The sequence below is a fragment of the Tauraco erythrolophus genome, chromosome 11, assembly GCF_009769465.1.
Source record: "Tauraco erythrolophus isolate bTauEry1 chromosome 11, bTauEry1.pri, whole genome shotgun sequence".
Lineage (NCBI taxonomy): Eukaryota > Metazoa > Chordata > Aves > Musophagiformes > Musophagidae > Tauraco > Tauraco erythrolophus.
In genome coordinates, this window is record NC_141475.1 from 10,119,737 (window position 1) to 10,191,825 (window position 72,089).

Genomic DNA, 72,089 nt, shown 5'->3' on the forward strand with positions numbered 1-72,089 from the left:
CCGCTCAAAGGGCGCCTTTCTCGCCACAGCGAAACCCGAGTTTAATAAAAACAGTTCATGTCCTCCATTGGCTCCAGCTGCTCCCCTTCCAGGCATTCATACTCTAAGGATACTCCAGTAGAGCCACAGGCAGGATTGCTCCGCAGGCCATCTCCATCAAAATGAACCTTGGATGGTTTAAATACCTTTAAGGGCTGGGCTTTGCTAACCTGTGCTTTTTGACCGAGCTGGATGAGAGAGCCAAGACATGAGCTGCTCTGCCGGTAGATCAGCAAATCCCTGTCACCTCTGGCAGGGATTTGCTGATAAGGAGCTGGTGCCAAAAGAATGTGCAACATCCACAGACTCAGCGCTTGAATCAAAAGCTCTAAATCCAGGCCTAAGGCTTCTCAGGCTCTTACCGGGAGTCTGATCCAGATGCAAACTACCACATGAGCATAAAATGAGAAAACCGGACTGTTCAAGTCCCATGTTTGCAGTCTAAAGGAGAGACATTCCCCAGTGCACAGCATGTGTCTAGCCCTGAGCTAGCAGCGTGTCTGGATTTGGGATACAGTTGCTATCTGCTCCGGGCAGAGCCATGCCCTGCTCTTGCAGGCAGTGAGAGATGCATCTGAGTCCTCAGTGAGAAAGGGAAATCTGAAGGAGCTCAGGGGCTCCAGGGGACACTGTGGTGTCAATGGCTGACATCGGTGGAACTGAATGAAGCCTCTGGCTTCAGCAAAGGGGGAGAGGTCCCTCAGTCAAAAGCAACTGTCAATGCGTGTCTGAGAGGGCAACTGGGCTGAAAACTCTCAGTTGGAAATGCTTGTTTGCAAGAGCAGAGACGATACACAGGGGTGTGCTCCTTACACTCATCTAACAGTGTGGATGTGATCTCCACATTTCCCTAAGCGTGCATGATCCTACTCCTCTCTGCCCTCCGTAAGCTTTGATTTGGTCTATGTAGACACGCTGTTCACAGAGCTCTTTGCTGCTGCTTGCTCAATTCTGGTTTCTGTACATTCCAACCCCGTCTCGCCAAGCAGCACAACACACGCTGCACTGTGATGCTGCCAACCACGAAGTGCTGTGGTTTCACTTCTGGAGTGCACAACATCAGAAGTGTGAGTCCCAGCTGCCTACAGATCTCTCACTGACACTTCATCTGCTCACTTGCCTCTGTCGCTGCCTGAGTACACACCCCGAGCCCATAAAGCAGCGCTGTCTATAGATCACACTGACACGCTCACCCTTTCCTGCACAGCTGTGTGCAGCACACGCCATGCCACACTGCCAGACAGCACTGGCCTTGCTGTTTTTTCTGGGGCATCTTGCTTTCTGGAAGTCTGCCCACTAGGCTTACTGCTATCAGCATCTGAAAAAGTAGACCAAAACCTTTTGCTAGATTCTCCAAAAGATAGCTGGGATGAGTAGGCAGTCAGGCAAAGTGCCGCAGTACCAAGCTGCCTTCCCCAGGAGGTAAAACTCTGCCTTCCCCACAGCCACAGTCACACTCTTGTCCCTTGCAGTCCCCAGCTCTACCCCCTGTGGCCTGTGCAGAACAACAGAGCGCTGGCTCTGCGCTTAAACCTCAAACATTCCTCACTGTTGGTGAACAAGGTGTGTCCATAGATACCACTGCAGCACTGGGAAAGCTACCGTCTCTGTGTACGCTCGGAACTGGGTTTGTCTAACTTGCAAGAACGTGGACACCACAGTGTATTTGTGCTAGAGATGCAGGGTATCAACACTTTCATCTCCAAGATTAATTTAAAAAAAAGTTTTAATGAAAACAACTCTCTTCAGCAGCCTACATCTTACCTAGCTGTGTAATTTATTCCGATGATGGACAATAATATTTTTTTGCTTAACAATCTTTTCCCAATAACCTTACTTTTCTGTGCAAAGACCTTACTTAATTGGGCCCATGAACTCAAGAGAACTAGCCTGCTGCTTTTGTGTTTTTGCAAGTACATCAGAAAAAAAAGCAGCAGCAGCAAACACATCATGCATACAGTGCACATTAACAGTGGTGGCCAACATCAACCCATTATGGCTAATGTTGCAGGTTAGCAGAGAGAATTTTGCTGCCACAGAAACAAGGCTGCAGATACAGGATCATGCCTAAATTAGATGCTTTCCAGCACAGAAAGCCAGGCTGTACTTAAGGACTGGCTAACTGGAAGTGGTAAGGAGCTGGAATTCCCCCCTCTCCTACCTCTCCACTACTAGTACAGCGTGCCTGCATAATGTTGTGATAAAGAAGATAGCTCAAACTTCCCAGGTAGGAACTACTGATGGTTATCAGTGTCGAACAGCAATGGGAGTGGGGGAGGCTGCTGAGGCACAGGGTTGTGCCAGGTGAACTGGTGTCGTGATCTCATGCCAGAAAAATGCCATACCATGGACTCCTTCAGGTCCTACCCTTAGGCCCAGTTAATTAATCTGAACGTATAAGCTTGCAAAATAATGCAAATTTATTTCTCTAACTCCAAATGAGCTGCAAAAGGCTTTGAGACCCTTCTCTTTTGGCTTCTGGCTCTGCCTGGAGGAAAAGGCTCATATTCCTTTCTTGAGGGGCTTTTGAAAAGGCTTTTAAGTGAAGCAAGCAGTTTTTTGCTGCTACTGGAGATCACATCTTCCACTCTTCCATCAGCCTATTGCATTCAGAAGTAGAAAGTATTCACACCAAGAGTTACAGTGGCTTCAGTGAGCCTTGTGTGCCTACAGCTGCTCATAAGAGCTTCTCTAGTTCCTAGGTGTAAGTTTTGACAAGGCTGGACATTATTTATTTGAAAAGAAGCCATTGCTAAAATGTCAGATGCCATGGACTAATGGAGTCCTAAACCTGCAACAAGTTTTATATTAGGCCCTCCTAATCTCTGCAAGCTTTATGGACTGCAGAAGCTAATCCTGGACTATATAAGTAAAGTTATACATTCACTAATGATTTACAATTGATTGGGAAGTTATATTCATGTACATTTCCAGGGAAACAAACAAATCCTGACAGCTCCAATTAAGAGACACAAACCACTGTCTAAAGCAGGGAGAGAACAAAATACAACATTCTCACTTCCTTCTAAAAAACTGCAAAAAAAAAAAAATCCTTCAGAAAAAAACCCCCCATCTTTCAATTACAGAAAGAAGCTTTTTTACTGCCATTGAGTACCACAGCACATGAAGCAGAACACTGGCCATTTACACTGATCCTAGCCAGCACACACCTCGGTGTCGTTTTCCAGCATGGAAACTGAGCTGCTGCCAGGCACACAGAGCCACAGACTACTTCAGGCAGTAGTCCTGTGTGAACCAAAGAGTCAGGCTGATGCACACTCCACTTGGTGATTTTACAGGAGACCTGCTGTGCAGGTTTTTTTCCATTCGATACTAAGTCCATAGGGGAAAGAGAAAACTTCAAACGCCCAATCTAAATTCAGCTGCAGGAGGCAGCTTTTAATTGCACTTTGGATCAATAGAGAAGCAATCTAACACTTGCTCTTGGTTACTAGGCAGGGGTTTGTACTTTTCCAGACAATTTTCCCCTGCTTTTCAGATGTTCCCTTCTCCTCACTTGCTCACACAATCTGGATTCTCCACAGTGTAAGTGCAGAACAAAGCATTCATATCACTAGAGAACGTATCAAATTATATATCTGTGTCACAGATTTTGGTACCTTTTCAGCAGCAATAGCATGTTCAGTAAGTAGTCCCAATATTCAAGCAGTTTAAAGTACTAGAAAAAGTGTTAAAAATAGCAGTCTCAAATCTGAATATACTGAATTGATAGATATACACAAGTACTTAAAGGATGTCAAGTAGCATTTTGTTTAATTTCCCAGCTGTATCAAACTAAAAGCAGGCCAAAAGGTAGAAAGATATGAATCAAGCTCCATCTAGAATGCTCCTTCTATCAAGAGAAACGTGTTACTGTAGCCCTCTTGTGTTCAGTTGGATGAACAGCTATTAGAGCCATAATGTCCTTCCTTGGCACTCCTTAAATCAAGGCTCTGCATGCTTTAACCACACTGTCATTCAGTTCTTTACCCTCTGCACCTTCCCTCAGTTTCTTTCATGTTTTTCCTCTTTCCATCCTGGTCGTAAAACCTAAGCATATTCGGACCATGCTCTGAAACAGCAGAGTGCTCAGTCGGTATATTTACACTATAAAACAAGAGTACTGCTGTTTTGGAGTAGGAAGACTAAAACATCCCTCACTGCCTGTAAGCATGCTTATATTCCCAGCATTTCTTCTCCATAAAAGGACTGTAATGAACACAATTTACAGCCTTGTTTCCCTATTTTAGATAATGCCTGTGAGATCGAGTTTTAAATTGAGTGTCCCACAGACACCATTTAGATGCACGCAACGTTTCTCTACCCTTACAGAAATCACCCTGACTTTCTCCAAAACCTGTAGGTACTATTGACAGTCCTGTTGATCCCAGACTTTCCCTACCAATCATCAAGACTAAAAACTCTGGTGTCCACCACTTAGCAGGAACACCGCACAGTCGGGGTTGTACGAGGGAGTGGCTTTTACGGTATTCTTTCCCAACCTGCAAAAGCTGTAGCAAACAGAAGAGCACGTTACGGTTGCATTGCTATGGGTACTTAACGGAATGGAGTCTTGTAACCGGGGATGAGGTAATGGGTTGTTTCCTAAAAGTCACTCACCTTCCATGTCTGCTGCCTCAGTCATCCTTAATTCAGCCACTGCAAGACCAGCTCACTCTTACAGATCAGGAGGCTCAGGCAAGCAGTTCAGTTGCGCTTCAAGAGCTGCTATCACCTGTCTCAAGGAGCCGAACTCCAACATGGACATGCTGCTGTGGAGGAAACCTGGTGAAGGAGCCATAAACTAAGAGAGAAAGAAGGAGAAATGAATGAGAACAGAGAAAAGACAAAGGACAGTACTAGAACAGAAAAAATAGCTATATGACTTAGCAGCAACATCATCATGGAATATTAGCGGGCAGTGCCCACTCTTGATCAGCAACACAGTGGTGCACTTCAGTTAATGAAAACTTAAAGAGTTTGGACAGATACATGCATATAGATTTTTGAGAGTAGCTGAAATCATAAGGAATACAGGCTTCAGAGTAAAAATCATCAATATAGATAGTGAGAGTCATGGTATCTTCTTTATTTGAGAGACAGCTATAGCAGCAAAGCTAGGAGCAAGTTAAACCCTATTCTATGTCTTTCCCTGTAAACAAGGTAAAGGGGAGAAAAGCATGCACTTCTGTAACATTTGTCATTGCGAGCCAGTTTCCTGAAGAATAGGGTAATTTAAAGCATTTCAGAGGAAAAACGGAAAGACCATGAATAAAAATACAGATGGGAAATTCTACAGTCAACCTGTATTTCTACATAAATTTATCTTGGTTTTGAGCTGGATAAATGCTGAGAGATACCTAAGCCTCTGGATGTCTCACAGAAAGCATGATTCATAGTACACCAAGGCCTTTGTAAACCAAATTGACAGGACTGACTTAGTTCTTACAGCTAGATGTAAGGCAACCCATGGTATCTTTGTGACACAAAAGCAATTTAGGAATGAATGCACCAAATATTCTGCAGACAAGCCAGTCAATCGCATCTGAATTAGTATAGCATACTGAGAGTAAATCAAAGAATATGGTTCAACTTCTTTGTGTGAGCACAGACTAGATAGTAAAACTAGTAACAGACCCTGGGTACACAAGTAAATTGGAGGGCAATTAGTTATGGCAACTCTGAACTGCCTGTATGTTGGGGGGAAAAAGGCTCACGCTATAGAAGCGGAAAGCAAAATTTCTAATAACCCCATATATTTCAGTTTATTATTTGGTAGAGTATTTTATATGTAATTTTATGAAAAAGAAATTGTATAGATTCGATTACCGATATTATTTTGATACTTTCTTCCATTGCTGAAGTGAGAAAACCAGTAACACTGTCTTTGAATCTGTTCAACTATTAGTTTTTACAAATTAATAGAGTTTAGTAGACCACACACAGCTACCTAGAGACTGTGCCCTTACTTCCTCCAAACAAGTGAAACACTTTGCAGGATGATTGGGTAGCAGTCACTTAGGAGATCGTTGAGAAGGCTTGCCTTATACCCCTGAGAGAAGCAGAGAAAGCCTTAAAAGGCCATATTGCAACTCCCTGAAAGATAGTTAGTTGATGACAAAAAAGAAATACCAAAGTTTTTTTTAAATGTGAAGCTGGCAGAAATTCATCGTTTTCTGTAGTTTGATCATGGTATTCACAGTTAGCCAGGTCATTCAGAATGGAGGACTTTGTCTACAGAGACAAAAAGCCTTGGAGAGCTTTCCCTCTGAAGTATGTAGTAGTAAAACTGATCAACATAAAATCTGTCCCTTTCCTGCACTTGCGTATTCTAAATCTCTCCAATAAATAAAATCAACCCCACACCAAAAACCTCATTGCTAAGACCTATCACACAGCTTATCTGAAACTTAAATGAAGTTTGTGACACAAGGAATGTGAGAAATGATCAACCATGCATTCTGATTTAGAAAACCAATACGTGTATGTTAGTGCTTTCACTATGAGGACACCATCTGCAGCTCTCAAACATTTTCAAACTTAACTGATCTAGAGCTCATATGCCTTAATTAAAACATTCTATAAGATGGTCTACACATATCTAAACAGGCTTTTCTGACTACAGATCAGTGACAGCTTCATTGTTTCCAGTCAGTTTTTGTTGGAACTAGAAAACAGGGTATTTTGCCTTGGGAAAGGTGAAAAGTTTAAGCTGATCAAAATGAGACATGTCTTGATAAAAAAAAAATAAAAATTACAGTATTATACACCACATAGGCTACTCAGCCATCCTTCAGAGGCAGAAAGTTTGTGAAACCCTTTCAGATTCCTTTTGTTATTCCTGAACGCCCTAGGGAGCCGTGAGTTACAGCACATGTTACCAGGCCAACATCCAGGCTCTCCAAGCCTTAAAAAGCCAGCCAGTGCTGTATTTGAGCCTGTGAAGGCTGTGAGTAACTGTGAGGGATAAGGATGCTTCCCAGCTTGTCCCCATCCTTTCTCTGTGAGAAAGTATCATGAGACAAAGCGTAACCACCTCTTGTGGCTGCAGCTTGTGTCCTCTGTGTATATCATATTGTAGATTCTGCTCATCCCATCCGGCATAAATTAATATTTCTCTAATACCTCAGACAGGTCCAAGGGATCTCAGGGAAGAGGTCGATCCTCTGATACTCTACTCTATATTGTATGAACCTTTGCAGACCTCTGAAGGGGAACCAGATGAACCAGAGAAGATGGCCACACAAGCTGGCAAGCAGGACACAGGACAGGGTTATACATCTCTAGCTGAGACCATGCAGCAGAGGTTTGTTGCAGCTCACCGGTTCATCATGGGCCTTTAACCTCACTGCTCAAGCTCACTCAGCTCCAGTACAACACATCTGACAAGCTCCCCCTCCAACCTAGAATTTGGACATGGGCCATGTAAAGGAGGAGCCAGAGCATACAATGGGGGTTGTGCATTCACAGAATGGAAGAAAAGATGGATCATCCAAATAGACTAAATGAATATCAAGAAATATTTTATTGTACATGTAATCAAAGTTTAAAAAACAGACAAGAAGGAGCAAGGGACAGATTTATCTAGCATCTCTTAACTATGCAGGGTACAGAAATACAACTAGTAAAGAATTAGCACATTTAGTACCCTTTGCTCCCCTTCCCTGCCCCAATGAAGGAGGTTATACAAGTGAGATTAGTAATGCTTCAAATCAAGCCTTCTTAGTAATTGCACACTTGAGCTGACATAGTTGAAGTATGTTCAGTTCCATGAGAGAGTATGTGCCTCCAAAATAGTCGTTTATAAACAAAACCGCTATCTCTTTAGTGGTTTGCAAGCATTACTCATTCAACACCAAGACTATACGTAAATGACTAATGATTTAGCAGCCATAACTGTCTTGTTATATCTGAACTGACACTATCTTTAAGTATATCAATTATAGAAAATAGATTCCTTAGGTTTAACAATATGTAGTAGAGAATATATTGTCTAGTGGCAAAACCGTAATGTAAGGTAAGTGGCTGTCAAGAAGCAGAGAAAGTATTCACAGGGAAGGAAGGGAGCTGCATGCTGAGCAGGGGGCACATTGACTAATCAGAACTAAAAAAGCTGAAGCTCAGGAGTGCTACCTGCAAAGGAGTTACACCTCAGTATCATTGCTGTAAGTTTCAGAACGTCTGGTTTGAAAAACATGCTATTCATCCCATATCTGCATCAATTTCCCAGCTTGACTCATGACCCTAGATCCACCTTACCACAGCACAGCAGGATCTTAAACAGTTCTAGCAATGTAACTCATACTGCCTTACACACTGCAAGAAAGAAGCCTTCTATTCTCGTCCAGAGCCAGAAAGGAAGAAGCCTGAAAGTGGATGCAGAGCATTTATCAGGGCTTATTCACCCCTTCGACCACTCAGTTTCCTTCCTAAATTACAAGGGTGAAGGCCTTCAGAGCAGAGAGTTGCAACTTCTTTCCAGTATAAGCTGATTTTCTCTCAATAGTTTACAAATAAGCCTTCACAAAAAACATAAGCTATACAGCATGTAGCAAGGGATGAAGCAAATCAGTGTGACAAGTGCTAAATCCCAAATTGAAGGCAAGACATGTTTTGGGATTCCTACAAAAGAGGGATTTCTTTATTCTTCAGTGGCCCAATAAGCCTAGCAAATTAAAAGACTCTTCACAAAACTTCCAGAGAAGGCCCACAGAAAGGTAGACAAAGCCAGATCCAAAATAACAGTAACATATTCTGGATTCTAATGCCCTTTGGAGACTATAAGCTTTTTGGCTTAAAATGCAAGTGAATCATGACATATTAACAATACCAGGAACTTCATCTATTTCAGCCTACAGCAAGGTCCAATGCAGATTATTAGTGTCAAGTTACACATCTAGGACTTGAATTCACTAACACTCATAGCACCACTTGATTGTTGCTGTAAATAAAGACAGTCTAACCCTTAAGTCCTCTGCCAGAAAGAGCCTATTACTTCTGATAGTTGTGCAACACCACCTATGCTGGGCCAGCTGACCTACCCACATTTTTTGTCCTCACACATACGCGTGTTTTCAGAAAAATCTAAACAGCTCCAAGCTTAAACTCTGTGACATATTACCTTTTGAAGTTTCAAAGTTAAGTTCTCCTTACAGTGTTCAAATGTAGGAAGTTCACACAACTGACAGACCAATTTATTGACAATATCTCACTAGTTATTTCCCGTACATGCCACCTGCACAGTCATAAAAGCCTCCCAGCTCTTCTTCATACGTCTCAGCTTTAAAACAGGAAAGGATCAATATAGATATCACACGATTAACAGACCTAGGTGCAGGGAAAAAAGCAGCTGTTCTGTACCTCAGTAATTATTGCTCATTATTTGTCTGGTTTAAGCAACACCAAGGCAGTATCTGAATTTGTGCTGCACTTCAGCAGAGACAGGTTCCCTACAATTAAAGAAACATCAGCCTTTCCACAGGAAAAAGTCTCTAAAATTTAGCTGGCCATTTTTTCTTAGCCATTGCATTTAACAAGGCAGATTTGCTTAGCTTCCCATTCTAACAGCGTTATGGAGTTCTCAAAATATATGGCTCAAACCTACAGTCTGTCTTTAGAGTAGCTGGGCTGCACGTTTTCATAAGAACTACAGAAGTTCATTAGCTATGCTAAAACACTACTTAAAGAGCCTAGAATTGTTTGAAGACTCACCAGCTACCTAAACAGAACAGTTGTCCCACAAAAGTCATTTCACTTATAACTAAACTTGAAGACAAACACTACAAGAAAGCCAATAAAGGAAATCTTGTGTGATCAAAGGTTCTTCTACTCTCTCATCTGAAAGAAGCTACCCACCACTTCGAAGTATCTCCTCCTTCCATAGGAATAACCAACATACCTTTTGGAGGCAGTTTAGACAGTGACTGCTCAAAAGTATTTCTACAGAATTGCTTTTTTGGAAGAGAAAATAAGTTATTTTACTATCTGCACAAATTGAACTTACTACACTCATTTTATGCTGATAATGTTTAGCTACAAGGTATCTGTACACGATATATCAGCAGAGATAGCACATTGTTAACACTACATATGTAAACCGAGAAACAACAGGTCCTTTCACCAAGGTGTCATATTGTAGGTAAGCCATTTTACATTAGTCCAAGAGGCTGCGAAACTGCACTTCCGCACCAAGGAGATTCCTGGTGAGCCCAACAGAAAAGCCGTGTTCTACAAAGGTGACTGTCCATCCTGGAACAGCAGCAGGAGAAGAATCAAGCAACCAGTGTATGCGGTAATATTCTTAAGAAGGATTCGATTCATTCGGTGCATATTGCTGTACATAAGGTGCATAAACCTGTCAGGTATGAGATCAGCGTGAAGAGAAGCCAGTTGCAAGGCTGCAACCAACTACCGGCGTCATGTCCCAGATCTGGAAGAAAATATCGTGGAGAATTACATAGCATTATTATAAGACCTAAGAGGTATTTCTGTAAGAGGCATAGAAGCAAATATAAAGACATCCTTGGACCCAAAGTAACAAATCTTGTTTAAACTATACTTGAGGAAAATGTCATAAAGAGTTACACCAGCCTTACAAACCAAAAGCCAAACTTAGGGCTCAAAAGAGTCTTCTAGTAGTTCTCTATAGGTCTGTTTTAAAAAACACTATGCAGTTTGTTATAAACATGCTTACAGAAAAACAGGGACTGACTGAACAGTCTCAGTTCTGACACGCATGGAGGATGTATAGCTTAAGCACAGCAAGATTCTACATCAGTCTGATTTCCATGTCACTGTCATAACCAGGGCTTTTAGTGGCAATGCTCCAAGAAGCCAAGGAGCTCAGAGTAAAGGATGCCTGCACGTTTCATCATGTCTGTGTCTTTAAGGCCGCTGGCAGATTCTCCTACTGCTGATGCCTGCTTTGTTTGTCCAGAGGGCACCAACAGTAACCATTTCTGACAGCTAGACTCCATGCAGTAGAGTTACAGGTCATTTCCTCATTCAGCTACAGGAAGAACAGTCCGCAACAAATATGATTCTGCCTGCCCACAACAGTTAGCTTCGTAGTTAACAGTTGTCAGAAAGAAAAAAGTATATACAAACATTAGTTCTCTATTAAATATCTCTAATAAATGCAGGAAAGAGGTACATGAATACCTTCACAATCCGGTCGCTCCCACAAGTGACCATTAGCCCTCTTGAGATGTCCATGGACATGTGTGAAATGTTGTGTTTTCCTTCATGAAAGGTTGCCAAGGAAGTACGGCTGCAAGAGGACAATTCACATGAAAGCCAGGCATCAGATGAAGCTTCATGGCATTGTTATAGCAGTGCAAAATGAACTTAGAAGAAAATTAAGTTTCTTAAGCGCTAACAAATCAGTCCTGAGAACTGCAGTGCCATATTAAAGGGGACAGAATTAAATTAGTAAATCATAGAATCATAGAACGGCATAGGCTGGAAGGGACCTCAGAGATCATCTAATCCAACCTCCCTGTCATGGGCAGGGACGCCTCTAATCTCATCTAAATCTGTTCTCCTTCAACTTAAACCCATTTCCCCTTGTCCTATCAGTGGACACTCTTGTAAAAAGTCCCTCCCCAGCCTTCCTGTAAGTTCCCTTCAGGTATTGGAAGGCAGCTATTAGGTCCCCCCAAAGTCTTCTCTTTTCAAGGCTGAACAATCCCAGCTCCCGCAACCTGTCCTCGTAGCAGAGGTGCTCCAGCCCCTGGATCATCTTTGTGGCCCTCCTCTGAACACGCTCCAACAAATCTATGTCTCTCTTATGGTGGGGACACCAGAACTGGACACAGTATTCGAGGTGGGGTCTCACAAAAGCAGAGTAGAAGGGGAGAATGACCTCTCTTGACCTGCTGACCACGCTTCTCTTGATACATCCCAGGATGCGGTTGGCCACCTGGGCCGCATGAGCGCACTGCCGGCTCATGGTGAGCTTCTCATCTATAAACACCCCCAAATCCTTCTCTTCAGGGCTACTCTCAACCCACTCTGTGCCTAGTTTGTATTTGTGCCTAGGATTGGCCCGACTCAGGTGAAGGACCTTGCATTTTGACTTGTTGAAGCTCATGCAGTTTGCACTGGCCCAATTCTCAAGCCTATCAAGGTCCATCATGCTAAGGCATTGCTTGTGTAGTTATACAGGTGTGACATTTCCTGGCCTTCTGCAGCCTGACTGTTAATAATACTAGAGCAGAAGTGGGACACTGCATTAGTAAATAATTCTGCTCTTGGTTAGAAAGTCAAGCTCAGCTACATTTTTTCTTGCTGGCTACAATGAGTCAACTAGGGCACAGCACCTCCCTTTTTCAAAAAAACCCAAACAAAAAAAAAGCATCAACCAAAAAACTCCCCAAAACCAAATACCACGACAGAAAAAAAACCAAACATCCCCAAAATTGGCATCTGATTACTTTGATCCTTTAGCACGCCAGGTGTCCAAGAAGGTGACAAGACAGTGAACAGTGAAGTGCTGTTCATAACAAGACAAAAAGGAGGTTCTTTCATTGCTCGGAAGAGTTTAACAAGACAGCAAATGATGTTTAATACAATTTGCTTGCATGGCGAAAAATAACTTTGGGCTGTGAAGAATATTCCTGTAGAAACAATTTTCAGTAAGTGCACATGAACTAATGCATATACATCCCAGCAGCTGTGATGCATCATCAGGCACCCATTTAGCAATTTTAATTGCAATGAATAGCCTTTACCTGAACAGAAATCTTGAGACAAATGTTTCAACTGTAGTTCATGGAAAAGAAGAAATAATGTGTATAAAAAAGTTGTAATACCAAATCAGCTTGCAGAGCCAGCTGAGAGATCTCCGCCACCGTAGTGCTTTGAGTGCCCAAGGCACTATTAGCAGAGTGTCAGATTGGCGTATTTGTGTAGCATTGCGTGTGGATGTGGAGCAAGCACAAGTGTGTCTGCACCTCAGCAGTATTACTTTAATTTATTGCTCCATAATACTCACTCTTCATCCTTGATTGACTCGAAACAGGAATCACAGACACGGACCTGGAACTCAAATCCCATGATCGGGTAACTTGACCGTTTGGTACTGCACTTGCCACACACTGCTTGCCCACATTTTCTGCAATGATGCTTCATGGAGGAAGAAAACAAATAAAAAAATCACTATAATGTGCCACTTGACCACCTTATCAAGTGTTCACTGAACAATGACAAAAAAGCTTCTGTTTTGCAACCTGTTAGGAAGCAACCTGTTAGGAAGCCTCTGTTACTTTAAGCAAAGACCAAGGACTTTGGAGTTCTGAGCAGTCCTCTTGGCCATTAATGAGTTTACCTCCATATTCTCCCTGTCCATCCTCTTCTCCTTTTGCAAGCTCTTTCTGGGAGCAGGGGGAAAAAGAGGGTTGAACAAGCAACCAAGGAAATAACAGTCTAAGAAAGTCAGAAACAGATGAGTGTCTTGGTGCCGGTCCAGCCCCTCCAAAAAGAAAGCAATCTCGAAAGCTTTCACATTCCAGCCCAGTGAGAGCAGGGCCATCACTGCCTCATTGAACTGAGCACCTTACAACATGTTAGGCTGCAGTTTGCTCAGTTATGGAGCATTGTGGACTACTTCACACAACACTTAAGGATTAGCTGTCAACAGCTCCAGTGTATAGAAATATTCAGAGAAATCCAACAGAGCACTCCCAGCACTGCCTCCTTTGCCCCATGATAGACGTTCGATGCAACGCTTTCCATTGAATTTGGAAATTTCTTACCACTGCCTAGAAGCTGTGATCTCTCAATAAATCCTCACTTCAAAGCAGCAAAAAATACCAACAGTTTAAAAGATCTTAACAGCTTTAGTGGTTTTCTGTTTGCATTTTTCTTAAGTGCTGAAGTACAGCTAAGCACTCAAACCAGCGATCTCACCTGTCTCAATCCTAATGTCTTTGTGTCCCACATTTGCTTTATATTCCAGAAGAAAGGTTGTTCACACTTCTGACAGGAATCACTTTCCAGCCATTGAGGAGCCTACAAAGAGTAAGAAATGAAAGCAATCAGAATTGGTTTCCTCAAACAAAAGCCAGGGGAGTTTGTTTTAAGAACCCAGAGTAAAGTTTTACTTGGAAAGATGCCCTTTTTCAGCTCTGGACATTACAGCAATAGATTGCCTACGGTATAGTAATAGGAAGTTTAGTACAAAAAACCCCGAAACCAAGACTATGGTTATTTGTTACTTCCACACCTCCTATACTTTTTAAGCCCAGAGCAGTATGTGATGTTACTGCCTTAACAAGAAAACTAATTCAAACATCTAAGTTATTAAACTTGCTGCAGGCATTCAAAGACTGCTGCTCTGGTTGCCTAAATGATTTTTAAGGGCTAGTGTAATCCAAGTTGTAGAAGCTATGAGGCAGTTAGAGGGGTCCAGAAGTCAATTCTAAAGTAAATATCTTTTCTGCTTCCTAGGATTGCAGTTTGAAATAATTAAGAACTCATCTGCATTTTCCATCCTGCACACATCTTCATTAAGCCTCTCTTCTCCCACCCACATATTTTTCCTGCTGTAAATGGACTAGGACAAATGAAAATAGTTACAGCTTTCACACATTTCAACACTCTCAGATACTTCAACTGAGCATCCTTGTAAGGGACAGAAAGAGAGGCACAGTATCTTTAGTACACATCTGATGGGAGAGTCTCTCTGAAACCCAACAGGAAGAAAGCTGGAACAACAAAGAAGCTTTTCTTCTCAATTCCCTTACATTCATTGTTGATAGTAGTAAAACAATAGTATTGTCAGTTGCACCACCATCTCACCATGAGTATTAATACCAGATGTACAGTTCCTACATCTACAACCTTGACTGCATCCCCTTCCTTTCCCCACACTAGTGGAAAATATTTTAAGGGTAGCAACAAGTCTAACATTGGGGGTGGGGAGGAGAGTAAAGGAAATGAATCGCCTCTCCACCAAGTGAGATCTTCCATATTGCTTCTGTCAGTTACTTACAATAGCAATTTTCACTTAGTAGCGTTTTTGAGAAGACAATCCACTTTCTGGCTCCTCTAACAGAAAAACAGAATATCTTCCTATTCCTTTCATCTTAATTTCAGGCAGTAAATAGGAGGTAAAAACCTGCCAACACTACCAACACTACTACCTACATACAATTGGAAGTGTCCAAGATCAATAGTACACTGTCAGCGGAGTTACCATTCCTTTAAATCAAAAATGTCTGTGTTCTAGTCTTACATGCATTAGTGCATATTTAAAGATACTCTATAACATAATTTGCTGGCTAATCCTTCAGAGACAGTATGTTCATCATTCTTCAAACATTTAGTTTCTTTGCTTTTGGAGTGGGCTTGATTATGTTTTTCCAGTGAGTTCTGAGACATCACGGCTGTTCTAAGTTAACTGTATTATTTTAATTGTATTAAAACTGTATAATATTTAGAAGATCCCTTAATTATTGCATGCCGATCCAGAAGAAAAAGAGCCACATCTTGTTTTCCCAATTGTATTATAAGTCAATTCCATGCAACTGCAAAGATTCATAATATCACAGAAGTTTTGAAGAGATATCATCGTGCTGAAAATGTCAGGAGCATCACATACAGTATTCGGTGTGTTTAAGGTGACAGCTCAACAGATGTCAGAAGACAGTTCTTAATCATGATGCTTACGTTTAAGGAGAAGCAACAGGGCAAGGAAAGCTGAGCCTTAAATACTGCTTTATGGGGGCAACCAAAACTAACTCCTGTGATTATGGCTTAACCAAAGAGAGTAGTAATATACATCTTTTCAGTTCCTATGATGGATATGAACTGATGCAAAAGGAATGTGCATGGTAGGCTCAGTTGCTGTGTACTGAGGTCTTCAAAAAAACGTTGTCTGGGGACTGAATCTCTATGTACTGAACTGCATCTCAAAACCAGCATCTTACTACTTTACCTGCTTTGACATGAGCTGAGAAGTTATTTCAAGACTGCTGAAGCACAGCCCATTGGTTTCTATATTGCAAAGGCTTCCCTGCTTTAGAGTGTTCCGGCAGCAAGGGCTGTAGCCGTTCCACTGAACATGTTGTCTCATTGAGATAAGACTCTAAAGAATCCCAAGCCTGTCCTCAGAATCCATCTACTACAACGCAGTATGGACAGCCACTAGAACAGAGCAGGTTTTAGTATCATTTGGCCTTAAAGTTTCAGGCAATATGAGGAAAACAGCCTGCAGAACTGACTAAGCAAAGCCACATGAGCCTCTGAAAAGGGAAAAAAAAATAATTAAAAACCCCCCTTTGACCTAGGACATGATCTTACCTCTTCTCGGCTGATATCCATGTTCCAAACAGCAATTCCTCCATCAGCTGAACAAGATACCAGCTGTCGTGTCAGCTGGATGTAACAGATAGCCTGCACCTTGTCACTGCAAACAAAGTAGACACTATTTACCCACAGGTATTTAAACAAAGCTTAGTTTCCCAGAAAATCCCAATTTATCCTTGTAAAGCTATCCAGGAAGCCAAAATTGATTTCCAAACACTTTGCTAAGTCTACTTAGTAGAGCTATGAAGACGAGTGAGCAGATGCTGTCACCTAAGCACTACTCTAGCATCAGGATGTTGCCTAGAACAGTGTTCTTATAGGCTTGACCAGAATACAAGAGGTACAGTTGCATGTTAACATTTGCAGGCAGTAAGCATTGACAGTGAGCCGGGCGTCAACTGGCTCAGAGTGTGCGTGCAAATACTCCTCTATGTTGGCAAGGAGAGACAGTTATCAAAACAGAGACGACTGGAAAAATAAAGAGAAATATTTGTTTCAAGATATAGCTAGGAAGCAGATGGAGCTTCCATTTTTGCTAACAAATCACAATAAGTCAGTCTAGCTGCAAAGCAAAGCATGCATTCACCAATAAGACAGTTTAATCCTAAATAAGGAGTCATGGCAAAATAAGCCTACCCTAAGAAACTAAGCAAAGGATCTCAACAGCATTAGATTGCTTTGCAACATCTAAGTTGAATTTAAAAAAACCATTCTGTTCTCAGAAGAACTTACTTTCCCATTCAGTATGAAGTTTGATGCTATGTGTGATGTTTGAAGAGAAACTAACAGTATTATAAGTCTTCACCAGGACACATGATGCAGCAGTAACAGCAGTATAAAGTCCTCCAGTCACTGACTTCAGTTACTTTTTGTATCCAGTACTCTATTATTAGTTCTTTAGCCATAAAACTAAATCCTCAAGATTTAACAAGAGTTCTAGGGCTAAGGCTATCAGTCTTGATCAAAGGTGGATGGAGGCATCTATGGAATTAGACAAGAGGAGAATGCACTATACACATATATCTTTAAACATAAACAAGATCTCTACTACCACTGCATTTTTAAATAGAATATATATTCAGTGGTGAACTGCCTCTCAGACCGAATTAAGGCCCTGGATTTAAAAATGGCAGCTAGTGTTGTGTCTCTGTAAAAATAGAAAGTTGATTAAATACAGACCACTAACTACCTAATCCACAGAACAGTGGAGATGTGACATGCTTTTCTGAAGTCTAGAGACCCACCCCTGTAATTTAGCCAATCAGTTTATCACCTCACTGATAGAAAGAGACAGGGAATAGGAACATATTGATGCTTATTCTACATGGTTACACGAACATGCTTTTACGTTTCTAGCCCCACCTTCACAGGCAACTCAGTGAACTATTTACAATACAGAAGCATGCAACTTTTACATGAAGTCCAAGCAAGATGATATAGCATTTTTACCCACCTCCTTCTATAACCTACTTTTATGTTATATTCTCATTACCCCTAGTTTAGAAGTATCAAACATGAGCAAAAAAAAAGATTTATCAGTAATGTTTTCCTAGTACTGATTATCCTTCTTCCCCCTCAAAGTCTTCAGAGTTCTGCAAAAAGTTATTTTTCTCCATTATTCACAAAGATTCAAATATCTTGCCATGCTATTTAGTCTTCCTGGGACTATGTGTTCACTACAGAACATGTAGGAAAAATAAGACATCATTACATACTGATGTCCCTGGAGCAGCAGAGTTCGCCCCTTCCTTCCACCAATATCCCACATGATAATGCTGTGATCAGAGGCACCTGAGAAGAGCAGTCGTTGAACAGGATCCCACCACAGGGAAGTAATACTTCCTAGGAAAGAACATTCTGCAGTTAGATCTAAGGGAGTCACTCCTCAACACAATGACGCTCTTTGGGGCTATTAGAGTGAAACCTGAGGTACTCCCTCACTATAGTAACAGATATTGAAAGCCTTCAGGCAAAGGACAGCATGCAACAGCAAGACACAGTCCTGCCAGAGACGCAGAAAGCATTTGACAATAGAACAAAACATCTCTAAGAAGAAAGTTAGATACAAAGAATAAGCCAGGAAGTTCGAGTTACTAGCTTTCTGCCCCTTGTATTTAGATAGTTGTTAAGAGTCGGCATGCTGCTATGCATTCTTTGGAAGATGAAAAGTACTAAAACTTGCCAAGTAGAAACTAGTATCTACAATACAGTAAGGTGCTTGGTCAGTGGTTGCAGGACAGCATGCAGTGTTCACAGGTAAACCAGCTCTCTTCCATAAACATTTACAACTTTGAAATAGTTGGAATAAGAAACTAAGTGATGCTCTCACTGCTGTTAAGAAATCTGGCCACGACATACTAAATTACAAAACTAGATTCCAGAAGGCCTGGCCTTGCTGTGCACCTCATCAGTCAGACAGAGAAAGAAACAAGTCATCTGACAGTAGCAGTCCTATACTAAACCCGTATGCATGGTAATGTAGACAGGAGACTAAAGAAGTAATTTTGTCACTTATGCTGCCTATAGTTTTGAAGCCGCAGGAACATTTTATTCCCTTACAGACATCTTTCCATTGCTCAGTTGTCATCAAAAGTCATGTTAGCCTGAAAGCAAGATGAATGGTAATTACAGCCCAAATCAGTCCTTTCCAGCTCTCTGGAGCAAGACATTTTTCTTGCCTTCTTTAGGGCTACACTGTTTTCAGACTGACCCATTCGGGAATAGTTGTCTCCAAGAAAACAGTGACCATCTGCACCATAAACGGTAGTTTGAGTATTCTCTCAGCATTGCACAGAGTAAGCTGTTAAATATGGAGAATTCTGGAAGCTTACTGTTGAAGGACAAGTTCTAAAAGCATTTAAACTGCAAAGCAAACCCTGCTTGCTTATGAAGTCACAATTAGGCAAGAGCTAGAAAGGAAACAAGACTTAAGTCAAACTTTTGAAGTCTGGCAAACACAGCTGCACTCCGAGAAGAAGTATAAATGCCATTTAAGTTTAGAGTTACCAGGCCTTAAGAATATTATGCAAATACTGTGGAGGAAAATAGGTTACATGTAATCTGTTTTGCCTTTTTTTTAAAAAAAAAAAAGAGATAAGACAAAAAGATGAGGGAGCTACTATTACACCAATTGAAGAAAAATCTGTTTCTGCCTCTCAAATTTAATCAGCTTCTATACTAGATCGATTCTTGTTTTGAGGACCACAGTCCCCTTAGGGAACTTTTATATAAGCCGAAGTTGTCTGCTATGTGGACAGCAGCGCTGAAGTTAGTGCTTGGAAGCCCACCGCAACTCCATAGATGGAATACATCTGTCACGCACTACAGGCAGTGCCACGACGAGACATGCTGCTTTCAGACTAACCATAGTATCTATCAAGGAGCTGCATTTTAACACAGACCAGTGCAAAAGCATACAGAGGTAAAGGACTCTCTAGAGCCAGGAGAATTATTTTGCTCTTAACTGAAATAATCTGAAATTCTGCTTGAAAGCAGAAACAGAAGAGCCATTTATCATTTGAAAATCTCAACTTGCCTCCCTCATTCCAAGCCAGATTTATCATTTTAGTCATCTGTAATCAGGAGTCTACCCAGCTTTAACAAAGACTGCTCTATACTTACAGCTGTTAAACAAGGCAGCCTTTTCCAGTGACTCAGACTTATGACCCAGTAATTCACCCCTACCCAAACTAGTCAGCTGATTTGAAAGTTGCCAGTACCGCATGGGAAGAGGCATTAAGTCTTGTTTATTTCTCTCAGCATATTATTAAATTACAAATTTTTCTATGATTTGCATTCTTGCCTTACTCATTACAGCAGACAGCGGCTTCGTATCATGTTACAGACTATTTGGTTCTTCATCTGACATAAGGACTTCAGCTATACTACACAGGATGAGACATTTCTCTTTGACTAGACACTTTTGATTCTAAAAGGCTCTCTAGATTTCTTCCATATAGCTTAGTTTCAGCTAAACACAGGAAACTGAACCAGAGTCTCATAAAGACTGATCAGAACATCAAAGTCTACACTGGGAAGAATTAACTGGCTTTTTAGAATCTAGGTTGGGTGTTGCTAAAGCTGCTTTATTAGAGTACTACCAGGTCTCTGGGGTGGGGGGAGGGGGGGTGGAAACCACAAACAAAAAAGTAACACATTCTCATCCTTCCTTTTCCATGTGGAGACTAAAGTTTTTAGAGGTGGCCACCTAGCGGACAATTTCTGTTTAGCTGAATGTGTATGTTTACCTTTATTTTTCATCTATAATAAAAATATCTGTCAGTATTTAGAAGACTAAAATTTCCCTTCAGCAAGAATGTGCCTGTTATTTAAAAGATAGCCATATGCACAGCTTTGAACGGTTTTTGATAACTACTACCCTGCACTATTTGCTTATCCAGTATCTATCCTTAAGAGGCAGATATCCAATTGAACGTCTCATCGTGATGTACAAAGAGGTACGATAGCGTGGGTCAAGTGGAATTAAGAGGAAGAGTTACTTTACCTTCGTGCCCTTTGAGTGTTGTGATAACTGAGCATGTATTCTGATCAAGCTTCAGGAGAGTGATCTGTCCAGAATAATCACCAACGAATGCATGCCGAGTTTCATAATCATATCTGAACACCAGTCAAGGAGAAGCCTCATTTGCTCATAAGAATATTTTACGGGACTGAAAAAGATAGCACAGCTGTCAGCTACAGAGTTTAAACAAATTGGAAAAAAATATTTTAATATGCCAGATAAATATTTACATAACTACTTCTAAAGGAGTTGGAGACCGTAGTAGTTAAACCTTTCTCATTCCTCTCTTCTCCTCACTCTTCCCTACAGGTGCAAGAAAGACAGTATGGAAAATAAGCAAGAATCATTTTAGAAATCCACTAGAGAAGCCATGAGATAATCCATGCCCTAGTTTAAGGCAAGCCAAGTAGATTTAGACCATTTCCAGAAGATATTTACAGAACACACTAATGATCTTCTACAAGAGATGCCAGAACTCCTCAGGCTACTTGTTGCAATGCAGAGCTACCATTAGGAGCACCTCACTGGACACTGGGTGGCATTCAGTCTTACCTAGTATCTGCTCCTATAAACTCTTAGTTTTCCAGCATGTTGTACTAGTTGATGCCACTAGGATAGGAAAACTAAGATACAAGGATGTTGACCCTCCATATCTAGTTTACCGTACAGTGGAAGTACACACCCAATGTTCTAGCTACTGAGAAGGTGAGACCATCTAATTTCTTCTTCAGTTCTCTGCACTTTCTTACTGATGCAGGTCCTTGAGCACAGTATTGAAGACTGAACAGCATTTCAGAAAGGGTTCTGTCGTTTAACACGGACATAAAAGCCACACCACATCCTAACACGGGATTTATTAACAAGGTGGCATGTTTGGCAAAAGCATTATACATCATAACAATTTTCTGATATTCAGTTTTTGTCACTATGTAACTACTGTCTCCAGAAACTAAAGCACAGCAAGTTGGATGAGACCAGATCATTTGCCACCTTTAGAAGGTTTTTGTTATTCAGGATATAAGCAAGAGCTACAAAAAACCCACACAACTGACACCACATAACCCAAGAGTTGCGTATGAACTCGCCTGTCTTCCTGGAGCCCACAAAAACACAAGCAGCAGCTAGTAAAGTAGTCTATTCTACACAATGGAAAAGACTAACTTCAAAGTCAGCGTACCAAAAAGCCCACAACCTTAAGTGAAAAAGCAGAGGCTTTGCCATCTGATGACATTCTGAAATGTCTTGAATCAATTCACTTTCAACAAATCCACTAAGTCCCTGAACACATGATCATCTTCAAAGTTCAGGCTAGCATTTATCCTCTCTAATCCAGTAAAGAATAGGCACTCTGCTGTGTTTTTCAGGAGCTTACACACAGGATCATTAACAAATAACTCCTACGAAACTTCCTGACAGGGAGACCAAGCACCTAGTATACACACCAGAAAGCTAGTTCTTCCAAACACAAGTCCAAAGGCAGGATCAGTTACAGTGCATTTTCAAATGCCACAGTCTTCAGTGGAAATTTATTTTTATCTTGATAAAGGTCATATTCTTTTCTCAATTTTCATAATAAACCGTTCCATTATTTGCAATAGCGTCAGCTTTATAACCCACTGAATTCAAATAGCAAGGCTCAGAGGCACCGGACTGTTCTGTGAGCCAGTCTCTTAACACACACCCCCAGTACTAACCCAGTTCCATGCTGCATTCAGCTGAGGTGAGCTGTACGTGAAATGTTTTGTGGGATGCAAACTCCCTGAGCTCTAAAACAAGGACAGCAAAAAGGAGCAACAGCGCAACAATACGAACCTGTCAGCTCTCCAGGCAGGAAGGCAGAGTCTGCACAGACGGGAGACCTCACAAAGCTCGACGTGCTGCTGGTGACCAGGCAGTTGGCTTTCCTCCTAGTTTCTTAGCACTGCACAGGTATATAGCAATTCTAGGGAGGTCTTTATTTTTTTTGAGAGATGTAGTTGACCTCTTTCAGCTTTTGATGCCACTTCTACAACGTTACTGCCATTAAACCTCATACATCAACCAGTACTTCCAATTACTGTCAGGCCACATATAAGCTGCTACTACTAACAAGTGTTAAAAAATAGTTTTAGAATTTAAAGTATTTAACTTGTGCTCAAAAGTTTTGATACATGAACTACATTTTAAGCTGCTAGGTTCGTAAGTCTTTTACATAGGATAAAGAATGTCCTGAAGTACTTACAGCTGGATAGACAACCAGAGTTCTTAAGCTACAAATGCTGCAGTTAAAAGCAATTTGCAGAAAAGCAAACTGCACGCAGAAAAATTACTACTAGTAATGAATAAAGTTGCAACGTACCCTGTAGCTTAGAGAAGATGAACATGAGCAAATACATGATGTTTTCATGATGTTTTATGCCCTAGAAGGACTCAAATGCACACTGGCATCTGTTGAACAAAGTGATGCATAGAAGTACACGGGCCAGGCTGTAGGCACAGTTACTAGCCACTTCCACAAGATGCTACAGACAAACACCCAAACACCTCAAAATTAGGAAATCATACACACTGCAATTTTTATAACTCAAAGTCACAACATCCCCATCTACTATCTAACAACAGCTAATAGAAATAAAGGAATTAAACATCTAATCAGAATAAGGGTTTGCAAACTTGCAAGAGATTCAACTCTAGCTTTTTACATGAAAAGGAGGGAACAAACTGAGCTAAAGGAACACAGTACTCTTCCAGTTCGAAGGTAGCAATCATTTTTCAAAGGATACTGTAGACATGAAGCCCACGAGGTGAAGTAATGTCTCCCCAGCATACTCCCACTCTGGGTGCACATCCAGCTAATGCACTTGTCATGACCAGTGCTGATAACCCACTCCGATGTCAGGCAGAAAGTAATAGCAGACACTCGATTCTGATGAGCTGTGGGAAGAAAAAGATTCTGGCTAGCTTTTCCTAAAAGTCAAAGTGGTGTGTTCTTATGTTCCAATTCAGAGACACATAGGTTGAAGATGATATCTAAGCAATGTCCCAGGGAGATGTTTTTACCATCATATTATACTTGCCTCTAGGCTGAACTTAAAGGTTATCATTGTTCTCTTCGGTATTTGCCTTCTGAATAGCTTAAGTGAACCACACATGTCAGTCAGCTAATTTAGGCCTTTCTCCCACAGAGAGAGAAGCTGAGTTCAGCCTAGCCACCCAAGATGCTCTGGTTAAGAAGCAGGCAAACCCTCAGCTTCCTCTAGTTAGGCCAGGACTTCTGGGGAGTAATGTAACACCTAAAAACCTTAATTGCTTTCTTTAAGTGCCTCTTTGCTGACCCCAGGGGAGCTATGCTCAGATTCATGCTTTTAAGCACCTAAAGGTCTATCTAGTCCAAGGCATTCGAACTGCCACCTGTGACAGCAACCAAATCCCACCCAGTTTTGTTTAGATTGCTGCCACTAAGCAAGAAGTTACATGAACATTAGAAAGAAGTCTCCCTTGTCCCCCAAGATGCAACTACTTCCCTTGACTGAGTGGTCAAGTCATCTTCCTTAGGATAAAGGGGGGGTTTGTTGCTTTAAGAACAAGGTCTTTTTCTCCTAAGCAAGAACATTGCTCTATCAGTGTCAGGGAGTCGTAAGACAAGCTACACTTTGTTTTGCTACATAATCTGCAGTCTTTAAGAGTCTCTGTCAGGCCTTTCACATTAACATTCCAATTTTAACAAGCTATCAAGTTCTGGATTTCTTTTAAGGATGTGCAGACAAATGCTGAAATTAGCATCTCCATAAATATTACAACAATCCCTATTCTCCAAGTATCAGAAAAATAAGATCTTTTTCATCCCTATTGCTCTCTTAGAAGACAGAGGAGACAGTAGCTCTTACCTTCAGCTAGAAGTAACCAAGCTCAGTGATTACAGAAAGTAAGGATGGAAATTTCAAATCCAAAATGCACCTTTAGAAAGCTCTTATCCTAACATTCATGCAGTATAACTACTCCACTTGAAGAGCAAAACTGAACTCCCTAGTTCTGGTTCATTACATTCACAGACTAACGATGTACTGAACTTAATGATAATGACTGCAACTCATGCTCAGCTGATTGAGGATTACTCAATAACAGAACATCTTATGGCAGTTATCCCCAACTAAGTAACAACTAGAAGGTCAGTCAGATTTAAAGCATGTTTGGACTTGATTAAGCTCTGACAGTGTCCAGTTTCCCAAGCACTTTAGATGCCTCCCCTTCAAACAAATGTTAGTACAGACCCTGTTTAACAGTTTACCTGGATAGGTCTTCACAAAGTTCATCTTATTGAAGTCCTCTGAAATATGAAACTCCTAAAAGCAAAGTGTAACTGTTAGAAAAGATACCACAATGACATATTAATATCACAATGACATATTAATATCAAAAATAAGCAATATTAATACCCAGAAAAAAGCAGCAACTCTACAGGCCAAGATTTGCATAGCAACAATATATCTCACTAAAAACTAGCAGTTGCTCAGACTGGGGCATAGCACACTGACACACCAACTGTAAGTTAAGGTTATTCTTTTCAACAGGGAGCATCCCTTCAGAACCAAGTTTGCTGAAGGGGGATTATAGGAAGAGATAAGATCTCATTTGTCCTCAGCAGGAGCAAACAAAACTGCATCTTGTAGTATTTAGGATTTCAGTATCTGAGATTTCATAATGGACAGATATGAGTGAGAATATTTTTTATTTGATCCATTGGGCTTGCTGAAATTTTAGACATTTCAAGTTACAATTTTTTAAGTAGTTATCACTAGAATCACTATTCTATGCAGTTCTGCATAGGCTATTCACAGTAGTTATCAGCAGACCTTATTTTCATAGAGAAAAGATACCATTAAAGCATCTGAGAGTCACAAGATTCCCCTCCTTTTCCAAGAAAAGAGAGGAAGAATACAGACCTACTTTCTGTTCTGCCATGTGTATCTGCTCTCCAGGAAAAGAGCAGCAATTACAGCAAGATTACAGAAAGACAGAAGGAAGACTTCTCAGAAAGAAAAGAAACCAACCCTGCCTCTTGTAATTTTAGAGCTAGTGTTGAAATTTCCACATCATAAAAAGATCTGCAAGAAGAAAATCCAGACATGTGCATGGTGAGATACAGGAGATCCATACTTCTATCCAGATGCAAGCTAGCTGTAGTTCACAATCTCTGTTAGTGCACTGCCATGGCACTCTGCACAGCTTAATGTTCTCCTCAAAATAATTCCCTGATGAAGTGTAATAGTTTGGGTCCACTGCTACACTAATGGCTCAATGACTTCTTGATACTACCTGGCTCACATCTGGCCAAAAGAACCCTTGTTTATTTGCAATCCTCCTGTCCACATCTCAGGAGAACTGCCAAGAAGTTCAGCCACTACTAGTAGTTGTATTCCAAAAAGAAGGGAAAGAAAACAAATTACCAGCTGCTGGCAACACCTGGTGCTCACAGACAATCTAAGCAAGTCTAATCTGCATTTTGAAGAAAAGTCACAGCAACTTACCATGATAGCTCCGTTATCTTGGCCTACAAATATTCTTCTGCTGTCATGATGATAAGCCATGGCTGAACATGGCGCTGTCAAAAAAAGCAAGCACATTACAATTATTGAAACAGAGGTATTAGGATACACATGACTCACTAAAACCAATTCTTTCACTCAGAATAAAAGCTGTTTAAGATTAACTAGCTTGATAGAAATTAGTCTGCATAGATAATGTCCCTTGGTAAGACAGTTAAACTCCCATGTGTGAAGCTGAGAAAATGTACACTAGTACAGTAAGTCAGATATGCTGCTAGGAACCATATGCAAATATGATTTCCTGCCAGAAGGGGCACCTCAGTAAGAGGAATTTTACACAGGCTGAAGGCCCAGCTAGCAGCAACAGGATGTGCAGCTAGTTACGCTTAAGAACTCGAGCTCACTAAAATTATCTCAAATAAAGCTCTGAGTTGTATACAAGAACAATATCCATTCTTTACTCTAATATTAGATACAGTCCTGAAATGTAAAGTGCTAGACAGAAATACGTAATTGCATGTCAACTTCAAATGGAATCATGTTTCAACATCCACAATTTTAAGGAGACAATGTTTTTGAGACTACATAAAACCTCTTTTAGCAGAAAATGGCTAAAGATCTACTTCCCTTTTTGAAATTAAGAGCTAAAATAGATGTGAAAAGCAACAACAACAAAATATCAAAAGTGACCTAGCGAAAATTTCACAGAAAAAATTTCACTGAAGAATGTCCTCATTAAACTTACTAATTACAAGGATGAGAAGGATACAGTGTTCTAAACTAATACCTTCTTCTCCAAGACTCTCCGAAAATGTGGCCTTCAAGGTGTTTTTAGACATTTAAAGCCAGGCAGGACAGTCGGGATATTACACTGGTCATACTGCATAAGGTCAAGTTCATCCCTTGGAACTACCTACAGGCACACTTTATTTTGTATAAACCTTTTTAGAGCACAATCTTAATAGTCTATTTAGAAAATTGATAAATGGAGCAACTGCTGTAATTCAGATCAAAGATTAGGAAAAAAAAAATTATAGCTGGCATTTCTAATCTAGATCCTAAGCTACTCAGTCTGCAGCTGAAAAGACACAGAACATCAAGGAGTCCAATTCTTTGATCTTCATTTAACATTTGTATGTAAATTACTTCAGAAATTTCATTCCAAAGACTATCCTTTGCTGATACAACATTTTATTTTGTCATTGTATTCCCCCTTTTTATGTGTGGTATGTGTCTAGGCAGCTACTCTACATTAAAGAAGTTACAGCAAAGCACCCAGGCTAAGTGATGTTTCAAAAATCAAAAAAGCACACTGACGCTCAAGATATACTCAGTACTGAAGCTGCTACTCAGTATTGTGTTCTTAGTAATCCAAATGCTCAAAAAAATATGCACACCTTGGAAAGCAGAGAATATTCTTATGTCTGAACTTTAAGCTAGTGGTTTGAAAGCTCATTTATTCGGCAGATGAGTTATTTGCCAGTATTTGAGACATGTACAGCTGCAGATCCACCCAGTGATTTACTCGGTGAAGGATCTGGATCTGAAAGAATGCTGCCTTAGATCTCACCCACTACACAACTAGTTTCAAATTTAAGTCTGAGCTAGAGTTGCTGCAAAGTTCCCAAATTCAACATCAGTGAGTGAATTCAGCACTTGGGGAAGTGGGAAAGAGGTATTCCCACACAGGTACAAAACCCATGCTATGCTTGTCCATCACTTACCATCTCCAGGATTGTACTTACATGACATGGTATGATAGATACTGGGCCAGTATTGTCCACTGTCTCTCTTCAGCCACACTCGTATTGTTCTGTGTCATGGGAAGAGCGGGGAGAAGACAGCTGTAAGTGCATCATCCCTTGCATATGAACCACTTACTTATATATCAACTCCAATCCTCTTAGCTTTTGTGCTACTCAAACATAATAGAGGAACAACAAAATATAAATAATGGTACTCCAATAGTACTCAAACATAACAAAAATAATAGTATTAATAATAACCACCCTTGGATTCTGAAGAGTTTTCTTCAAAAAATGTATATATATTGAGTTTCAGTAAGTACAAAATGCAAATATTTTTTCAGCTCACCTCAGAAATTCCTTCTCCCTGGCTCTGGCTGCTTTAAGTCAAATTCAAGTTGCAGGAACTTTCCAGCTTTGGCAGAGCAGAACAGTTTGTTTTATAGCACATTAAGTGTTTTATATGTTTGTTTGTTTGTTTAAAACAAAACAAAACAAAACAAGAATCTCAATTCATTCCATTATGGAAGTCTAAGCTTTTGAATTTTTACAGCTTCCTTGTGCAAATCATCCTTCAGCAAGCCAGATACTGAATATTAGTAACAGAAGCACCTCATCCTCCAGACCAGCACATTACTTATATCTCCATCCCCACATATTGATGTCTGGACCCACAGAGGACATCATATCTAGTTCAGCATTATTCCTTCTAAGCCATGTCTTCACTCCCTCATGTACGAACACCAAGGACAAGCAATGTTAGTAGCACTGTTACTTTGCACTGCTTGTCTGGCCTAAATACAAACAGGATTGATTAGCCAGTCAAATGGGAATTGCAAGAAGTTGACAAGATGACTTGCACAGCATGCTAAGGCTCTTTATAAAATTGTTTTAGTTTGTAACCTTCCAGAATCGGACCTTGAAAAGAAAGGAGAAATGGTCTTGAGAACATTTAGCATTATACTGCTCTCACAACCGTCAAATCCTGAGAGGCAGGATCCAAGAGAATCAGCAAGGAAGTGGAAAGTTGTCGTCAATTAAAAACATTCCTACAATAGGCACATTTCAAGGGAATCTACATCAAGAAGTTAGGAGCGCACATGTAGACAGTGTTAAGGTTATTTTAAGTCTACTTGAAATTTCCTCTCCAAACCATTGTTTGCCTTCTTGTTACTGTTTATATCCAACTTCCTCACTCCTAAATGGAAACCAAAATGATCTGTAAATACATGTACCTGGAAACATTGTCAAGAGACATCATTGAGATGAGTTATTCTATTTTACTTTTGGCTAAAAAAAAGGCCTGGTGTTTAGATATTTTTTTTTAGACAAACTAGGCAATAAATTTGCTAAACATCATACAGGATTGCCACTAAGAGTTTAACAAAAAGAGCACAGGAGGGGACTGGTACCTTGCATCAGGACTAGAACTTTTCAGGTCAAAGACATAAAACATAGCATTCTGATTTTGTAATCTCTTTCTGAGCTTTTCTTTAAAAGACCACTCAAAAATAAAGCAGACAACACCCACCCTTAATGTACTACTTTCCTTTTCTGAAACTTGAAATCAATGCACAGCTGAATACGCACTGCCTAAAAATAATAAATTTTCAGCTTTTGAATCAAGTCACTTCTCCACCAGTGCAGTGGCAAAAGTACATTACTCCAGTCCATTAAATATTTTGCATTAAGACTATATCTTAAAAGCTATCGCTTCCTCTTTACAATAATCCACAGCCTGCCTCATGGTCAGAAAGTTAACACTTCAGCAGAGCAGTTGCTATTTCTTAGTAACACGAGAAAAGGAAAAAAAAAAAAAACAATGCTTCCAAGTGATTCTTACGAGGCAAATATCAGTAGTAGCATAGGTTAGCACCTGTGCACTTTTAAAGGGCTTTTTAATCTGCTTTTTAAGGCAGCTCCATCATATTCAAACTGTTCTGAACATCTCCAATGGTTGCTCCCACCCTTATTAATTCAACTGTTTCACTTCTAGCCAAAATCAGGTAATTATTATTGACATAAAAAGACTAGGAGTTATCATAGTGATTGAAATCATGCATTGCAGATTTTCCCAAAGCACACTGTTTCCTCCCAGAATTCCGGTCGATTATACTGAACTAGAATTAATATAAAGGAAGCAAGGATTTGCTTTTTCTAAGCAAATTATTTCCTAGAAGTGTAATTTGTGCACTGGTTATCAATAATACAGTGCCTCACTGAAGTTGAGAGCCTAAGCAAATAGCTGCAAAAGTTGGCAAAATTAACTTCTGAAAGCTTCTTATTTTGGTTTAAGTAAGATTTAGACTTTGCTAGCCTCATGCTTGCAAAGATAAGCTGTCAGCTTTATATCTAATTATACAAAGCTCTGAGTGAGTAAAATTTGAAGAGATTGTTTCACAGTAGTCAACAAACAACCTGTGCCAAAATCCCACTTCTCCTCCTCTAGTCTCTCTCCTGCTGACCTGTTGTTGAGGTGCATCTCCTTTTGTTAGGACCAATTAATTTGTGAAATACCAGTTCTAGCTTAAAGGACTAGAGAAGTCCTCCAGTAATGCCACTTCCACGGTCTCCTTCTACCTTCAAAGTGTTTTATTATAAAGAACCTCCCTATCAACCCTAGAGTCTTTAGCACTCTTCTGAAAATTTGGTCTTTATTTAATGGAGGGGCTTGTGCTCAGTACCTGAGAAGAGCTGGCTACACTCACCTTTCCTTAAGCATTCCTTGTTAAGGGCCTACAAAGACACAGGTTTGTTTGACAGCACTCTCAGTGAGGATGTAAAAAACATGGAAACTCATTAAGGAGCACCCAGAGGACAGATACATACTTTTTAAACTACAGTAGACTCAGATATCTGAAGGTGGCAGGAAGAAGTAAAGCAAGATTAAAAAAGGCCTCTAAGAGTATTGAACCAGAAGCTGCTTTCAGCTGGAAAGCATGCACATTTATAGAAGAGTAATTCAAAGGGTGTTTTTTGTTGTTTATTTGTTTGGTTTTTTACGTTTTATAAAGAAACACACACAAAGGCCATCTTTAAGTAATACTGAGTGTGGCCTTACCAATTTCTAAGGATATTCATTGTCCTCAATTGCTGTTTCTTTTACAGAGTGAGTAAGCACCTAACAACGCTGGGAAAAAAAAGATGGGGTTTGAGAGGAGAGAAAAATCCTTCAGTATTTCAACAGTACTTATGATCATGCCAGTTCAGATGCCCTCTAAAAGCCAAACGCATGTATGTCAGGGAGAAAGAAGTCATGAAAGATTAGCAGGCAAATCCAAACTCGTTACAACACAAACACTGCTGCAAGTACTAAGCAGCTACATTAGCCCTGTTCCAAGTACTGCATCTTCCTAACACCTTCAAATCACTAACAGCTGCTTTCCTATCTGAAGTCAATCACTGACAATTGTTTTCCTAGTAAGAACAGAAGACTGCATTTTTCTGGTAGTCAAAATAAACCAGAAATATTTAGACTACTATTGACCATGTTCCCAAAACAGCATTAGGAATCTGGTTTAACCAGAGTACAATGCAAGCTCAAGGACACAGCTTGCAGTTGATGCTTTGTATCGAATTTCTGCTCACTAAAACATTACTTTTGACCAATATTTATATTCCATAACCACAAAAAAAAACCCTAATACTGCAATTTAAACAGCAGTTCCAATGCAGCAGCAGCTGCTGCCGGTCACAGGACAGCAGTATTCAGATGTGCTAGTGACTCTAGAGATCCCGTTAGCCTGTGGTAAATACAATATTGTATTAAGATGCCTGTAGGGACACAGTTAATCATCCTTTCTAGGTAAGTTCTAAGAAAGCATCGCAGATGGCAAGTATACTGTCAAAAAATTAGATTGGGAAAATTAACTAACTCCTGCAGGTATTCTTGCTTCCTTTTCTGGCTTCAAAACTTTAAAAAACGAGCTAGATTTTTATTGGTATTCACAGATCTACTATGGTATCTTTTGTATCCTCAAAAAAAAAATAGAACCATTACTTTTCATTCTAGGAAATATCATTTAAAAATAGAAATCCCTCTAACGAGAGAATAATCTACAACATTCCTGGAGAATGTTTGTGCACCAATGTTTTCCTCACTCCTTCACTTGTAAACACATTCCTCTGACTGGTTATTATGACATACTTGACAGCCTTAGCTGTATTAAGATTTAATAAAAAATACTTTGGTCTTACTCTTCTGGTATACTGCTCAAAGGGGTTGTACACAGCAGCTCTTTCACTTCTTGAACTCTGTACTTTGCTTGCTGCTAGCAGCGTACTCAGTTACGCAGTACTAACACCTACACCTCGTTTGCAGTTAACAATCAGGAGAGCAAGAAGTTTGGTAACATGTTAAACTGTAGGTGACAGATCTGTGAGTGAGTAGGCTTTGATCTAAGGTAGGAGGTATCCCAGATTAGAGGTAACACAGAGCAACAGTTACTGAAAGTTTAAAGATCTAAGTAAACTCCCATTGTAAGGCAGGCTACATGGATTTAGCCTCCAGTCCAAAGCTTCTCTTAGAAACTGACACACACCAAAGGTGGTAACAGCCTCTGCTCTCCTTGCTAAGGTCTGTATCTGACATCAAAACTTGCCCAGATAAAGATGCAGCTGCATCCTTGGCTCGTATCAACACAGTCTAAGCACGCAGACCACTAACCTTCAGCATTAGACCTTTTAAGTTTAAAGGCTGGCATTGTCTGCTACAGGCAAGCCTCTGCAAGCCTGTACCATGAAATTCCGTTCAGGTTTAACTCAGATATGACTCTTCAAAACTGCTATTTCCTCTTTTCTCCTTCAGGACGCACATCAAAACAAAATGAACACAAACATGTTAAGATTCAGCCCACACTGGCACCCAAAAAGCCAACTTCATCCTGCACAGTACTAAGATACCAGAACAACCGCACATAAGAGGGGAATAAAAAAGGAAGCTGCTCATTTCCATCCAAAACCTGTTATTCAACATGTATTACAGAAAGCCATTTCCACAGGAAGACACCAATCAAGACCACCTTCCAATCAAAGCCAAAAAACCCATCTAATGCATCCAAGTGTCACTGCTTGCTGCAAGCTCAGTACAATTACTGCCATGGTTTAACAAGAAACACTATGTACTACTGCTTCAAAGGGTCAAGATTTAAATCCTGCTGCTTTCACACGGGCATCACTACAGTGAAAGAAGCGGTTTGCCTCTTTACCAAGCAGGACATTTCATTTTAAACTCTAAGACGACCTACTAAGTTGCAAAATCAAGCTCTGAAGAGGCCGGTGCTGTTCTGTGGAGTCCCAGAACTGTTTCCCGTAAGTATCCACCTTTCGGTGCACACACTGCACAGTATGAAGTCCTGCAATCTAAGAGCATAAAAATATTTAATACGTCAGTATCTAATTGTGCAGTTTGAGAAGCAGACATGCCTTTTATCCTCTGATCCTGCTACTGCTGTGCTGAATACTTCCAGCATCCAAAACTCCAGCATTCTGGAAGCTTGAGAAAGAAGACCAAGATATCTGTCACATGCCAGAAGTTGATGGTATAACCCTACCACTAATATTAATGCACTTAAGAGCAATTCTTTGATAGCCTATTACAACAGGCACCCAGTCTGATGGCTGAAAAAAATATTTTTGAGGAATACGAGTCTGACTCCAAGTGTTTCAGAAAAATATTTTCAAATAGCCTTTAAACAACATAAGGAAATCTTTGGCTTCAGTTACCTCAAATTTACAGTATTTGTAGTTCACGCTTTTAGAATTCAGTGATGAGTTTTTTACTCCAGTCCCAACAATTGATAGCTCATGTAAGAATTAAGCGTGCTGATCTTCAGGGAAAAAAAAAAGGAAAGGGGGGGGGGCGGTGATCCAATTAGCCACTTTAAAGAACTACTTTTTAAGTCTTCCTCTTTCAAATTCAACTACTGCTACTGCCTGTTTTCTGAAGAGTTCAGCTGGCACTTCAAAACAATTCTTAGCATACCAATGAAAAATACATTCTTACCACCTCTCTACAGGAAATCAAGACAGACTAGCGCTTTCTGATTTCTCTGATGTGCTGATAATCAGCTTCAGTAAGTGCAGCTATAGCTTCACGTTTTCAGTATCAGATTTATGTTGCCAGGTCACTGATAAGTATTTGACAGCGTTTCTACCTGATCTGCTTAAGACCACCATGTCACATCCTGTAGAAATGTTGTTGGTTTAATGCCAGTTAACGAAAAACTAACAATATCTGGTAAACTTAACTTAAACCAGGACAAGTCTACATCCTTTGCGCTTGATCTGTTCCCCTCTCCCCACCAAATCCTGAATGCCTTGGCTAACAGTAAGTTTATAAAGATAGCATATGCTGTTGCTAGCTAGTCTGTTTGCTCTTTTTGACCTAATAATAAATGCCATAAGACCTAGTTTACCAGTTCAGGTAACATCACGGCTCTGCTGACTTTCAGCGCGCATACCCTACTGTTTCTCACAAGATCAGGCTTTTCAAATGAGAATTCATGCAAAAACTGATTCAAATTCAGTTTAAAATTTTCATATTACAACACCAAAGTTATCTCTCCACCAAGCTACCTCACAAAGAATGCTTTTTTTATACATTTAATGTGCTCCTGTCAAGCACTGCCATAGTTTCTGGACAGCAACTCTTAAGAAGCATCTCCTATCCATCTCCATGTTTAAAAGTCACTTTCCATGTAGCACGGGGAAAATTCAAGCTCTCATTGCTACACTGCAGACCCCTCACATCTCTCCCAGCCAACAACCCTCTGTGCTACCTGCTTCCTCGTTTCCACTTTCCTTTGCTCTGAAACACTGCTTAATGACATTACCAGCTTTTTGTGACAGATGTTTCACATACTACGTGAACCAGTGCTAAGGATCAGGGTTAGACTCTGAAGACCTTTTCCCTTTCAGCTAGAAACCATTGTCCTAAGCAGCTCATCACCACCTCTCCCCTAGATCTGCCAACTCACTCCCTGAACTGTTTGAGCCAGAACGAAGCAGGTTTAAGACTTTCGGATTGAGCCATCAGAACGGGCTTGTTCCGACTGAGGCAGCTCGGGGAGCCCCAACTCTCCTGACAGACAGGGGAAGCTGCACAGTACCTGCAAGTGATTCAGCGACCACAGCTGACAGCAGAGGAAAACATATTACCACAGTTTTGGTTCTGCTCATAAGCATCTACAGAACCCTTTTACACACACAAATGAGTTGTACTTTTCCATCTACTCCGCAGGGCCTGGAAAGCACGCACGAAGTACAACAGCTTTTTCCTATGAGCAGGGGCACGCTGTCAGCTCCCAGCCCGCTCATCCCGCCGTGCGGGCGGAGCCGCTGCCTCCCTCCGAGAGCGGGAAGTCGGCTCATGTTATTTTCCTCCCTCGAACTGCAGCTTCGTCTATTTCCTTATGGCTCCAGGCAAACAGTCACGGCTGCGTGCCTCCTGGAAAAGTTGTAGCGTAAAAACTGACTTTCCCCCCGCCCCAGTGCTACGCTTGCCCGCCTCAGCCAGCTCTCGCCGGCTGCCACCTTCCGCAGGCACCGCGCCGCCGCTGCGCCCCGGTTCCGGGACTCCGGGATCGGGGGGCTGAGCCCCAGCCCCACACGGAGCGCAGACCGCCAAGGGAGGGGAGCGGCCCCGACGCTCCGCCGAAGGGCCGCCCAGGCCGGGCCTGCCGTGCCCCGGCCGCTCCCGCCGCCCGGCCTAGCCCCTCAGCGAGCCCCCAGCGAGGAGCGGCCGCGAGGGGCCTCGCCGCGGCCGGCGGCCACCGCTTACCTGTCCTCGCTGGCTGTGATGACCCCATCCTCCTTGGGGATGAGGAGCGCGGCGCTCACCACGTCCTGGTGCCCCTCGACCTTGCTGAGGAGGACGGGCCGGCTGCTCTGCGGCCGCGAGTGGATCTCCGCCGCCATGTCGCCGCGGGACCGGCCCGGCGCCCGTCAGCTGACCGCGCGCGGCACGCCCGGCCGCCGGCGGAGCGCTGCGCGTAGCGGCACGGCACCGCCCCGCCGCGCCGAGCTGCCCCGGGTAGCGGCGCAATCACGGCCGCGCGCTGACGTCGCCCACGTAAGGCAGGCCGGCGGCAGGCGTATTCTCTAGAATAGACGGGCCGCTGGCCCGTGGAAGAGCGGGAACGCGCGGTGTGGCTCGGGGCCGGCGCTGCCGCTGGGGTCTCTCAGCCCACCCGGCTGCGGGGAAGCGTCGCCTCCAGGAGAGCTGTGGCTTCCCAAGGAGGAGAAGGCGGCCCCGGGCTCCAACACGCGTTTCCGTGGGGCGGGCTGCACTCTCCCGCACGCCCACCACGGAGCTCCGCTCCGGGAAGGCGCTGCTCTTCAGTATAGTTCTGCCATCACCCTGCGGCCCCGGGGAGCCTGGGGCCGCGATAAGGCGGCAGAGAAAAGGATATTCCCCCTGGAGTAATTAAGGGAGGGATATGGGCTGAGGAAGGATGTGTAGTCACAGGAAACATATTAGCCCGTTTCTTTATGTCTTTTAAACTAGAAGCAGCTGTGAGCCTTTAAGTTCTTAAGCAGCTGGATTGTGGGGGTTGTCTTTGTGTCCAGTGCATGTGAATATTGTCCACGTACGTGATTAGTGAACAGCAGAATTCCTCCCCTCGGCATTAGTTTTTTGGTAGCTGCTGTGACCACGGTCACACCCTTGGAGTCCAAGCTGGAACCAGAGCTCCTGCTTTTCAGGACTGGCCAGGGGCTGGTGGAGAGCTTGCTGAAGCTGGTCAGGACCCTCCTCTGTAAGCAGAGATGTAGTTTCTAACCCCAGGTCTACCCTACACGTAAGTATTTGAACAAGTATGTCTGTATATAACCACCAAACACTGAGCTTACCTGAAATTCGTCCCAGACAGAACTGTCCCCAAAGAGATGAGCTACAAGACGGGGTGAGTACAAAGCTCGCGGAGCATTGGCGGTGAGGAGCGTACCTTGTGATAAGCCATCAGACCTCACCACACGCCTGCAGCCAGGGAGGCTGAATGAGGCTTCCCCAGGCTCCTGGAGGAGGGCAGCAGACAGCAATTATCTTTCCCCCGACCTGCCCCTAAAGAGGCATTTTATCTGCTTTACAGGGCTTCCCAGCTGTTTGCTAGACAGCAAAGGAAACAGACTCAGGCAGAACAGGTCCAGCTTGAAGTTTTTAAAATACTTGTGGTTAAATACACTCTGCTTTGCCTTCAGTTTCAGCATTTCTGTTTCCTAATCTTTTCTCTGTATTTCCAGAGGCCACTTTTTTCCCACCTTTCTTCCCTCCTGAATCCTGCCTGCTCTCCACTCATTCAGCCTATGCCTGTCATGGTGCTTTTCTTTCTCCAGTGTTCCTCTTTCAGTCCAGTTCCTAAACTTATAACCTGCTTTTTTGTCTGCATTTCTTATCCTTCTTCAACCTATTTTTTCCATCACCCTGTTTGCACCACCACCATAATAGAGCCAAGCAGCAAGTCAATCCAGCCCTGCACTACCTCATATCTGCCATGGTTCTGAAGAGGCTCAGCTATAAGATGAAGTGGCAAGATAACAGTCCCTGTAATGAGGGACTGACTACATTCATTTCTTCCAGGGTTGCGCAAGCCTTCACCCAGGCTTCAGATGGAGAGGTCACAGGAAGACATGCAGAGAAAACAGGTCTTTCCAAAACAGATGAACCTCTGTGCAGAGCTACCTGAAGAGCCCAGCCCAGAGCCTCAGAGGGATGCAAGTGCCTGAATCCTCTTTGAATGTATGGGAGTTAAACATCTATCTCCTTTTGAGGCTCTCAGCCTCCACATCTATAGAACTTACACTTGCAGTACCCTACAGCAAGCTTTAGTTTTTCTCCCGGTGCTCAGTACCTGCTCCAGAGCTGAGGTTCAACAGAGCTGCTTGCTCAGCCCGCTGCGCTCAGGGTCACTGGCTGCATGCACACATGCTTGTGCAGAAACACCTGCAATCATTTACTTGTTCCTCTTACCAGGACCACCTTTACCAGAAGCTCCGTAGGAAAGCCTAAGAGTTTGTTGGGTAACATGCTGGCCTATAACACCGTGAGAATTTGGCCTGAATCCCATTTGTAAGGGGGAAACCTGGTTTGTGGCCGTCTGAGTTGGTCACTGAGAACACAAATATTACTCCAGGTCTGGTCTAACAAATCGGCCCAGTACAGGCAATGACCATGTAAGTGAAACACATGGCACAGCTGGATCTAAAAATCCTTCAAGCATAATATTTCAGGCCTTGACCATGTTTTCTGTGCAAGGTTTCCCTATGCTCGCAAACAGCAGTACAGTGCTTAGCCCAGCAGACATACCTATCAGAACTAATAATTGTCTCATTATCCAAGCACCCACCAAAAGGCACCTTGATGTCCAGTGCTTTTTTTTTTTGCTCAGACTCATACATAACCTATTTCTCTGCTTTTTAAACCTGACCTGCTTGGCTCCTGCCAATTGTCAGAAGTGAGATTCTGGCTCTCTGCCCAAAGAAGAGAGGGGAAGGCAATGCCCTCCCCATATGGAGACTTCACAGCAAGGACTCTGTGTGAACATGCAGCTATAGGATGGCATATCCACCAGGAAACATTTTCAAGAACAACTATCCAAAGACTTTGTTTGATGACTAGTGGTTATGAGCTTTTTAAAATCATCCTTTTTTTAACCTTCCTTTCTTATCACATAAAACATTCCCTCTGGCCTCATCATCTGGTGCTCATCATCCTGCTGACCTTGACTTGGGATTGCAGTGCAAGTATGTTTTTGCTCAGAGGTGCATCCTCCTACGAGCTTTTCCATCTCCTCCTAGGCTCCTTTGCAGGAGCAGGGAGTGTGAAAATGTGTGAAAGGTGTTTTCTACCTCCAGAGTCACAGCCTACTGGGTCCTCCTCACTAAACCCTTCCTCCTCTTCCCTTTCTCTAACTTGGCTCCTATTGCCTCCCACACAGTCACAAAATACAGCACTGTTATTTTTCCCCATCCTCCTGTGCTCCACAAATAACATGCCATAGCACGCTATGATGACAAGTCTAGTTTTAAGGATGTTGTTCCAGGTAAATAACACCACGGACATGTGGCACCTTGCACTGAAGCAGCAAGATTCCCATTTGTGTTCACAACACTCGGGAAGGTGCTGTGTAGACCTATTTCTTTGGCTGGATCACATCAGCTTTTCTCCCACAGCAGAAATCCAGCAAAAGCTGTTCTTTTCTCAATAAAAGCCATTCCCCGAGCAGACCACATTTGTACTGCTCCTTGTGCTTCCGCCTCTCCAGCGGAACATGGCACAGCACATTTCACCTCCTTCACCCTTAGCAGGAGCACACCTTACCCAGGCAATTCTTTGCAGTGTACCCTCCACACTGGCCTCTGTTGTGGGGAAGAGAAGAATTTACTTTCTAGCCCACGTTAACAGACAAAGGGCCATCAGCTAGGTTACGGCTCCACAGCTCTCCTAGTTAAACCAGGCACACAGAGTCAGTCATCGGGCGACCATGAAAATGAGATGTGAAGATAAAGGAATCCCCCCAAAATTGGGTCTCCTCTCCCCCACACACCCCGTCACACTGCAGTCCCTCAGGGTGCCCACACGGGTGGCAGGGCAGTGACAGGGGCCACAAGCACCCGGGAAGGGCAGCGCTGCCCAGGGCTTCAGAGTGCAGGAACAGGGAGAGCAAACAGGCAGGGGCTTTCCCAAGGGGATCCAGGCCATTGCTGCCCTGCTGCAGGGCTTCTTGCTCCAGCTGCCTGCCTTAGGATGATGGAGCCCTGGCCTGAGCTCGCAGGGAGGAGGAAGAGGCCCTCCCAAAATAGCTGGGAAAGCAGCCGCCTCGGCCACCGCCTCCCCTGGGAAGAGCAGGAGCTGAAGGATTAGCTCGGGGCACCGCCCGCCGCTCCCGCGGGCCGGCTCGAGGAGGCAGCGCGGAGGCGGGCTGTGGCTCCGCGGGGCTCAGTAAGCCCCGCTCGGACAGCCGCTAGTCCGGAGACGAGCGGGTGTCCCGGCCGCGGCCGTCAGAGGGCACTGCGGGCCCGGCTGCCCCGGGCCCGGCGCCTCCCGCCGCCCGGCCGGTACGCGGGGTGCGAGAGCGAAGCTCCTGCCGAAACGCCGCCACGGGGAGATGGCACCCAGGCAGGAAATTCACCCCTTCGCCCTCTCCTCTTGACCCTGAGTCTTCAAGGGCATCCTCAAAAGCTCCCAGCTACAAAAAAGTAACAGAAAATACAGAAAAAAACCTATTCAAATGCCATCATTTTTCCCTCATAAGTTTCTTAGGTTTGGGTTTTTTGTTTGTTTTTTAAAGCACAGAGAGGAGCACTGAGGGTGGCACCGCTTCTCAAAGGGGCACACACTGACTCTGGCCCCCTAGAAGCCCACAATGCCAGCTGAGGACGGCAGCCAGCCCAGCCCAGGGCAAGCAGGGCCAGAGGTGACATGGGGCTGTGCTTCTCACAGGCATGTACCTGCAGCAGGGCCTTAGGCTGATAGCAGCAGTGTCCTCACCTCAGCTGTTTCAGAAGGTGGAAGATCCCAGGTTGGTCAGATACAGCAAGAGATACAGCACTGCCTTCCCCACTGGCCACCACCTGTTTGGTTCCTGAACCAGCCAGCACAAATTAGTATGGAAGGGCAACAAATGCTGCCTGTGAACCAGGGCAGCATACCCCGCCCTTCGGTCTAGGGCAGGGCAGCTCACAGCCACTGTAATTAACTGGTGCCCACAGGCTCCTGGTGCTTGGTGGCCCAAAGGAAAAGCATCTGATTCACTCCCTCTATTGCACAAATGCCTCTCAGGAGCTGGTACACTTAATTACAAGGAACTTGGTGCATTAGGAGCCCAGATCCAATATTCAAGAGAGATGCCACGGGCTTAGCAGCCAGAAAAGGCTCGGGGAAGGTAATCCCTGGCTCAGGGGTAATTGTGCATTGGAGGTAGGCTGGAATGGAAATGTCTGCATGTTAATGCACGTGCATTTTACATACATCCCAGACAGGGACCAATCTTCCCAACTATAACAGTTATCCCCACCATAGCCTTGAAAGTAAAAATAGCATCCCTGGAAGTTCCAGCATGATCTGAAGGACAGAGGGCACTGAAGGCAGCACAGCACTGAGATGGTTGCATTACTGTGAGCTAGCAGTAGCCACCCAACAGGACTCCATGTCCCCGCAGTGCACAAAAAGCACCACTACTGAAGAGCTCACAGAAAATTGTCATCTGGTAAGCGAACAGTGCCCACTTGGCTATAGCAGCAAGCTTAGCAAACTGAGAGCAAGGAGATCTGCAGTCTGTCCTCAGCTTCAGCAGCCACCTCCTGGGGAAGAAGGTGGCCTGCATCACCCCCTTCAGGTGCTTGGTAGGGGCTGTGTCCTCCTGGGTGTCACATCTAGCACACAAGACTATCACAGCCTCCTGGCACCACAGTAAAGTAATAATAGAAATTATTAGTGTCAGACAGGTTTCAACCACTACAAGTAGTAGTAGCGTTATTAATGAATACATGCAGTTTAAATTGATGGGGCTAAGCTGAAGGGCTTTTTCTTTCTTTGAAGCATAAGGGAGTTTATAGATCATTGCTAACAAAGAATATTTTAATTTTTTCTCTTTTTTATCTTTATTAACCCACTTTGCTGCTGGGAGGTAATGCAGCCATGTTTTTAAAGGAGTGGCTGCTGCCAGAGGAGGGCTGCCAGCAGGGAATTCAGTGTGATGCCAAGGGATGAACTGCAGTTATCCCTTTACATGGGCTGAAGATCTGGCCCCTCACTACCCTACCCACTCTGTTGAGCAAAAAAGGTTTGAAAATTACGAAGCGTTAATGAAACGTGGAAGTTGTAAAAGAAAAGCGTCCCTTTTAGAGCTCTCTGAAGTTATGAAAACAAAGTTGAGACACAGTTTAGAGATTAATAGCCTGCTATTTTTCCTCTTAATTACTTTATGAATAACCACATTCTTCATTACAAATCTGGCTCAGGAAACATATGATGAGTTTTACTAAACTCTTTCTCCCTACTTAGTCTCTAGGCTAAAGCAATTGCAACCACAAGTATTTTCCACACTCATCCCCTGCCCAGGGCTTCAGTCTCACACTACCAAAGAACGAACAATCTCTTGGGGCTTTCCATCTCAGAAAAGCTTAGAAGTGGAGATAACCATCTCTTGTAAAGATGGAGAAACTGTGGCACACCTAGTTCTGCACGCTTCTCAGTTACATTCCTGCTTGAAGTTACCACCCCATTGTTAAGTCATGAACCTTACACGTTCAGTCTCACACCTCTGTGCCTCCTTGAGGACAATTCCATCCCAGCCCTCCTCCTGCCTGCAAGCAGGGCCCAGGGGCCCAAAACTACCTTGGTTTTTCTGTGGAGCAAAGAAAGTTTGACTGTGAAACATTTGGGAGTGAAGGAGGAATAGATCAAAGCAGACCCAAGCAGCACAAGCATTTGTCTTAAGCTTAATATTCCTGGAGACAAAGAAAAGGATTAAAAAAAAGAATTAACAGACAGCCTCTGCAGATTACAAGTAGATTCTCCAAAGCCTTTCAAGAGCATGTAACATACTGCTCAGTAAGGGTTAATAAAACTGCAGTAAGCACAAGCCCCACAGTAAAACATCACACTGAACTCCAGTTACTCTGTCCAGCAGGACTGGAAATTCGATACAAATCAGCTCCCAGCACCCAAGAGCACAGACAGTGTTTTTACAGCATTACTGAAAAGGAAGTTTTAAAGGAAGTTTTTAGCAGCTAACCTAACCCCCTCCTTCCCAGGCTCTTATTTCACTTCCCTTCATCCTGATCTCCCTTCCCAGTTTATAGGCAAAAGCCATCAGCACCTTAGTTCAAACCCACTTTTGTTAAACTTTTCTTCCCTGCACTGAAAAAAAATACTACTTAGGAGTGATCAGAAGCAGCGGAGCTGGGGAAAAAAAAAACCACACACAACACAAAAAAAAACCTTTCTGAGCAGTGAAGTATTTCACCCATGTACTGCAGAACCTTGAAGCTCCCAAGCAGCTGCTACATGTGATATTCCCCATCAGCTTGCTCAGAGCTCAGCTTGGGCAGGTAGTCCCAGCCCTATCAGGCTGAATAAGCCTGCTCATGCTTGCCAAGCCACGCTCTTCGTTGTCCAGTTTTGGCCTGGTTGGGGGAGGGAAAAAAAAAAAAAAAAAATCGAACACCAACAGTTACTCTTTGTTTAGTGCTCTAAGCAATCATCTTATTTTGGAAATTATTTTGGGACTAACAGAAGGGACCAACAGTTGTTTACAGAGAAACTGTGCTAAGGCAAACCTGAAAACTTACGTCATTGCATTTTTTTCTTGCCTAAATCTAATCCCAAGCCTGCTTGCTGCACAGAGCACACACTGCTGCTGTGTGCAAGCCCTATGGGAGTTCAGTTTGAGTGCCAACCCCTTAGTATTTGAAGGCTTACCAGAAACATCAAATAGAAACAACTAGAAAATTAATTCTTGTATTATAGTTTTATTGATATCAAAATAGCAATGCTGTTACTCTGAACTACAACCCCACACTGCTCCAGAGCCCTCACACAAGCACCTTGCACCCCAGCAATCACTTCTCACATACAGCATGCCTTCTGAAGTGCAGATCAGGCCCCGGCTATATTGGTTTTGTGAGGCAACATTTATCTGTTTTTGCAGAAGCCATACCCACCCACACTAGACAAAGCAATGCAAGTGTCACTGTAATTGTACAAAACTCAGTAATGATCATTAGTATTTTTACTCCTTACCTCCATGAGATGCAAGGAGCTGAAGGCAAGCCTAGCCAGGAGAGCTTTCCTGCTCCCAGCTTACAAGGATTTGGTGGTAGGCAGCATTTACATCCCATAAGAGACAGTTAGCCAGATTTATTCTTCTTGGTGTTTGCAGTAATCAACTCAAGCAGGAAAAGAGGCCAACAGTTAGAGTCAGATATTTCTCTTGTAGAGCTGTTTTGTTACTTCCTTTCTCTAAGTTAGTATCTGTACATTACCTGTGGCAGTATATCATAAGATCCAATCCTAGGTTTTGTACTGGGTTAGGACTGGCTATCCAGGACACATTTTCGTACTTTCTGCTGGAAGCATTTTCACTTCATCTTATGTTCTCACTTGACAAAGAGGTTCAATGCTCATTCATCCACCAGCTTGTGGGTACATGCAACAGTCATCTACCTACACCAGGGCTGAGTCAGTCAAACACTGCAGGAATTTCTCCCCACGGACCACCATCAGCCAGCTTCCTCACTGTGAGTGTACCCTTAAGAGAAGCAGCTAATATCAAAGATTTACCTTCCCCATCCAAATCCCTTGGCTGCCCCAGGAGCAGTACAACATGCTTGCAAATAAAGGGCCATCTGTGACACGCCAAAGGGATTTACTGCTTATCTTTTGAAGATTTTTGCACTCAAGAGAGTCCTTCAAGGGGCTGAAGACATGCAAATGTGCATATAACCTACACTATAAGGAGTGGGAGGAAAGGCCCCAAAGGTGCATTATGATGTCCTCGCACAACAGTTAACTTGGACATAGCAAATACAAAGAGTTCGCTCTTCAGATACTGAACCTACAATAATTCATCCACAGTAGAATGACTTCCATAGAAGAGGTAATCAGCAGAAGGCAGTAAAAAACCCAAACAAAACCCAAAAAATCCCACACAATAAAAAACCTCACAAAACCACTTTTCTTCCACCTTCCTTAGAAGGAAATATCAAACAAGTACTTCACAGGGCTCTGGACCCAAATACCCATCAGCACACCCACAATCCACAGCACTGACTGTTCATAATGCAGTTTTATTTTTTCCTTTGTACAAAAACAAATATAAAATTTAAATCCAATAGAAAGTGTATACTAGCAATGACAAGTTTACATTACAATAAGGACAGGACAATGCGATGTGTATCTAACACCACATTAGTTTTAAAACTCTCAATGATACATGCACTATATAAAATAAAAAAATGCTAGAACTTTTAATCTATTTCTACCAAGAATATCCAGGTACCAAGATACTCAAGAACCAAAAGTTATCTTGATAGGCCGTATCTACAAAATTAGACCTTTTCCACACACAAGAAACCAACATTAATAGAAACGTTTATCATTCATTGTTAAAATCCTCTCACAAAAGCCACACACAAAATTCTTAGTAGATACAGAAAAAGCTCAAAAGTTTGTTAGCATAGGTAACCATTCAGTAGTTTAGAGAATCTTTTAGACATTTTGAAGAGATACTGTAGTTTTCAATTTGCATTTTTCTCCACAAAGCCAGAACTACGTCGACTCCTTTTTCAAAACCTAGTCAGTGGTTAAAACTAGCTCTTGAGCGAAGTCAAACAGTAGTGTACAAAATATTTAGCGGAACAGGGGTATGTCACATGAGTCTGTTTACTTCTTGAAGAAAGTCTTTTCCACATTCAAGGTTTGTTTATTTGTCCCATAAACAAGATTGTACCTGAGGGATGAAACGAAAACAAGCATTACCATAGTCTGTAAATGCAGTTAAAGTTTTCCATGAAAGCATGAAGTCCACAGAGCACAGCCGAGCTACTTTGTCACAGCCTTGACTAGCCTCCTTGAAGTTTGTGAGCCCAGGGAAGCATATGTTTGGATAGGTGGTCAGCTCGTATTTCTAGAGACACACAGCTCTGTTGATGCTCTGTGGAACCTTGGGATGGGGACTGCTTCCAGGAGCCTTCTCTTCCCCCGGTGCTGGCAGCTGCATCTTGTTCCCTACTAACTAGGATATCTATCATCCACATGTCACTGGATGAAGTAGATGAGTTATTCAAAGTAACTGGGGCAGCTCAGCTCTACGAGAGTCAACCCATACTGCACAGAAACTATGGTCACTATGTTCGAACACACTCCTGTTCACAGCAGGCTGGGGCAACACTCTACATCCTCAAAGCCCCTCTTCTAGCCTTTGCCCCAGCACTATTTTACTGTCCATCAGAAAGCTGACTCCTATTCACCAATTCACTATCAGTAACAGAATTATTTCCTCTCCACTCAGGGGAACTATGAGTATTGAAGACTGTTCTTTCATACCCATGAACCTGCCATGCTTGTTTGTTAACTTGGCAGCCAATACTTCTATTTTTTCCTGTTCTAAGTTGTATTCCAAATAAAATAATCTAACATTAAAGGCATACAAATATAGTTGCAGGATTTTTTTTTTTAAAGCAATAGTTATTCAGTAGCTCAAGACTTTTTTTTCCTCTATTGTATAGCTGTATACAACTTCCAAGCAAAAAAGTACATACAAGCACTGCTTACCTGTAGGATTGTGCCGGATGAAAAATACAAACGGCCTGTCTACTATGAACCAAGGAGGGGATGACCTGGCTATTAAAATTGCAGCTTGCAAGAAAGATAAGGTTTAAAGTTAGACAAAGCAAGTACCACAACACATTATATACTCTATATAAAGCGAAGTTTCCTACTGTATACTAGAAGCTTGCACGGGTAGAGATAAATGCCTAAAACCTACCAACTCGGACATTAGAAAGACACAACACAAGACCCACAGAAAGCTGGAAATAAGTCACAGGTTGTCACACAAAGGATGTAGTAGCTTAGTCCTCTTTGCCATCTGGATAGCCAGGAACATTACATTAGTGGCCTAAGTGTTAGCTATTAGAAGATGCTTCTCTACAAGTTAGCCTGTTTATATTTCTTAGAGTATACCAATGGTCTGATCAATATCGGCAAGTTGGGATTTTCCTGAGAAATTACATCAAGTCATCAACTGATCTGATCTGAAGTCAGAGTACGTTCCTGCAGTTGTCTCAAAATGAGCTGTCTTTGCTTAGTGGTACAGCCTTCTAATATAGTTTTCTTGAGTCTGACAGTTATCAGTACAGTTGCTTACTTGTCGCTGCAGAAGCTTTGGTTCCATCTTCACTCACTTCAATTTTTGTCTTCTGCAGAACATGAGATACATGAAGACCTTCTGTTCCTGAAGAACCCAAAGGAGAACAGCACTTTCAGTAAAACAAACTGCAAGAGTCCTGAAGTACCTTGTAGCTAGCAGCTATGCTAGCACGGTTCAGAATAACAAAAGCTGCTACAATCCTGCTGGAATCTTGAAGCTGCAGTGAAGAACACGACTGGTAATATCCTTGAATACAGTCACTAAGTTTTTAATTACAAAAAATAGGGAATAACCTATCTTACTCTTCCCTCCTCCCCATTCACTAGGTTTTCTTATTTGGTGATGTAAGTTAGAAGTGTTTGCTTGCATTTTTAATTAAATAAATGACTGAAAAAATATGCTATCTGAATTTAAGATACACTCCCAATATATTTCAATGTCGGGGGAAAAAAAGCACTTAGCAAGACACCTTGCTTTCAATGAAACAGGAATTTGTTTTCAGATTAAGCTAGCACAAGGCAGGCTTTTTTGTTAGATCTCTCTAGAAACTAATCAGGAGTTTAATGGAAGCAGAGAACAGAAGTAAGATGACATTTTAGACATTTTTGAACTCATGGCTTTATGCTCCACTTTCAGTTACTAGTATTTACAGCTCTGGTTTGGTCCAGACCCTGAAACTGGAAATTTAGTCCTTGAGCTTTCCTATAGCTCGAGAAAATTCAAGTCATTAAAAATATACTTCAGGGAAAAGTTAAATATTGCAGTTGCAATATGTGTTAGTCTAAGGTATGGCATTGTCAGAAGTCTTGCCATAGATTTTAAACAATGCTTGAGACCCTCAGGTTGTAATATCAAATCTTAATAGGATGACCAACATGATTTACTGCCGTAACGCAACACAAGGAGAAAAAAAGCCACTGCAGCATTCAATAGAAGCAAGCAGCCATGCATGGCTGGCTACAAAATAGAACTTTGCTCCGATGTCATGGTAACACTTACTCAAGAAAAACCAGACAACTGCATTGGCAAAACAGTGCTTTGCATAAAGCCAGAAACTATGAATAAGGACTACCACAGATTAAAAAAAAGTAACTTACTTGTTATTTTTGCAAAGTTTGCCTTTGACTGGTCAAACATATCTGTAATACCAAGTGCTTTCAGAGGGTCCTTTAAGTCTGTTTCTGCTACTGCTGTAAATCTAGTTGGAACAAACAAAACAGAAGGCATCAGTATCAAGCAGGAAAGTTGCCTTAAGCACTCTGTTTCTCCTGTATCAGAGGAGATACACATATGAGTCCTAAAACATTCCCAGAAGGAGAATTAGATCATGCTAGTACTTACTTCGGTAAAATAACCTGTACTCTTTTTGCTACCATGGTTGTCATCCAGCTTCCTATTGTTTTTGTGCTGATGTGGGGAATGATAGCAGAGAGTGGTGTTGTGCTTTCCGTAGGCAGAGCAATCAACATGCTTATCATTTCACCATGGTATGGCAATTCAATGATATTATACCACAGCTCATTTGGAGTACTTGTGGTGCCTAAAAAAATAAGCAAAACTAATGAGTCATCATTCTTACAGCCTTAAATCTCTATTTTACCTGTAGACACCTACCGCAGTAAGAGTCTGTTAGGAAAGCTTTGCCCACATCTTAAAACTGACTCTGAAGAGTCACAGACTGCCTGCTATCCTGCCAGGCAACCCTTCAAAGGTGGCATGGAGTCTGTACAGATGCTAATTTGACAAAAAGCACAGATACTATGAAGCAAATATTCATTTCAATTCAATACAGATACTGTTTGTTAAGCTAGGTATGCTAGAAATCACCATGTCTGTGAATCAGCTGGATTTCTACTTCAGATCTCAGCTGTACCAGAACTGACTGAGCACCAAGAAACACAAAGCAAGAAAAAGCAGCAGACTATCTTTCTGAGCTGAAGAGATCTTGGCAGACAAGCTCTTTTTCCTTTAAAGTTATTGGAAGAGCTCCTGTTTGAAGTAGTCTGTTGCATTTACTTCATTTTCTTGCTTAATAAGGATCTCGTTAGGAAGCAGTCTTAAGTCCTTTGAGGCAGTGGAGAGTAGCCACTTTAAGGTAGTGCAGGAGGCCAACTAGATGAGAAGGAGTGAGATAGCAACACCTCTGAGTTACAGCAAGTGCCAAGATGACTGTCTTTGAGCAACCCTCTCCTCCTCCAAGTTCCCTTTGGTTACTGTGGGATTTCTGGCATGTGACTAGGAAGCAAATGCTTTTTATAGGAGTTTCAAGTGAGAACTTGTCAGTTTAACTACAGACAGGGTTTCTGGAAAAGTTTTTGGATAGCAAGATCTTCTAATCTTTCCCCTTTCTTCATGTAAGTCTGCACTTGTCAGCCCAAGCTGAAAATCTACATCTTCATTAGAAATTTAATCTTGTTGTCAGGGCCATGCAACCTGCCTTGACTGAGCTCATATTGCTACAAAACTGGCAGTATTGCACTTATTTTGCAGGAATTGTGTCAAGCTTAGCAGTTTGATTATTTCCTTTTATTATGACAGCGATTCTCAGACTAGGGCCTACAGATCAAAACACTGGTTGCATACGTCAGCTACAGACCAGTAGCAAAAGGTAAATGGTCCAACAGTGAAATATTACCTTCCTGATCTGCTACATGCTATTATCATTATTGTCACATCAAACAGAAGGAGAGTTCATCTTCAGTCAACTGATGAGATTTAAGATGCTTAAGAAATGTGAATTTTTAAAAATCCCTTTGCAAGCATAAATAAGATAGAAGCCCTGTGTTAGATATCCAGAGATAATGCTGAGTTAGGACTCATTTTAGGCTGGGTAGTTCTCTTGTTCCTTTCTAGTCTCAATAGCTTTTCTAGCTCAAACACAGGCCAACATAACAAAGCTTTTAGCCAGCATCAGAATCAAAATACAAAAGCCTTTAAGACAATAGTCTTGCTAAAAGCCCATCTTAAGTTAAGAACTTCTTTCAGACTCCACATATAAGTAGGATATACTGCAGTAGGCTTCCACACCTCCCCCAGTTCATAACTTGCAGCAGTTATCTCAAAGTATTACATCTGCTGTAACACATACGTGGGTTTGGGACAGGGACACTTACAGCTGTTCACTTTAACAAGTCTACTAATATTAGTTAAGCGTTACTGACAGTAAAGCTAGGTATTTAAAAGCACAGTGGGTCTTGTTTTCTGGATTTATAGCAAGCTGTATTCCCAGGCCTATTTCTCAAACTGTATTTTGCACACACAGAAGCAAGTTCCAGGCAGCATCGCTCTCTTCTTGGAAGGATGCAACTAAGTCTTATCAGAGCTTCAATCTTACTTTGACCAATAAAATCCCCACGGGGCTGCAATGCTGAAGCTCTGAAGTACACTGTCAATAGCATCCAGCTGCCTATGTCAGCTCTGAGAGTCTCTGATAGAAGTCTGGCTGAACCTGCTGAACTTCTTTTCACTTGTGACTCAATTTGAATTTGAAGAGCAGCTTCACACCTTGAGGGATATAGTCAACATACTAACCCTGTGCTCCTCTGGCTCCCACAGGACTGGAGACTATGCAAGTCTCATTTCTTTATTATACAGTAAAACATAGGTTGATTCTACTCCAGTCTTTCTTTCACACACAGCTCACCACCAGATAAACCTCAGGGTTCTGCTTCTGTGGGTAGTTTTCCCTTATTCTCACCTCTTAAAAAAATAAGGATTTCTTCTTACTGCAAAGCTTAAGTAACATGCAAAGCTCTCAGTTTGGGTGCTTCAGATTCTTCTTTTTGAAGTCAACAGGATAAGGCAAGTACTTTCACAGAGTATTCAACCGTAAACAGCTGTTAAATGCCTTGCACAGCAAGCTCATCCATACCTCAGCAGTATGAGATACTTGAGTAACACAAAGCCTCCTACATCAGTTACAGTAAGCAATACCATTAAACACCACATGTACAGCAGACTCTTGTTTCAGTTTGAAAGAAAAGAGCAAATTTTATAGCCAGTAATGGTGGTAGTGGGAGTTGAACTTACCACAGCGGAAGATAGATAATTGAGACAGCATAGGAACTTGGTACGTCTTCCCATCAGCTCCATAAAATGGACGTTTCTTTGTATTTTCAGGTCGAAATCGTGATTTCCATAAGCCCTTGAAATACACAGCATTTACTAGAACCAGTCTGGTCAAACTGCCATCAATGTCCTCTGGAGCTACAACCTGATCGATCATACCTAGAAGAAATAAGGAAAGACTGAGTATTTGCTGTCATAACATTGGCCATCTGTTCATTAAGAACCTGAAGCATATACTACTTTAGGCCTCTTGATCTGAGTGTGCCATCTCCTCACAGGGCAATACATTTGAAGTTCATAAAGCCAACATTATTCTTTGTCAAAAAGTACACCTTTGGGATAATTAGAAAGCAAATATATCTTGCTAATCAATATATTGATAACTAACAGGGCCTTATCCCTTCCTGCATGTGAGCCAATCCAAGACTCAAACTAAGCATGTTGCAGTGGTAATAGTTTCAGCTGAAGCACTTCCCCATTCACACACTGCTTGCAACATTGCTATGCAAAAGTGATGATGCAGTAGAGAAAGAATTTGCCAGCCTCATTTTGAAAATACCGCATCCAACATCATTAACAATGCACTCCTCACATCCAGGAATCATCAGTTTTAACTCCAAGAGACATCAAACGTAGTTCACCTAGATAATGAAAATGTTGCAAAGCACGATTTCTGACTTTAGCATATGTAAGCTTGACAATTAGATGCCAAGATGCTTGAACCATGAAGAGTTCTGTCAAGGCAGGGTTAATTAAATGTCCCCCACTAAACCTGACTCCTAAGAACATGGCCATATCTTGCAAGAGTTTAGGGCAGTAAGAGCAAAAGCTGAACTGCTCTACAGCTTTCTGCAAGCCTGATTTACTGAGTCAAATATCTGAGTTCCTTGAAGGCATCTTTCACATGTGAGAAAGCATTGCTCCAAGAGAACTTTGCTTGGACTTCTCACCAGTTGTATGAGGGCAAAGAACAGTAGAAGCTCCCCTGGTCTCATGGGCAGATGGACACACATACACACTCTACATATCCTTCAAAGCAACCAGAAGGCACATCTGCTAGGGTAGTGGGACTGTAGATTCCTTGCTCATCAGCTCTAAAACATGTCAGCTTAAAGACAGTTTTCAGCTAAAAGGAACAACTTTTTCTCCCTCCCCACCTTTCCCCAGTATTTCCAACTGAATCTGAGATGTCTCGGACACCATTCTGCCATGCACAAAAAGCACTTGGTAATACTCACCTCTTGTTTCATTTTTCACCCACTGGTTGATGGAATCACATGCTGCATTTGGGTCTTCAAAGTCCACGCTCTTGACACTGCACTGAAACACCTCTTTGTTCCTTGTAACAAAAGGCACTTCCATTTTAAAGCCACTCTTTGCAAACACTGCATTAGCAATTGTAATAATGTCTTTATTCTTTTTTGAGACTATGAGCCTGTTTATCTTCTTTAACGCTTTACCAACTCCTAGTTGGAAAGAACAGTAAGTTTAATTTAGAATAAGACGATGAACAAAGTTACTTTATATGCAACATGAAAGGTCAGGTATTTTAAGTGTTGGACTAGAAAAGGAGACCAAAGCAAGCATTCTGAGAGGTCTTCCAAAACATCCATTTCTGATCTCATCTGAAGAACACTACTGTTTCCTGACAAAAACATGGCCTTCACCGTGATGTCTGCAGCCCCTCTAGCTACCTGCTCAGAATGCAATGGACAATGCTGGGGATAATACTGGGGTTCAAGCCTTAGTGCGGAGCTACTAACCACGCTCTTCCACAGAAGAGGCTGTTCCAGAGCATATGTCATATTGTATAAGCCCAGGTCATCTGTCCGTTCTGCGACAGTGACAAAGCAAGTTGAGGGCTCATCCCTGCTCACTCAGAGCCAACAAGTCCGCAGGATTATGCAGGTGGTCTTGAACCTCAAAGTGCAAAGCAAAACTTGTTTTCTCACCATCCTTCCGTTCTATTTACTGGAGAATAAAGGAATATGTCAAGATTTCTGTAAGGTTCAAGCCAAGTCTTAGTTTCCTTAAAGACTAGGGCTTGGCTCAAATCAGCTACAAGCAGGAGTCAATACCTTAACACGTGAGCTTGCCTTTAAAAAAGGAAAAAAGGAAAGCAGTAGGTTCCAGTGCTTACAGTCATGATCCTTAGGACCTGAAAGCAGCTCACATTGAGTGCTTGCTAGCTTCTTCACTGTACATGACAGAAGGCATATGGCAGCACAGAAGAACTGCTATGTTCAGCATATTCAGTTCTCCTTGTTGTTATGGCTTATGAATGAGTGCTTGTCTACACAGGGAAGCTATTGCTAGGCAAGAAACTTTCATGTTCAACCATTATACTGTTTTTACAGCATTTATTAATGGACTCCCTCTGTTTCCCAATACAATTTAGGCAGAAACATTTCCAGACTGCTTCCTTATGTAGTCAAACTTAAGAGATTAGAGATATGAAGAGAAAAAATTAGTTCAGAGTTATCCTCTTAGCTGCATATAAGAAAAAGCCTCAGATGGCTTTGCTGTTTCATGTATCATGAATGCTTTAGCAGTACTGTTTGCATGAGTTTCTACGTGTCCACTCTCCAACATTACGGGCAAATTCTTTTGGAGAACATACCATAACAGAGGTTCTCAAACTGTATTCTGTGGACCACTGGTGGTCCACGGAGCACTTGCTGGTGGTCCGGGGAGAGCTGGCTGGTCTCATCATGCTGGCTCTCCTCTTTGCTTCCAGCTGCTAAATTGCATTAAAAAACAGCTAAAGATAAATTAAATACTTTTCGACTATTACCTTTCCAAAGAAACACTTGCCAAAGGACTGTAAGGCAATCATGAACAAGAGCAGAGGAGATCCGTGCAAAGAGATAGGTAGCATCCCATAACAAGTCTCTATAACAAAGTACTGACTACCTTCTAAGGAGTTTGAGAACCTCTGTGTCTTGCAGCTAGGATCAGAAAGTGTGCAGGCCAAATAAAACCAGTTGATATAATGCCTCAAAATTTTTGTAAGCACTTATATTTTTCAGCATTCAAATATTCCTAAAGTTGGTTATCCCATGAAGAGATTTCAATCTACAACATTTAGGTCTTAAGCTGACAAATCATTTGGTTGTACTTCAAACCCAGAACCAAAACAGCAAAGCAAATGAAGACAGGACAAGACGTTATAGGACAATACAGCTCAATACTTAAATATGCACTTACCTCTTGGAGAGTTTCCTATTCCTGGAAAGATGGCAGAATGCTGGCACTAATATATTAAGTCTTGCTGGCAAACACTCACAAAAATACTTAGCATGCAAAGTAAAGCAGCAAGAACCTTCAGCCCACACCCTCTTGAGGGCCAGACATTGGCAGAGGAACATAAACAGATGCATGCAGTGTCAGGCACAGAGACAAGCAAAAATGGCTGTTTCAAGAAGAGGGCACTACAAGAATCACAGATTCAGGGATCTTGACAGCAGAAAAAAGTGAACAAAGCTGAAGAGCATCCAAGTGAAAGTATCAATTGCATGGTCAGAGTTTGTATTGCATTAAACATAAAAAGAAATACTCTCTTGCCCTGTTATCTAAGGAGTGGCACATTATGGGCTGTTCAGTACAGCCTGAAACAGGGTAGTGCAGCCTTCCTGCATAGTGCTGGCACTGGACCACCATCCACACTGTTCTGGGAAATCAATTTTGCAAGGACGATGGCAGTTCTAGCCAGGGCCCTGGAGTCATTAATAAAGCTGCTTGCAAGTCAGTTCAAGTAGATGTGTATGTCTGTACTCAAATTGCCAATTAACTTCAAGCATGTCCATTTTGTGCTTTAGTAAACAGAGTTAATTGGTGTATGATGCAATCTACCACACTTTGAAAGCCATCTCAAAACAGCAGGAAGATTCTGACAAAAGACACCCAAAACCATCTTAGGAATCACTAACCGTTTACACTGTATCTCATCATAGTTGTCAGCTGCTTCTTTGTCTTGCCATCGGCACCCAGCTGCAACACCCCCAGGACTGATGCAATCCCATGAGGAGAAACAACAACATTGTCCTGAGGCTTAGCTTTCACTATTTGATTGAAGACCTGGATTCCAACATCAGAGCTAAGCTCCTCCAGAGGATAAAAACTGAACTGAGAACATACAGATGTTAAAGTCCCAAGAACAAACAGAAGTGCGAAGTGCCAGTTCATGATTTCTGGTTGGAGATACCTGTAAGAGAAAAAGAGGGGAAGTTAAGTCAGCTTTCCCCAAGTACAGTGTTTTTATTTTCAACTTAAATTCTTCTTTCCCCTAAAGAGCAGACAAGTCTTGCACACGCTCTGCATGCTACTCTGAGCTCCAACAACAGGACTCACACCTGCATTTTACTGCTACCAGTATTTTAGGTGCAAGGGTTTCCAGAAGCAGGAGATAACCATAAAATAGCTAGATATCAGTGAGTATATAACAGGATAAAAGCCACCAAGTTGGAAGACTACCTCCCACAACACTGAAGTTCTGTTAGTTTTGTGTTTCAGTTAAATGTAGTCTGGCATTCTATTTAAACTGCCCTTTTGGTAAATTAGTACTAAGAAGCCTCGTGGGATGGTCCTCGCCCACTAAGATGCGATGCTCAGTACATTTTATAGATCACTTTCTGCAGTGAACAGAAGCACGTATACATACGCAAACAGAACTTTTATCGTGGGAATTTACACCTGCCTAGAATAGTAAGACTTAGCTGCATAACTGGGGTTTTCCATGATGGGAATATAGAAGATGACTTTCAGGTATTAAAAAGCAAAAGTTTTAGCCTGTACTTTTCCATTTAAGAAAATTCAGCAGCTAGTGAGTACAGAAGGAAGTTCACCTTCCAAATGGGCCAGTCTTCACCTGCAGATCTAACACCTAACAGAGCTCCGTATTGTTATGCGCATGACCTCCTAGGAATTGAGGCACAAGCAGCAGCAATAGTTTGTTCAGGACCTCGGCAACTGATTAGAGAACCAAGCCCAAATCTTAAACACTGGGTACTGTAACTACTAGGCTGCATTTCCTTCTCATGGAAGCATATTCAATCCCTTTTTTGTTGGGGCAAACAGGTGCTTAGAGGAATAGTCATGTGATAGTCTTCTACACCACAAAATTAGGTTCCTTGCTCACCTTTGAGAAGTTCAATCACAACATTTTTATTTTAAGTCATCATTTCAGCAGCATGGTTCAAGAGTCCTGACTTCCATTTTCAGACTGACGAGCGAGCCTGTTCCCCCCAAGCCCACTTTGGTGCTCTGAGAGCTCACTCAGGCGTCAGTCTCTCAAACGTGCTGCGGAGTTGGCTGCACCCCTCGTTCACCGCAGCAAGTGCACAACCGATTAGAACGCCATTGGCATGCCACAGGCAAACCCCAACAACAGGCATCTCCTCCCCACAGCCCCCTGCTTCGTGCCAGCCCCTGCTCTTGGGGCACCGGCAGACAGCACAGCTGCCGCAGTCAGTCGGCAAGAGCCCTTCGGCTGAGGTGTTCACAGCCACCTCCCACTTGCGCCAAAGGACGGACAGCACCGAGGAGCTCGGCCGTCACGCAGCCTACCTGCACTGCGAGTTCAAACCATGCCGGAGCACATGATCACCAGAAAACCAGCTGGTGTTTGTACAGATTCATCTAATCATCTTTTAATAGCACGTACTTTAATTGTGCTAAAACACTTGAAAGCAACAAATACAGCATTTCCATTTTCTTCTACACCATTTCAGGGGACAGAGTTGGCTTCAAAGTTTGCCATTGCGGCACAGAACAAACCAAAGGTTGAGCATGAAATAACGCAAGAGTCAAGACGTCCTTCTCCCCCAGTGTGACCGCATTAGTGTAGCTGTGACTAGAGGAACCTGTTGGACTGATTTAAGTTATGCAAGAAAAAGTGAAAAGGCTGTCCTACAAAGCAGGTTAACAGCCCGCCCACTAATTAACAGTCTTTCCCATCAACCTACTAATTCCCCAAGCAGAGTGGAATCACTGGTACAATTCCTTCCAAAGGAGCCCCATACCAGCCATCAACTAGCAATACTCAAGCTCACTCTGAGGACTAGATTGGAGTTGGCCACAGCTGAAAGATCTGCAGGAGGAAAACCCAAAGGCCTCCTGACCCCCTGAAGCAGGTTACATGAGTCACTTCCCAGATCCATCCCGCATGCCACACCTCTGGCTACAGGTGGAAGCAGTCGTGGGGAGGACCAGCAGACTGACAAGGAAGTGAACTTGTACTTCTTTTTGATTAAACACATGAAGGAATATTCCTAAGGGTTCTTTGATACTAGCACAAGCCAACCACCCAAAGTCTCCAGGTTTGTTCTCAGAGGGAAGGCTTCCCTCTCTCCCAGGCAGCAGCTCCACACCAATGGCAATGCTGCCTTGTAGGAGGCAAGTGCAGCTTGCCACTCCAAGAGAAGCTAGGTTTTGGTTTTAAAGGATTTTTAGTGGTTTGCTGACCATCTCTTCTCCCTACCCAAAGACCCAAGGGATAGTTTAAAAAAAAATCTAAATCCAAATATTAATCAGACTTTTACCTTTACCTAGGAAAAAAAACCTACCACAAAAATACACAACTATTAGATATTCTTAGTAGATGCAAGTACAAGCAAGCAAACAGATAATATTGGTGCAATACAGCCTGTCCCATGTAGTGACAGAGGTCAGGAACAGTGGCAGGCGATGCAATCACAGAGCACACAATTTGAGCTGTGATTTGAAAACCCTGCTTTTGATTGAGGCAGCTCCACCTGATCCAGCCAGCAACCCAGAAGAGATGAGGCTGTTTTGAGTATATCCATCCTTGACACACTACATTGCTAGAAGTATATTATGAAGGCAAACACAGGAGTGACACTTCTATGAAGACAAATAAAACAATTTTTCATTGTCATTTATGTACTGCATCTGCACAAGCCTAATTGAAGGCAAATATTTCTCTTCTTTGCCTTTATCACAACATATTGCGAGTCCCAAGTTTTCCACTTCACTGGTGACAGCCCCTGCCAGACTCAGGGTGACAGCTACCAACAGCCTTGCGTTTTCCCCCATGACACAGGTGTGAAGCCTTGTCAAAACAACCTGATTCTGCTCCCAAGGCCACTGCTGCAAGATTTTATTATTGCTTTTTCTTTTGTTTCAGGGAAAAACTATTACCTCCAGCACCTGGTTTCCCCAGAGGTCTCTATGCTTGCCTAACCTCCCTCTTGTTATGCCATTAAGGCAGGTTGGTCTCCGTTTTAGAGCATGATCTCCAGCAGATACCTATTCAGGAAGTGAAACAAAGTAGTGGAGTGCTCTGAGCACAGGATAAAGAATAAAACAGTTATTCAGGCTTAGTTACATAGCAGTCACTTCTTGGCCCTGCCATGCCCATTGTGCAGTTTAATCAGCTAACCAAGGAGCTAATTTCATCTTCAAGAAGTGGTATTTGTGCTATTAATGCTTCTGGCATGGATCTCAGTATACCCAACTTCTATGCAGTTCAGTAATGAGAAGTGCATTTGCATATCCTGAAAGAAAGAAACAGCTTAAGTACAGTGCAAGGAGAAAAAAAAAATCCAAAAGGATGTAGGATGAGTAGGTTGGAAAACAGTTGACCTGCTATGCAGAATACCAACAAGCTTTCAACAGGCTTTCACAATGCTGAAGCTAAAAATTTAGTGATAGTTAAATTTGAATCTAATGCTTCAGAAAGCCAAACAAAAATACAAGCTAGGCATTTCTTTGCCTATGACCTTTATATTTTTACAAAGTTAACCAAGAAGGAGGAAGGTGTAGGCAAATTCATTTACATAAATGTGGGCTTTTGAAAAATGCTGGACTAAAAAGTCCTGCTTCAAGGTAGGCTGCCCACTTCCCAGATTAAGAGCTTACAGGAAGGACATCCCACAACTTGAACTTCTAAAATAGACAATGGAAATACTGACACTGATCCAAAGAAATTAATCTAGATAGTAATAATAAAAACCAAACCTCAAATTTAATCTGTTATGCAAATTCAGTTCTTTAAAGTTTTTGAATAAAATAGATTAACAGCATTGTACGTTGAGCTGTAAGAGGGATGCCTCATCCACAGCAAGTGTGCTGAGAACTCTAACTCCACCTGCCTCACTGAACAGCACCATGCCGAGTCCTGTACACCATACTAAATTAGTAGTTACTACCCATATCTAACCACAGAGCCTAGTTTAAGCCACTGTGTATTTTTAGACCGGTAGCCTAGTCAGGCACAGAGCTCTGGAAAGGAAGGAGAGAACACCACAGTGTGTTGTATCTGCACTGGTAGTTTTGTATTGTTTCACGACAGATGATGAAATGTCTTCAGGCTACCAATCTCTGGATGACCTCAGCCTCTAGCCTGTGTTGCAAACACTAACTCTCATACATATTGGGCAGCACACTCAACTCACTAGGCTCAGCCATTCAGATCACCCACATAACACACAGTTTAAGTTTCTGGCTGAAGTTATTATGGAAGTATTTACATCAAAGAGGACAATGTTTTCAGCCTGCATTTACACAATGCTTTGTATAAAAAGTGAAGTTACATTAACACAGACTTTGATTTGGGTCTAGAAAGGCATTTGGTGGAGCAGGGAGAAGTTACATCTTCAGCCTCAGGCACAAAAAGCTGCTGAGCATGGAGATCCTCCTACAGGAGAGAACTAGCTTAGGAAGGATTTTGTTTCCAGAGAGCCAGATTGAGCTGCTGCACTCTTCCTGAGAGGAAGAGGAGAAGTTAGTTTGGTTCAAGATCAAAGGCAAAAACCATGAGCTGGAAAAAAACCCAGATGTAAAATGTAAGTTGGGGAAGAGATCTGTCCCAGAGATCCTGAAGAACACTTTGAAGTGAATATAGGAAGAAATAGTGAACTGTACACAGGCATTTAGATATCTGTACTGATTGCACCAAGTATTGTATGTATGTTAGTATCCTATAAGGCACTTCCAAGTATTTATTTTGAAGCCTGCCTTCAACAGCAACAAGGTATAACCCAAAAGGCTCTTTCTTGCAGCTGCAAGACAGATTCTGCAGTTTCTTTAAAGACGTATCAAGCACAAGGAAGTTTAGACACCAGACTTCTCTTCTGTGAATAGCTGTAACCAAAACAGTGTCAAGTGCAGCTAAACAGAGTAAAACTAAAAGGCAGAGTCCTGTGACACTGCTGGTCTCCCTGTATCAAGCCCAGAAGCTCAGAGCCCCCGTGGCAGGCACTGGCCAGCCTGTGTGCCCAGAGAAACTCGGCCTGGGACAAACATTCAGGGACTCCTCCAGGTTTCAGATGTTGATGTTTCCTTGTCAGTGCCATCTGTGCTACTAATTTAAAAGTCTTATTTCAACTGACAGGCGAGCTCTAAGACAGCAGTTTCACTTCAGGCGTTTAACTAACTCTCTCCACTGAATAAATACTCAAACTCGTTAACAATCAGTTAAGGAGCTGGCTGAGCACATGGCAATTGTTTCTCCAAAGCAATGAGACCACTCCAGTTGCAACGGGAAGGTCCCATGCTGGGTCTTGTTTTTCAGAAGATGCACACTTGGCAGCATATTAAAACACTCAAGCCCCTTGGTAGGCTTCTCCTCTCCCCCTCACAGGTGCCTGCAACTCCCCTTCTGTCTGAGCCTCTTATATGCCAAGAGCTTCAGTATCCTCTCCTACCGCACTGCTTGGCCCCTGCTACATCTAAACACGCTTTCAGGTTCAGAGGAGCAGGACCCACAGTCTCAATACAGGCAAGTTCAGAAATAGCTTCTTCCTCATGACAGAACTGTGAAGCATTTCATCTTCCTCCAAGTTTTCTGGTGCACTCTGAACATTGGCTCTTCACTTTCATCTCAACAACTCTTTCCAGTGCTTGGTGCTTTAAAGTAGTAAGGAAAAACCCCAGGACATCTCCATAGATACAAAAATAAAAGCTACATTGTATCAACATGTCAGGTCACAGAAAAATTATCTAACACAACAAAATAAGATTTTTATTACTCAATACCTGGAAGGTTTAGTCTATGTAGAGCATTACTAAGAAAGGATGATTGCTAGCTTTTAAACAAACAGCTCAGTACTTACATTGCTCTGAAGAGGAGTAAGTTACTGTCAAGATGAGATAAACAACTTGTTCACAGAGATAAGCTGGAAGGTTTGTTGTTTTTTTTTTTTTTAAAAAAAACGTGTTGTATGTTAAGATATTGGTCTGGCTTCAGGCACTACAGCCAACATTGCACATGACTGCAAAAAGCATGGTACTGGTTCTGAGGCTTTCCTCTCAACCCTTAATCCTGTCTCTGCCATTTCTAATTCTCTCAGTTTGTCAGTGCATTTGTGTTTGTTTCAAGATGGACCATCTCCATCTGGAACGCCTCCCTTTCAGCTGTGTCCAACCAGCCTCTCCTGCCAAGGGGGAATTTCCCAGTGGAGCACTGGCTTGTAAAACTAGCTGGCCCCAGACAGGAACCATCTCTTTGTCCAGCTCAGCTCCCACACAAGCAGAAAGTTAGAGTTCAGTGCTTCTTTATAAAGAATCCTGATCACCATATCTTGGGAGTTTCCTTTTAGCACGATGAACATACAAGCTCCATTTAAAACCTTCTGTAGCCTCATGACTTGTGTCTCCTGTTCATAAGCCAGACTGATTTTCTTATCAGTATCTGTCTTCTACAGCATTTGGTGGTGGTTCATGGTAGTTCACTGCATGATGTGAAATTGGTCTTTGTAAAGTTGACCAGAGATAGCTTTTGATTTCACCACTTAGTTGTAACTGTACTACACCAGTGTTACTCAGTTTCAAGAACATAGATAGGCATTTATGTATGGTTTGCTTTTACTCTCATCCCTCATTTACACATAATTCCAAAAGCCAACTTGAGCTCTGCTTCATGAAGCAGATACAGTTTGCTGATACCACAGGGTAGGGGGCTTAGGGAGACATTCTAGGACTTTACAGTTCTACCACCACTTTCCAATTTTATCTGTGTTCTCTCACTATGGTAGGGACAAAAACTACTGTTAAAAGCTTCTATGTGTTATTTACTCCTGTATTTAAAGCAGAGTTTCCACGGCCTTCTCTAAGACCTATTATCAAGTCTTACAGTATCAGAAAGATTAAAGTGAACTATGCTTTTAATTTACTGGTGTCCCTTTATTAAAGAAGTAGTTTTGTTGATCTTAAATTCCTTATGCTATGTGGTTATTTTAACATAATGAAGAAACAGCATAGGACAGTCAGCCCATCATGACTAATGCTGCAGAACCAGTTTCCCAAAAAGATGCAGCACAGTAGTGTTTCACAACATGGCAGTGAGGCTATACCCTCTTGCTCTGGATTCATCCCAGTAGAGGGAATGATGGTTCAATGATCAAAGTGTTTACCTAAAAACTTGGGAGCCAGGGTTTTGAACCTGCTGCTATTTTAAGTTTTTGTGGAAGAAAAGCCTTGTGGAACCATAGTTCCCACATTTACTGTACATTAACAGTGCTCACTCTGCAAGTACAGGCTCATTAAGAGCCAAAGGCAAACCTACGGGATTGCAAGCACCCATTAGCAAGGTACAGGGTATTAAGTCTTTGGTAATGGGCTGCTTAAGTACAGATTTATGAAGTAACCCCACAAGATGCTGGACTAACAATAGCTGGTGTCTCACCAACTCAAGTCCCTCACCACCACCTTTACTTAACTCCCACTTCTGCTATAGTATTTGACCTTCTTTTCTTCCTTAAAGAGTATTAACCAAAAATCCAGTACTCTTATTCATTTCTAATTGTTGCAAGACTCATCTGATACCAGTACTTTGGCATCTCTACAACTCTGCACAGCAACCTGAAACTTGCTCCCTTCTCTCTCCCCAGATAAATCTTAATCCGCTGGCCAGTGACACATGCCCCATCTCCTGCACATACCAGGCTGAGTAGAAATAGCTTTGCAGAAGTGACTCCATGGCTACTCTGAGACTATGTAGAGAGCTGTGCTTAGAACACATTGAACATTGGTAACTTCCTAGTACACATCCTTCTCCAGAAATGTTACAGACATTAGTATCTTAACCCTCAGACCTAGAGAACTGTGAAGCAAAGAAAAAAAAAATTGACAAAAGTAACAAAAGCTAAACACACAGAATTAAGTCCTCAAACCAATAGTGAAAATTTCAGTACAGCTTTGACAAGGCATGTGAGCAGCTGCAGAGTAGTAGATAAATGATTGTTTACCTTCAGATTCTACACATTTTAGGTTTAGTTTTCTCTGAAGTACTTGTATTTCCTATTAAACAACATCCTATGAAGCCCATTTCCTATCATTCCACACCCTATGGTTCAGTCTGGGTTTACAGCACAACTGGAAATGAGGTTTCCTATGTAGCAATAATATTTTTACATTCTTGGGAAGCTCAGAGAGATGTCAGGATGTGTCTCCTACAAGATACCTAACCAAAGCCTATGCATGCTTTGGTTAGAGATGCCCAACTGGTAAAAAGTAAGAGACAGGCTCTCAGTCTTCCAAGTGGCCTTTAAGAAACCCCACTTAAGATAGTAATATTGAATTACTTGCATTAAGTTTTTACTTATTCTTCCTCCTGCAAGAGGTAAAGCTATGGTAATAAAAGTGTTGGCAGTTCTCTAAAGTTACACAGTTGTATTTGATACACTCATTTCATGATAAAAATAAACTGGAACAACTCCAGTATTCTCTGTTCATAGTAAGAATTCTTATAAGAATTTGTACTTACACAAACCCATTGATATCCAAGACCTGAAACTTAAAGCATTTATATCTAGGGAACACTACCATCTAACAAAATACTTAGAGAGATCAGGAACGCTGTTCCAATCATTTACTTTGCTTGTGGCTGAACATCTGCAGAGTGATAGGTGACTAGCCTTTTATTTACTTATTAATCATACTGTACAACATTTATAATCAACAGCTTCCTATTTGGAAGTGAATTTAGAAATCCTATCTTATCTGAAATAGTAGATAACAAATGTAACTCTTAAAACATAATTAGCCAAGGATTAGAGTTATTAATATTTAAGATAGAAAATCAATACATTTTTTCATCTCTTGGGCAGCACCACTGAAACAGACTTAAGCTCATGGAAACATCAGATACTAGTTTTCTAGCAGCCTTTTCTCAGCCATTTCAGAACTAGCTTAAAGGTTACCCAAAGAGGATAGGGATATTTACATTTTTCTTTACAGCATATAAACATTTACTTACATTCATCTTTTCCCCCTCTCTAGCCTCAGAAGCAGAACCAGCCAACCACAAAAGCATCAGAAGTCACAGATGCTGTAAGGATGCAGGAATGAAGCACTGTGCTGGGAACCCTAGCAGTATACTCTCATAAGACACCTCCTCAGTACATTAGCCAGTCACATTAATCAGTTACTAAGAGAATTAACAGCTATTTAGAAGACATGTATTTAAGAAAACACTCTCTTCATTAATCTGACCTCACTTTTGATTAATCCCACTGCAGGTTTCTGGAAAGGCAAGACCTAAATTTCCATAGAAAAAGAGACAACTGAATATGAACTACACACAAGAATCCTGCAAGAGCAGGTCATGACCTGGTATATTAAACCATCTGATTCAGTTCAGATTGAGAGTTTGTAGGCTGAGTTGTGAGCTGCATTGGCTGAGAAGCCTCTGCACAGTCCATCGCTATTTCTGTAACACAGATGACGAACCTCAGCAAAGGAAGTAGGTAATTAGCTGGGAAAGCAGCCTCTTAAGCTGAGCTGCCTGAGCAGCTGGAAGCCTCCAGCTTGCTTCGTTGTCCGAGAAAGCTACATGAACTACTCCTGAGAAAGGAAGGTATATGGCAAGACATACAGCTAACAGATAAATCCACCAACATATACATAGGATTTCTTAGATTGCTTAAGGACGTACAGTAAGAAGATAACGGAATAGAAGAGAAAGAGGTATATCCACTTCTCCTCTTGTTTTTGTACCTGTAACCTGTCAGAGCCAATGACAGAGGCTGACCCTCTCCTATTAAAACAAAACAAGAAACCTCAAAATCCACTCACAACCTTTGGCCAACAGAAGCTTGCAGTTCAGACAGATAACACAGCCATCTCAGAAGCAGTGTGGATCATCACTAAATACCACAACATGCCCCTCTGCAGGAATAGATGCTTACAGTTCAAGTGGTTAAATAATAAGATGAGCATTTAAGAAGATAACACTTGGTCAAGGCTAAACAGCTGATGAACATGAACTCCTATCACCCACACATCAGCTGAACTAAGAGAGCTGAGGTGCACCAACATTTCTCAGTACTGCTGATGGAGACCTCAGTGTGATTTACAACTGCAGCTTACAGTCTGTTGACAACAAATATTTCTCACAAACAATTTCTGCCTGCATGCTGAGGCCACTGCATACACATAGCCTTGAGCAGAGGTCTTCAGTTCAAAACTCGCTGGTACTTGGTCTTGATGCCTTCCATAAGTGCTCTCATGATCCCAAGATACTAAAAAGAACTTCAGGCCACTGCTTCTAAAGCCCAGGAGGAGAACAGGAGGCTCCCTGAAGCACATGGTTTACATCATGTTGCTGAGTATTGTCAGAAAGACTAAGATTTCCACCATGGGGAGATCAATCCACAAGATGAATACGCTTTCATACTTAAACCACTCTGTGGTATATTTATCAGACTCCAGCATGAGTCACCTCTCGGCCTGGAAATACAAGCAAAAGCATCTTTCTGGCTATTAAAGGTGAACATCAGACCACAGACAAGATACAGTAGCTGCCAAAACTCATGTGTTTCCACAGACACTGCTCAAGAAGAGGTATTAAAGGATAAATAAAGCATTTCAGTTGGCATTTGTGTATTTCAAGGCCATGACAAAAAACTCTAGAAACTATGGCTTATACTATCATAGCCACTAAAATTGCCCCATCCACAATCACTGGCTTCAACTTCAGCAGTGACCTCCTCCGTGCCTGCAGAAATATTCATGTAGTTGAGTAGCAAACTAGATGCTAGTACTAAAGAGGAGATAGGAAAAAGCAGAACACTGGACAGCTTTTTTCCATAGCATGCCAGCCTAAACATTTGTTTAGCTACAGCCACAGAATGCCATCACCTTTATTTTCACCTCTTTCTGGTCTCCTCCTACCACATCATTTTAACTGTCACAGAGGAGACACACCTGAACAAGTACATGGTTGCACATACTCAGTTTTCTCATGTTTTCACACTCGGAGGCCATTTACTTTAATAAAAAAACCTTTTTATATTTTCATAGTTCTCTAATCTACACTGTTAATCTTTAAATTCATATGTAGGTGACTGGCTACTCCATGCTACCTGCTCTCTAAAGTTACAAAAATGCAATTCTTTATATCACTTCGCTTATACAAAAGTTGTTTATGGTTAGTATAGCACACTAAATCACATGGTACTTACAGGCTAGTACTTTGCTGTAAAACATGATTTGTAAGTTACATCCCAGGTGGTTGGGAAGGCACACAAAGATGACTGCATCCAGCAACACTTCACAGATCAGTGATTATTAATTCATCTTTTCCCTATCTTCCCACATATAAAGCCTTTGACCCTAAAGAATAGTAGAATCCAGTTAACAGACCAACTAACTGGAAATGTGTTGATGATAAGGCTGAATTTCCCCCTAATTAATATTACAAAAGCATGCTCTCTCATGCATGCTCGTGATTAAGCAATCCAAGCAATCCAGACAACCCTAACCTCAGCTTCCAAGAAAAACCTTCCACTGAGCCTCAGCTTTTTCAAGCCCAAGCACCACAGTTGCCCAGCAAGAATAAAAAGCTGCAACTGGCTGCATGAGTCAGGTAAGATACTAAGCCCACCACCACCGAAGCAACACAAATCTCTAGCCAGAGCTCCTCTGAACTGTTCCCTTACTGTAGATGTACGTAATCTATATGCATCTCCATTTTAATTCCTAGCAATAAGGTGAGGTGGTTATTTTTATATATTTATACACACACACTTCAATTTAGTCTAAAAATGTCTAGTGCGACTTACTGGGCTCACTGCTTGACATTTTTCTGCCTAGCAGTATGCTGTTAAGGAGCTTTAGGACTGGAACACACTTCCGGCTGTGCAATTTAGAGACCCACACTAAAAGTCTCCACATGCCACTAAGACATGTTATTCTCCTGGTTGTCAATGACAACACCAAACAGAAGCTCCAACACTTCTGTATACACCTTTAGACAAAATCTACTGCAGATTTCTGTTGTCTTCTTTTTTTTGTACTGACATGAGTTTATATCACCTTCCATATGAGGTACCTAGAGCTATATATAGACAGTTGTCTATAGCAATGGCCATATCACCATGAGAAGAAAAAAGGAGTTTTTGTAGCATCCTGATACCTAGGTAACCAATGCAAGGGTAACATCCAGATAAGCAGCTTTTCAGCATCTCAAGAGCACTGACAAAATTTGCTGATAGATCATCTGACATATAACTTGTCCATAAGTGTAAAGAAGCTGTGGACTAGTGTTCACTACTTGAAAGTTTACTCCTGTGCCAAAACAGCTGCTATTCTCAGATTTAATCATATCCCATAAAAGGCAAAAATTCAGAACTAGCATATCTTATAGGTATTTGAATCAATCCACTTAATCATTCTGCCTTTTTATTTACATTTTATTTGCATCTTCACCTCTTGTACTTTAAAGGCTCATCTGATCACTCAGCAGGCATGCAGCTGCTTTTCACTTTGCTTGAGGATTTCTGCAGCTTTTTCAAAGGTACACGACAATCCAGCTGCTTACACCTACGTACGTTTTGTGAATAGTTCCTACTAAACCAGGTTTGTAATGAATTCCTGGGGAGAGCAGGGGCTAAGAGGTTACTAAATGCTCACACAAGAGAAAGGGAAAGGAGAAAAGGAAGTAATTTTTCAGTGCAGTGGAAAAAAATATTCAGTCTGCTAGGTTTCTCTTTCAGGAAGTTGCCCATTAATGCAATTAAAACCACAAAAGACAAACCGTGTTTCAGATTATATGCAGGCATGAGAAAGGCAGAGAGAAATAAATCACACTGAGGCCTCTAATCCACAAGCAGATATCCCCGAGTTTTAAGAGAAATCCATCATTTTAACACTTATTTGTTAGCACAACGGTATGTCCAAAGGTTTTATTTCTCTGTGAAGATCCTCCTGCGTTGCACAGCATTGAGACAAGATACTGAACACCATTTTAACCAGGAGATAAAGACTCTCTCCTAAAGTGTACTTAGCATTTCCAAATCCTCCCAGAACTCAGTACACGAAGCATGCTCCCACGCTATTCAAAAGGGAGCCAAGGTAAGAGTTTTAGCTAACCAGTTTTCTGCTTCAACACACATTTAGTGTCACCAGCACTATCCAAACCCTGTTTCAGTAACAGAGTACATACACCCTGTCCTCCCCAAACTCCAATGGCTGTAAATACTTCTCTCCCATTTCTCTATCACTTGATATATAAAGAAAATCTCCGTTACTAACAGAATTACGGGTTTTTTTTTATTTTATTCAAGAAAAGCAAGCTCTCTCACAGCGGACAGAAGACACTACTGAAGCGAGCAACTTCCAGTTTTCAAGCTCTTACGATGAAGCCGATTCCCGAGAAGCGACACCTCTCGCACCCGTGGGAAAGGAGCGGGCTCACCCGTCGGCTCGGGGATGCAGCGGCGACCCGGACGCTCCCCGGGGCAGCGCGGACACCGGACGGAGCCGACGGCGGGGGACCAGGCGCTCCCCACCCGGGGCCGGGCCAGAGGAGCACAGGGCTACCAGGAAAAAGCCTCCTTGCTGTCAAAAAAGCAAGACGAAGAAGAAACTCACCACGGCAGCGGCACCCACTCACGCTACAGCGCCCACGCATCCGGTGTTGGGAAACTTGCGGGAGCAGGTAACAGGCCAAGCGCCCCGAAGAGCCCGCCGACACCCGGGATAACGCGGCCGGATTGGCCATCCGCGGCCAGCGGCCTCCAGCTTGTCCACAGGGAAAGTTTGGATCCCCCTCCTCCCGCGGAGCCCGCACGCCAGCCCGGACCCCCTCCGCCGGGCCCTCCAGCCCGCCCCGTAACCGCCTCCACCCCTCAGCGGAACCGCGCAGGGTCCGGCCGGCTCTCGCTCACCTCCCCTCGGCGGCTCTCAGCTCGCAGCCGCCGCTGCACCGCACCGCTCAGCCAGAGCACGGCGGCGCCCGGCGTTTATAGGGCCCGCGGCCCGCCCCGCCCCGCCCGCCCGCCCTCCCTCCCTCCCTCCCCTCCGCCCGCCGCCGAGCCCCGCGGCCGCCCGCCTCGGGGTAGAACTGCCCGAGGCTGCCCGTGCGGAGCGGGGAGGCGGGGAGTGCAGCGACGGGAAGCGTCGGCGCGGCCCCGAGCCCACCCGAGGGGAGCATCCCGGGCTGCCCGCGGTGTGCCGGGCCACGGGCCGGCGGCGCGGCGGTACCGCATGGCACCTGTGGCACCGTAGGGCCCGTCGTGCTGGGCACGGCCGGCCGCGTCCCCTCGCCCCGGGCCTGTCCACCAGCCTGTGCCCCTGCCCCAGCCGCCCCGGGGTCCCTCCCGAGCCCCACCGGCAGCTCTTGCCCCTCTACCCGGGTGGGGAGAAGGGGGAGCGGGCACCGTAGTTGTACCTACAGGGGTGCGGTCCGGCCAGGCAGCACCCCTGGCGAAGGAGAGGCTGGTGAGGGCGTGGAGACCACTGAGGCCAAAGGCAGCCACATCCCCCGACACCATGAGGGCCCTTCCTGGCAGCAGTGTTGGGAGATGGAGGATTGTGGCTGAAGGGGCACCTCCTGTCGCTGCCCTGGCTGTCTTGCATGCTGCCCACGGCTGTGACCGCTGCACCCACCCACGTCCTCCAGCAGCGGGGACGAATAAACATGTGCCAGTGGCCCAGGGCCTCCATCCCTGCCTGGCGCTGGGGCTCTGCTCCTTGCAAGCCGTGTGTAAGGGGGGATCTGGGGGAGGCAAGCTGCTGCTCCAGCGTAATGGCACAAGCACGGCAGTGTGACCCTGGGAAAACACATGTGAGCCTTAACACTGACTGACAGCCCTGGACTCTCCTCGGCTGACAAAGCACAAGAGGGAATTTCCACTATTCACACCAAAACGGTGCTGCTGACAACCTCAGAGGAACAGGCAGTGTGTTGGTCCAACAGAGGACAACACTGCCTTGTTAAGTCATCCTTTCTGTGCCTGTTTTCCAAAAAATTTCTCATGCGTGGCGCAGTCCAGCTTTGAAGAAACAGAACAAGTATGCAATAAACCACATTTCTTCCCTCAGGAGTTTGGACTCTTCTGGATGAAAAAAAAAATCTCCTGGCACAAGCTGGAGCAGTAGCGGTGGTGGCCGTTGTTGGTCTTTAAGGTGGAGAGCCTTGTGTCCACCGAGGTGGGCTCTCAGTGGAGAATGCCTGTGCCTGGGCAGAACCAAAATGCTGGTGGACAGGATGAGGGAGGTGGCATGGCGTGGCAGCACGTGGAGGTGAGGAGTTTGACCTCAACCAGGGCAAGGGGAATTTGGCTGAGACAAGGTGCTGGCAACAGCAGGCCGAGCTGTCGAGGAATGATTTCTGCATGGGTAGCACCAACTGAGGTTGATGTTTCTTAGGCTATTTACTAACTAGCCATTTACTAACTAGCTCAATTTTACTGTTTTAGTTAAAAATTGTCTTCTTTTCCTCTGTCCAGATGCTTCATACCATCACTTCTACAAACACAGGTCCATTTCTGAGTTACAAATAGAGATGAATTAAAAACAATAACAAAAACCCCACCTTTTGTGTGATTTTTCATATTAGCAGGGACAATCTTTGAGTATCCATTTTCTCTCATGGATGAAGACATAAAGCTATGTAGACTATGTCAGATCTCCTGCCCAACTGCTTAACATCATGAAAACCACATGGAAAATTGTTTTGTGGTTTTAGGAGCCTTTTGGTACAATCTGGCCTATGGAAAGGAGGCAGAAGAGCCAGACAATAACTAGCCAGCACCCAGATCTTGGGGCAAGGATTCTGGCTTTAGTCCAAGAGGTTGAAGACTTAAGCCAACAGCCAAGCCCCCAAATGCCCTCAACTTAGGACCCAAACCGAGCCTTTGCAGGTCACAAACTTTGTAGTCTGTCTTCTGTAGAAAGAAAGGACAGGGATAAGGGAAGTTACGTTCCAAACAAATTACCATGAAATAGGCTCAGTTTTGATTACACCCAGTTTGGACAGCACAGTTCCAATTCAGTGAAACTAGAGCTAAAGAATTGCAGTCAGAAGGCAATGCTGATCCTCCCTTTTCTTGTTGCCGTGTAGCCCACAGATAGAAACTGAAGTAGCTGTGCGCAACCACCTTTCACCCTGGAAAGAAAACACTTTCTCCTCATTAGCAAGTGGTTTAAGCGATCAAATTTGTGCCCATTCAACAGTTAACTTGTCACACTTTTTGGAAAGAGTGAGGCATCACACCTACTAGGTACTTAGCATCAGCAAAGAATTCATTTGTGGAAATTCCAAGTATCAGGCAAGAATAATTGAAGTCAAGAGGAGTTTGGGGTGAAGCTGTGTGATATTGGCCTACTCAACCTAACAGCTGCCAAAAGGGAGTGCTACCGTCCCCTCCTTTTTCCCATACCCCTCTGAGGGTCTCAGAGCCTCACTAGCTCTGCAGCCTGCCAGGCCCTTGTGTGACACATCTCATCCTAGCAGGAAAAAAAGCCCAGCATGGCACTTTTTTTCTGCATTTATTCTCTGAAGGATCCGTCAGAGAGGCTTGATGAATGCTGGAGCCACAGGAGCAACAAAGCAGCCAGAAACAAGACTGGCTTAAACTGCTGGAGAAACCCACAGGAGACATTGCAAGATCTGGCATAGATTCCTTCAGGTGGGTGCACGTGGGATACACTTGGTTGCTACTGCAATTAATTTCATAGATAAGTACCTATGCACAGAGATTAAAGATACATACATGAAAGCAAAATTCACTGACAAGTTGCATGCACTGTGAGGCTATACTTAAAA

The 72,089-nt window shown here is 42.7% G+C and overlaps 2 protein-coding genes across 4 annotated transcripts; both read right to left on the bottom strand.

Annotated features, from left to right (window-relative positions):
• Positions 1-10,401: 10,401 nt before the first annotated feature.
• On the bottom strand, positions 10,402-36,056 carry WDFY1 (WD repeat and FYVE domain containing 1). Its single transcript, XM_086618333.1, has 12 exons — positions 35,920-36,056; positions 28,140-28,207; positions 26,377-26,450; positions 25,137-25,191; positions 23,632-23,782; positions 20,852-20,964; positions 18,063-18,189; positions 16,342-16,447; positions 13,948-14,049; positions 13,034-13,164; positions 11,200-11,308; positions 10,402-10,468 (listed from the first exon to the last, which is right to left on the bottom strand). The coding sequence occupies exons 1-12, from the start codon at positions 36,054-36,056 to the stop codon at positions 10,409-10,411; spliced, it is 1,233 nt and encodes a 410-aa protein (XP_086474459.1). The 3' UTR covers positions 10,402-10,408.
• A 9,432-nt stretch (positions 36,057-45,488) lies between these two features.
• SERPINE2 (serpin family E member 2) lies at positions 45,489-55,264 on the bottom strand. Of its 3 annotated transcripts, XM_009982268.2 has the most exons (9): positions 55,009-55,264; positions 53,700-53,819; positions 52,318-52,545; positions 51,041-51,238; positions 48,353-48,551; positions 48,109-48,209; positions 47,009-47,095; positions 46,414-46,497; positions 45,489-45,589 (listed from the first exon to the last, which is right to left on the bottom strand). In XM_009982268.2, exons 1-9 carry the CDS (start codon positions 55,262-55,264, stop codon positions 45,552-45,554), a joined length of 1,311 nt encoding a protein of 436 aa, XP_009980570.1. In that variant the 3' UTR covers positions 45,489-45,551. The 3 variants fall into 3 exon arrangements, with proteins under 3 accessions (XP_009980570.1, XP_009980572.1, XP_009980571.1); XM_009982270.2 differs by lacking the exon at positions 53,700-53,819; XM_009982269.2 differs by lacking the exon at positions 53,700-53,819 and having other exon boundaries at positions 47,009-47,098.
• Positions 55,265-72,089: the final 16,825 nt, after the last annotated feature.

Coding starts and splice junctions, on each gene's coding strand:
- WDFY1 (XM_086618333.1), bottom strand. CDS start 36,056: ATGGCGGCGGAGATCCACTCGCGGCCGCAGAGCAGCCGGCCCGTCCTC. Junction 28,208..35,919: donor ATCACAGCCAGCGAGGACAG/GTAAGCGGTGGC, acceptor CCCATGACACAG/AACAATACGAGTGTGGCTGA. Junction 14,050..16,341: donor TGGATATCAGCCGAGAAGAG/GTAAGATCATGT, acceptor TACTCTTTGTAG/GCTCCTCAATGGCTGGAAAG.
- SERPINE2 (XM_009982268.2), bottom strand. CDS start 55,264: ATGAACTGGCACTTCGCACTTCTGTTTGTTCTTGGGACTTTAACATCT. Junction 48,210..48,352: donor GTACAGGTTATTTTACCGAA/GTAAGTACTAGC, acceptor TGTTCCAACTAG/ATTTACAGCAGTAGCAGAAA. Junction 45,590..46,413: donor CATCCGGCACAATCCTACAG/GTAAGCAGTGCT, acceptor TTCATCCCTCAG/GTACAATCTTGTTTATGGGA.